This window comes from Schistocerca cancellata, chromosome 9 (genome assembly GCF_023864275.1).
Source record: "Schistocerca cancellata isolate TAMUIC-IGC-003103 chromosome 9, iqSchCanc2.1, whole genome shotgun sequence".
In the NCBI taxonomy this organism is placed as follows: Eukaryota; Metazoa; Arthropoda; class Insecta; order Orthoptera; family Acrididae; genus Schistocerca; species Schistocerca cancellata.
The window spans coordinates 31,042,535-31,114,623 of record NC_064634.1 but is presented as its reverse complement, the minus strand read 5'-3'; positions in this window follow the sequence as shown (position 1 = coordinate 31,114,623).

Here is a 72,089-nt window from a genome sequence, read left to right as displayed (position 1 = left end):
TCAGCCAGTTTGCCGTGGCATACGGAGCTCCATCGCAGTCTTTAACACTGGTAGCATGCCGCGACAGCGTGGACGTGAACCGTATGTGCAGTTGACGGACTTTGAGCGAGGGCGTATAGTGGGCATGCGGGAGGCCGGGTGGACGTACCGCCGAATTGCTCAACACGTGGGGCGTGAGGTCTCCACAGTACATCGATGTTGTCGCCAGTGGTCGGGGGAAGGTGCACGTGCCCGTCGACCTGGGACCGGACCGCAGCGACGCACGGATGCACGCCAAGACCGTTGGATCCTACGCAGTGCCGTAGGGGACCGCACCGCCATTTGCCAGCAAATTAGGGACACTGTTGCTCCTGGGGTATCGGCGAGGACCATTCGCAACCGTCTCCATGAAGCTGGGCTACAGTTCCGCACACCGTTAGGCCGTCTTCCGCTCACGCCCCAACATCGCGCAGCCCGCCTCCAGTGGTGTCGCGACAGGCGTGAATGGAGGGACGAATGGAGACGTGTCGTCTTCAGCGATGAGAGTCGCTTCTGCCTTGGTGCCAATGATGGTCGTATGCGTGTTTGTCGCCGTGCAGGTGAGCGCCACAATCAGGACTGCATACGACCGAGGCACACAGGGCCAACACCCGGCATCATGGTGTGGGGAGTGATCTCCTATACTGGCCGTACACCACTGGTGATCGTCGAGGGGACACTGAATAGTGCACGGTACATCCAAACCGTCATCGAACCCATCGTTCTACCATTCCTAGACCGGCAAGGGAACTTGCTGTTCCAACAGGACAATGCACGTCCGCATGTATCCCGTGCCACCCAACGTGCTCTAGAAGGTGTACGTCAACTACCCTGGCCAGCAAGATCTCCGGATCTGTCCCCCATTGAGCATGTTTGGGACTGGATGAAGCGTCGTCTCACGCGGTCTGCACGTCCAGCACGAACGCTGGTCCAACTGAGGCGCCAGGTGGAAATGGCATGGCAAGCCGTTCCACAGGACTACATCCAGCATCTCTACGATCGTCTCCATGGGAGAATAGCAGCCTGCATTGCTGCGAAAGGTGGATATACACTGTACTAGTGCCGACATTGTGCATGCTCTGTTGCCTGTGTCTATGTGCCTGTGGTTCTGTCAATGTGACCATGTGATGTATCTGACCCCAGGAATGTGTCAATAAAGTTTCCCCTTCCTGGGACAATGAATTCACGATGTTCTTATTTCAATTTCCAGGAGTGTATATTCTCATGTAGCAATCACAATCAATTGCAGATCCAAAATCAAGGTCGTCAATAAAATACATTTAGCACTGAAAGCACGATTATCAAAAACGCGATTTCAGAAAGCAACTGACCTCATGGGCTGAGAGTGAAGCTACGTATACAAACATTTAATATTACAGAATGCTGATATTTGTATAAACATCAGATATTCCAGAATATATTAAAATGAAAACAGTAAGATACTTCAAGTATCCCCTGGGAATGATAAATGACAAATAACAATGATTTAGTGGTGGTGATATTTGACTCTGGCTAAACACAGGATTTCATCCAGCGACGCAAACAATTGCAACACATTGCATATACCACAATTCGTTGCATTATTCCCTCTACTGGAGAAACAACGACTAACTGCTTCGGAAACTGTAACTGGAGATTACTGCAGCTTCCTGGTGTAGATCTTGTCGACGGTCATCCATAGGGCGGTGCTGGCGGATCCTCGGTTTCCCGTCGATTTAATGAGCATAGCACATAGTCCCTCCCATCCAAACCCACGCAATAGTCGACTTGGTCGTTTGTTCCCTGGAAACACTGTGTACCTCTCGATTACATTAGGACTTCGTACAGAGAATATGGAAGAGACGTCTTCCATATTCTCTGCATTTATCTCAGTGCTTTCATCGACGAAGTGTTACAATAACCTGCTTCACTTGCGACGTCCCACAAGGGCTTTAGAAACTTTCCTCATTGTCGAACTTTCCACACAGTCATATACACGCCAAGTCTCTAGCACATCTCATTGTCCGAAGCTTGACTTACCTCTTCACAGCCACTAGCAGAATGATATGTTTACCCAAGTAATCAACTGAATAACAAGGTTAATCAAATGCAATTGTTTTTAAGAATTATGGGCCAGACATTTGAAAAAAAATTGTGTCCTATACGACACAGGTGCAGTAAGAGCAAGCAAATTATATAAATGGACTTGCCTAATATACTGAGTTTATATTTTTAACACTTGTAACGAACAGTAAACCATACATAGAAATCATTTAATTACATCATAGTAAGCGGAAAAGTAGTTACACTTTCGTACAGAGAATGTTGTGTGCACTCTAAGATAGTCAAGATATGACAGCTTAATAGATATCCCAAAAAATACTTTTATTTCTTCAAATGTTGTGTTTAGTGACAAGCCAGAACTATGAATGACATCTTGTTCCACACAATTTCGAGAGTGCAGCTGCATAAATTCAAATTCTTCTTCTAATATTTCGGCTGAATGCCGTCCAGCCGTCTTGAGAGTGAGTTTTTCCGTAGTGTCAAAAGATGAGATGGCTGAAGAGCTTCTGAAGATACTCGAATTCAAAATCTATTAGAACTTACTGAAATGTCAAGCAATGCTGATGCTGATGACAAAAATAACCTACAGATACTGTGCCAGTTGGTAGGACAAAGGTGTCATCATCATTAACATTGCTTTACATTTCGTTAAGTTGTAATACATTTCCAAGTCGAGTGTCTTCAGAAGCTCTTGAGCCATCTCACGTTTCGACACAACGAAAAAATTTTTTTTGCATTTCTCCTTCAGTCAAGTCATTATTCTTATTATTCCTATTGTTGCTATCTGTTGCTACTATTATAGCTACTTCACACGTTATCAGTCAAAAAAGGAGAATTGTGCCCAAACTGATAAAAAATTACTGCTGACTATTTAAAAATGAACTAACAATCTTTTTCCAGATACAAATCCACTGCATCAGATACGACAGATTTGCCATACTGACGCAAAAAATATTGAAAAGTGCTATCTTAGTTTTACAAGGGACTAACGTTCCATTAACGGTCTGTTGACAAGAAAATAGCATCGGATATACGTCGTTAGTAATTTCATAAGTGAATAAAAACACACACTTACAGAATCTCGACATCGTTTCGCTTTTCTTCCATTACGGATGTTAAGTAAACAATAGCTTACCTTGCTACTGTCCACTCAGAGCTCTGAAACTTGCTACAATAGGTCATGATACCTCGTGGAAGGTTGGTCAACTAATGGTATGTATGTAATTGGCGTTACAGGTGTTCTCTACGCAAACTTTAGTTGCCACTTCCATGTGTCGTACACGACATGATCCGTTTTTGTTTCCGCCTCGCGACTGGGATGCAGAAAGTATATTACGAAGCCTGCTGCGTCTCGTTTCTCATGTGTTGTATGTAAATATCACAGCTGGCAGTATTGGATCCCAGACTCTCTGTTCAACATCAACAACATCGAGAGTATATCTGCCAACGTGTAACTGAAAGGTTCTGTGTTGCAGTTCCTCTGTGGACGATAGGCAGTTGTCATTCTGTGAGTGGTGTCGCAACGTGAGATTACCACTGATCCTTGTCTCTACTGGACAACATTCCCGCAGAGGGGTGCTTCGCGATTCTCCAAGGAACCTGAATATTTGTGCAGCTTCGGCAGACGGCACAGCTTTGGTTACAGCAGAGAACGTGAGGTGGTCATTGCAGACTGTCATCCAACGATTCTCCTTTGTCGTTTTTTCCAACCTCCCTGAGGTCGATTTCAATAAGCTGGAATAGCGCTGGTACCAAATTTCCCAAGGTTACTGTGGTACGCGCTTCATAGTAAGTATTCCTCACAGAGCTTCAAGTAATGTCTAACCGAGCAGTAAAGACCTAGCCAGTGACACCTACATCTGATTCCATCCTGAACCTTTAAGAATTCCTGATGTCTAGATGTGTGAGCGTCGTGAATATACTTCAGGATAGTTGGCCTAGATGATCTGGCATAACGAGCAACCATTATGGGATCTTAGGATCATAGTTACTTTTACAGAATGTTCCGTTTATTAATTCAAATTATCCTTAGGTAGGTTGCCCCTACTTCAAGACTTCTATGGTTTTCAGCATTGCTGGATCTTCCCTCAGTTCGACAGAAAGGTCATATAATTCACTCGATAATAATATTTCATCCATGGTACTGTGTTCCACCAAAGAATTCCTTAAACGATTGTCGCAGTCTTTGATTTTGTATCCGCTCTTGTATGCCACTGCGACGTTATACTCCTGAAGCCTCAACGCCCAACTGATTTCTCTGGCTAGTCTGCAAGCGAAGAGAATGATGGTCTCTCATACTGTTGCCAAATAAATTTCGTCGAAGTAGTTGACTGCGTAAACAACTGCAAAGCACTCTTCCCCGATTGTAGATTAATTCGCATTGGACTTGGAGAGTACTTTGGAAGCATAAACTATCTGTTCAGGATCTTCCTGGATTTTTACTATGGCTACGCATAGCCAGTTACTACTAGCATCAGCGTGAAATTCTGCCTCGGTGTTCTAGTCACGCAGTGCTAGGACTGTAAAAGATTAAAGCGACTCCTCAGGTACGGTACAGAAGGCCTTTATGAATCGCTAGTTGTATGTGTGCATTCCGAGAAAATTTCCCACATCATGAAGTATCAAGCAATCGAAAAATCAATGAATATCCTCTTATCCTTTCGATCGGGACGAGCTTCATCGCCTTTCTTATTATATGCCCAACGATTTTTCTTTCTTGAGTAAGGAAGAGACGGTAATTTCTCATTGAGGTAGAGCCTGGGGCCTGAACACATTTCAACTTGGTTGACTAGGATATTGCACTGATTGTTCCGTCGGTTCTCGGTAGAATGTTTGGGATGTTCCTTTGACTGAGCGATCAATCGGATCTTGGCACCATATTTTGTACATTATGAATGAAAACATACACAACATGGTGCAATATTCTAGAATATTTATAATTCCTTTCAAAAACTGGTCTTCGGCTGTTGCGCCATCATCATATACAAGAAAACTAGCGTACCTAGAGAATATCTTCATTTCCGGAGATGAAAACACTAACGTTAGGTTAAGGAAAAAAACTAGAAGGATTGAAATGGTTCAAATGGCTCTGAGCACTATGGGACTTAACTGCTATGGTCGTCAGTCCTTTAGAACTACTTAAACCTAACTAACCTAAGGACATCACACACATCCATGCCTGAGGCAGGATTCGAACCTGCGACGGTAGCAGATAGAGGGATTATTTCAATGTAAATGCGATGTATCTAAGACAAAACATAGATTAAACATATGTTCATAGAAGAAAATAAAGTGAAGCATAATCTTTGGTGGCATGTTCCAAAGCTGTGGCTGCACAAATTAATCCTGTCTGTAATAGTTCTTAGTTTACAAACAGTTAAGATTGAAACGTCCCCTTAGAACAATTATACATGACTGTGCTTAAACTGACACACAATATTTTTAGCGCAACGCAATCTGACTTTCAAAAATCCCTACAAAAGAATGGCCCTGATTAACATTAACCTAAACCTTTCTCAAATCACTTACCTCACAAAAATCTTCGTTACTCTAACTACTGCAATACAGCGAGCGCCACTACTGCCAGCTAAATAAAAGATTCAAACTACAGAAGGCAGTAACTACTGATAGGAATAGTTAGCAAATGAAAGATTTTGATTGAGAACAAACAATGTATTTACCATAATAATCAATATATATATAGTAGTTCATGCCATCCAGTATTACAAATTTCAAAACTCCGCCATCGGTCTCCCCACTTCCACCACTGCTGGCGGCTCACCTCCAACTGTCCAACGCTACGCGCTGTTAACATCCAGCTGCCGCTGCCCAACACTACAATGGCAGACAACAATGCTAACTAGCCACAGACTGCACACAGCACAGCCAGTGATTTTCATACAGAGCGCTACGTAACGTTGCCAATAAGAAAATATAAACACAATGCTAACTAGCCACAGACTGCACACAGCACAGCCAGTGATTTTCATACAGAGCGCTACGTAACGTTGCCAATAAGAAAATATAAACAGCCTACTTACGTAGCCCCCATGCTCCCCACAAAAAATTTTACAAATTGTTTTGGGCACTGGCCAATACAGATTTGAAAAAATTTTTCATAATTACAGTAATAAAGATATCAAATGCACACACTTATTAATACAATGTTGGTCAAAAGCTAAAATTTTCTCACAGTCCATAAAGACAGTCCTGATCATTCATCACAGTAAAACTGCCGTTTCTTTTCTCAAAGTCTGAGCAGTAAAAGACAATGCACATGGAAGTAGTGGATTTCCATGCAGTCTTGAAATAGTGTTGTCCTTCCAACGGAAAGACAGTGCTGACTCTTGACATGCTGACAGGTAATGGGCCTCAACTGAGCAAACCCACAGCAGAGTCATTCGACGTTTTGAAGAAGATTGGTAGGTAGGTCATCACAGAGCAGACCCACTGTAGTCCTGGTAGAGATTACGGTATTGGTGGGCCACCAGAGGCGCAGACCCACTGCAGTCCTTGTAGAAATAATGGTATTGTTGGGCCATCAAAGATGCAGACCCACTGTAGTCTTGTAGAAATAATGGTATTGGTGGGCCATCAAAGGTGTAGACCCACTGTAGTCCTTGTAGAAATAATGGTATTGGTGGGTCATCAAAGATGCAGACCCACTGTAGTCCTTGTAGAAATAATGGTATTGGTGGGCCATCAAAGGTGTAGACCCACTGTAGTCCTTGTAGAAATAATGGTATTGGTGGGTCATCAAAGATGCAGACCCACTGTAGTCCTTGTAGAGATGGCCAGCAGCCATCTGCTGCGACTGTGAAGGTGCACAATCACCATCGAAGAGTCTTGCAGAGAAGATAGCAAGTCCATAAACCACCACTTGTGCACGCACAAAGTTTTTGGAATTGTCCTTAGAAGTCTTGCAGACAGTGTAGCAAGTCCATAAACCACCACTTGCACACTCACGAAGTTTTTGGAATTGTCCTTAGAATCAGCAATGCTGTTATCCAGTCCCTTGCTGAATTAGTAACACACGTGCAAACACTAACAGTCCCTACTTCTCACATATTGTGCATTACTATGACCAACAGAAACGTGTGCAGTGAAATGGAACTTACAAGTTAATAATATGAAGAACTGGTGTCAATTACTATTTTATAACATAAGAATACAATTACAAAGGTACAAAATACATCATTAAAACATAATAGTACAGATAACATTTTTAGTAATACAGGCTTTACAACAGAATAGAAATAAACATATATATCAGTGTTACAGGGATTATGACGTAAGTAAATACATAATAGATCAGAATAATTATTGAAAAATCAACTTCACACATGAGCATTAATACAAAACAGAATAAATAATGTCTAAGCATATTTACAAGGTAATAACACATTATTAATGCCAATTATATTTGAGGATAACAGTATTCCTCATCATAGTGAATGTAGCTTAGTATTAGAAGAAGAAAAAATTCTATGAAACTACACAGAGACAGGAAGAAAACAAATACACAAGGGTACACAAACACATAGTGGGATAACACAAAAGGAAAGGACAGGGTTCGTTTTCAGTTTAACATTTGGTACTGCAGTCCAACCCAAAACTTCATTCCATAGATCTTTCGTCTTATTTCGATATTTGCTCCAGCCAAAAAAATCCTATCCAAGCATGCTTTCTGTATTTTTCTCGTATAACCTCTGAGTGCATTTCTTCAAATTCATCGTAACTCATTCTCTTATAGGCTACCCCCTCTTAAGCTAACTTAAATCTACTGAGCTCAGATGCTAAACTAAGGGACGAGGCAATGCAGCAGCACAAAACAATTAACACAAACATCAATGACAAAAAAATTCAAATTGGCAAAGTAAGCAACAATATTACAACTAATATAAGGCAATGAGCAGCAAACAAGAAAAATAAATCAGTAATAAACTGGCTTAGCAGAGTAACACAAAGTCAAATTCAGTAACACTATGCCTGGCAAACAGCAGCAGCAAATGAAATAACTTATATCTAAACATGACATAGCTCAAGCAGAAAAAAATAGTACACTAAAGACAACAGTGCAGACAAGGGAAATGTATATTCACATCTTAATGTCTATGTAATTAAAGTGGTGCACCACAAATTATTCTACAAAAGAAATTACCAAGTACTTGAAAAGAAAATTCTGTATGCAATTCCTGTCAAATGTTTTCGTGCTGCTTCGTTTTTTTTTAAGTATGTCATACAGTTTTTTTTTACTGGATCTGTAGGCATAAAATATTTACATTAGTACATCTATAAAATTTTATTTTAAGCAATGCTGCTGCAGCTAGAAACTTGATATTAAACAAAATGAGTAAATAAATACATGAAGCAAGCCATATGGCATTTTTCTCAACTAGCAAGACAATAGCCGTGAAATGTTTCTCATTGTTTCATTAGGCACTTTAGTAACTATCATAAATTAAGAGCTCCACAGTGTAATCATATGTTTTCAAGTTTGAGTGTGTCGTATTTGGGATGCTTTCTACAAAGGAATGTCTGAAAAGGCACACCCAAAAGTCTTGTTCTCCAGAGGTCTGACATAGCTGGGTGCCCACGATGCATGTGCAGGTGGTCACTTAACTTTCTTACAGAAATATTTACGACAGCAGTTTCCGCTACAGTGACAGTCTCATATACAAAATTTCTCGGGTCGGGAATTTGCGTTGCAAATGTGTAGAAACAAAATCTTATGAATATAACAGTGTCCAAAAAATTTTCGCCGGCATTGTGATACATTCACGCATTTACACACATTTCATAACTCTTAAAGTACGATTCTTGGTTTCCAACATCCTTTACCACAAGTCAGAGTCCCTAACCACTACTCATTATTCCTTACCTTATTACACATATACATATTCGTCGACACTTCTTCAATATTTCATCATAATAAATATGTAGCATAATCAAATTCCTCATATAACATCGGCTTATTGATCATAAACATACCTCAACAGCATAATACACATCGTCGTCGTAATAATACCATAACATCTCAGTCAATTCTCAAAATCGTTGTAGCTTCCTCCCATTAAAAAAAATTCTCTGCTCATGTCAAAAGTGTCATTTGCCTCAAACGTACTTTAAAAATCGTGATCCCATACCAAATATATCTTTCAAAGCTCTCATAATATCACAATGGGTCCGAAAAAATATGAACAGTTCACAAAGAACAGACAGAATATAATTTCATAAGTGTGAAGTTACCCAACTGTGTAATTGCGTAAACATGTGTCACTGATGTAGTATCTCTCAGTTAAATGATCAGATAGCTGTGTAATTTGTGTGTTAGAGAAATATGGTACCGATGTGTAAAGTTGTATAAGCAAATACCATATTAGCTAGGGCTCCTTGTGCTCGCCAAACGCATGGTACACAAAGTAGGCGTGTACCCCCATGAGGATTAATGTAATTATACCCTCAGGTGTTACAGATTACAACAATGGAATGAAATGTATTATGGAAAACCTTTGTGTCATTGTACTTCAAATATCTTTAAAAATAAATGATTTAAGTACAAAATTAAATACGTGTACTGTAGCGCTAAATGTGCGTCTTGCTGTAAGATAATCTCTGTGGAAGTGTCGTAGTTATTGTCTCCAAAAGCTAAGTTCTGAAGAAGTCAATGTACTTACCTCATGATAAACAAAAGTGAAATGCATTGTGTATAGATATATTACTTATTACGCTTATTGATGTGATGAAGAAAGTACTGTGCTGTAACGTATTGTTGTGCTATGGAAAAGGCTATCTCATTGTAGCTATACCACAAAACTTACTATTAAAACATGTTTTACTTTACAGAAGAATTCAGAAAAACCGTGCAGATATGAAACAGAAACACCGCAAAAGCAATCTTGTAAATTGTCACTCATTAGTAGCGTCGTGATAAAATCGTGTAGCTGTCACATAAACTAACCACTGTGTCATCTGGTATCTCACAGAAAGTACTTTAAATCCAGAATGTATTATCAAGTAAACCAAAATGTTGCATTACAATCTCATTAGCAGTACTGGTAAATGTTCTAAGTATGTGAGCCTTATAGATGTTACGTAATCGTGCAACTAACAAGCAAGAATGTACACACACAATAACACTGTGTCGTCTCTTCACAATAACAATTCATTCGTATTTTCTGTTTAAATAAGTTCTCTTGGTTCTTGATTGGATGTTTAACTTCAAACATTGTTCCATGTTATCAGTTTCTTAAGTCTGACAAAGCATACTAGAAATGTGAAGTGAAAAGTTTTATGGCAAAGACAAAGATAAAAGGCAGATTATCTTTCAATAAACGGTTTTATATGTGAAATGTGGTGTAACCGTTTGCTCTTCCTAGTACGCAGGGTTTCAACTTTAACGCAATAATCATGTGGTATACGTCCGTAAAGAATACTAGAATCTTTCTCAAGGTTAGTCATTGTCTGCTATCTCTTTGTTGGCATGCGTCGTTATTGGGATTAGGAGACCTAACTTCTACAAATACACCTTGACGAGAAGGCCCAGCCCTGTTTGAATCTCGCCAGTTCTGATGGAATTCAGGTCTGTCGTTTTGTCGGTAGTTTACATAGTTTCTTGTTTGTCGGTCGTGTGGTGGAGAATTTCTCCCGAGTCGTAACTGCGTGCTGGACAGTTGTGTCTAAAGTTATTCTGTCTCCCTTGATAATATTTATTTTGGTTCCCATATTGTCTGTTTCTCTGATTGTCTCTGTGATAGTCATTACTATGGAAATGCGATCTTTCTCTGTAATTACTTTTACTCTGCCAATGGTTGTCATACGGGTGGTGTCTGTATTGGTCACGATTTACGTTATAAGAATAGCCTTGTCGTGTCCCGTTATTATTTCTTTCATCGCGGAATTGTGACAGATGTGACCTGTAATTGTTGTGCTCCTGTTTTCGCGTTCCGCGATTGTCAGTGTCAACTTCCAGTTCTTGTAACAGTCCCTTAAAAGCTTCAGTGTCGTCTTTGCAACGTCCTGCTAAAATAATGTGTCGTAAATGTTCAGGCAGTTTGATTAAGCAAATGCGGATGAGTTCTGAGGGGCTGTATGGGTTTGAAAGATACTGATTCTTATGCAACATGTCTTCAAAATATTTCATAAGACTGGAAAATTCAGATTGTTCGAAACGTTTCATCATAATGATGCTATGTTTTACTCGGTCTTGTGTGGCTTGAGACCAATATGCTGAGAGGAAGGCATGATAAAATTCTCCTTCACTGTGACAATCGTGAATGACCGATCGCATTCTTACAGCTGGTTCATTCTCCAAGTAGCCACACATAAATTCTAACCTGTGCTCCAATGACCAGTTGGGAGGAAAACAATGAGAAAATTGATGAAGCCACGCTTGTGGATGAATGTCGTTGTCAGAATTATTAAATGTTTTGAATTTACGTGTAGTAATGAACAGCTTATAGTCGAAATCACCGTGTCGGCGAGTCGCACATCGCTCATTGTTACTTCGTTTCGGCGGTTCCATCTCAAAATCCAAAGCGCCTTGCCAATTTCTTTCATAATTTCCGAAGTGTCCTGTGTTATTATTTTGTGGTTGTTCCGTATTTCTATGTCCCGCTTCCCGTATTGAAGCGCGAATGTCCTCTGAAATACATAATTCTTGTATTACCTGTGTCAGCTGATCTTGTACTTCCCGGATTTCTCTTTGGTGTTGCGTATTAATTTGATTTTGATTTTGTTTGAATTTTCTAATTTGTTCATACTCTTCTGTGTCAGTGAAGGCTACGGGTCTTGTGTCACTCAGATCATCATCTACCTTTGTAGATAAGTTAGTGACCTGATCCGAAAGTTCAGCTACTTTCTCCAATAGTGAACACATTTCCTCAGTGTGTTTTTCTGAACCAAGTTTCAGAGTGTCCATTTGTGTTAAAATCGAATCTACTGTGTCCTTTAAGTTTTCCTGAGTTTTTACAAGTTGCATAACCGAATCGGTAGATGTAACTGAGTCAATTTTAGCCCACAAGGTCTCATGATTTTCATGAACAATGGTTTGCAGTTCTTTTATGGCTGCTTCGTGATTCTGTAATGTATTTTCATGCCGCGAAAAAATAGGTTGAAAATGCCCACAAATTTGTGTTTTTACGTCATTACAGACTTTTTGACATTTCGATTCAATGTTATGTAACTCAGTAGTTAAATCGTCACGTGTTTGTTCAAGTGTGGTGTCTAACTTTTGAAGCTTTTGCTGTGTTTGTCTCTGATTTTGTTCCATCGTGTCTAACTTTCGAAGATTTTGTTCCATTGCGTCTAACTTTTGAAGATTTTGTCCCATTTGTTGCATTAATTGTAATAACAATGCATTAGTGTCTGGAATCTGTTCCTCTACGCTTTTCGGCAGTGCATTTGCACCGGCAACATTCACATTTTGATAAGCAGAAAATGTGTCTTCACTTATTTGAGAAAACGGTGAGGACGCAAAACCTAAGTCTACAATATTTGCAATATTGTGTTCTGTCATTTCGGATTCCTGAGGCGAGCTGTTGCCGACCGATCGATCGATAATGCTTCCGTGTTCACTACCTGTTTCACTGTCTACACCATTATTTGCCGCCCGCTCCATTTCACTATGCACAATTACCAAATTACTACTTCGAATGTCTGTTAATTCACTAAACAGTGGTGCTCATAAGCTACGCTCGTCGTCACTATTATTTCTCAGTTTACTTTGAAGCCTAGTGTTACGTTTTTCACACGCCATTATTGTCACAATATTCCACACGATAACACAGAAAAACACAATTTGAAGAGCAAAAATAAGAGAACACATTAATATAGCACTGCAAATAATATCTAGTTAATCGCAAGCGCAGCTGCGAAATACTTGGTGCAAATGTTCATGCATACCACAACTGTTTTACTGTACAACAATGAAGGACTGCAACTACAAAGGAGATTCTCTCTACAATTACGCACTAGCAATAAACAATAGCTACACTAATTACACAAACTACAAGAAAAAAATCAGAAGATTCCAGTGAGGTATCCTCGGCTAAGGGTCGACATATGAAACGTCCCCTTAGAACAATTATACATGACTGTGCTTAAACTGACACACAATATTTTTAGCGCAACGCAATCTGACTTTCAAAAATCCCTACAAAAGAATGGCCCTGATTAACATTAACCTAAACCTTTCACAAATCACTTACCTCACAAAAATCTTCGTTACTCTAACTACTGCAATACAGCGAGCGTCACTACTGCCAGCTAAATAAAAGATTCAAACTACGGAAGGCACTAACTATTGATAGGATTAGTTAGCAAATGAAAGATTTTGATTGAGAACAAACAATGTATTTACCTTAATAATCATTATATATATATATATATATATATATATATATATATATAGCAGTTCATGCCATCCAGTATTACAAATTTCAAAACTCCGCCATCTCTCTCCGCACATCTACCACTGCTGGCGGCTCACCTCCAACTGTCCAACGCTACGCGCTGTTAACATCCAGCTGCCGCTGCCCAACACTACAATGGCAGACAACAATGCTAACTAGCCACAGACTGCACACAGCACAGCCAGTGATTTTCATACAGAGCGCTACGTAACGTTGCCAATAAGAAAATATAAACAGCCTACTTACAAGATATACTAGTGAGATTAACGAAGTACGTGAAGCAGCTATGATTACAGGAACTAATTTTTTAACACGCCAAGAGAAATTATAGCAACGGAAATAAAGGAAAATGGAACATGTGAGTAAGAGGGGTAGTTTACAACGTGGCCTCGATGGGACTGTGTGTAGCATTTGCAGTTAGAAATGGGGATTAAGGTAACTGTCTATGGTCACTCGGTACTAAGTTCGGACTAACAGACTTATGTCTATTACTTTACATTATTTCAAGATAGTTCATCTGCCTTCCTTTGTGGACTGCTGTCGTACTTCATGTTTCATCTGGTAATTACGGTCTTCTTTGAACAGACAGTCTTAGTGATTTCCTTAGGTGCTGAAACTTCCTTTACCAGAAGAACTCCTTTGATCAGGTGTGAAATTTGGCAGATTCGATAATATTTGGGTTCATCATGTGGCACGGGGCCACACCATTCTGTATGTAGGACTTTGTCATATCCCGCAACGTTGGGCTTTCTTCTTCAACTGTTCTTCCGCTTAGCGGAGTTTCTGCTACGTGTCACCAAACGTTTGTTCAGCGTTTGTTGTATTCCAGCTGCTGAGTTTCTCTTCGCTGCTCTGAAGCCACTGCTGAGCTGTGACGTCCAAGTAAATATACACACGGCGCGTTTCGTCACGGTTTCTGAAACGACGCGAGAGCGATACAAATATGTTCAAGAAACTCAAGTGGCAGACATTTACTACTCAAACGTCGAGTGAAATTCTTCCAGAAAGAGTCGGACAACATACTATTTTCTCGCGCAAACATCTCACGAAATGACCACGACGAGAAAATTCGAAAAACTGCAGCTAACACAGAGGTGTTCCAACAATAATTCTTCCCACGCGCCACTCGTGAGTGGAAAAGAGAATGTCGGATCAGTTACTGGAACCAGTAGTAGCCGTGGCCACGCACCTTTCTGTGGCTTACGGAGTGCGATGTATATGCAGATGCAATTTTTTGAAAACAGCATGTTGCATTCGGCAACTTTAAATGCACAATTGTAGGATGGGCGTGGAAATATAGCAAACACGTAGACATAAGTTTAGAACAAAGAAAATTACATAAGTGGTTGTATCGATTGTGGCATGCAGTCGCTGAAACATTAGAATAAAAACAATGTATGTGAAATTCTATGGGACTTAACTGCTAAGGTTATCAGTCCCTAAGCTTGCACACTACTTAAGCTAAATTATCCTAAGGACAAACACACACACCCATGCTCGAGGGAGGATTCGAACCTCCGCCAGGACCAGCCGCACAGTCCATGACTGCAGCGCCTAAGACCGCTCGGTTAATCCCGCGCCAACATTAGAATAATTATGCACTTCAGTTGTCTTGCCGAGGAGACGACACCTACTTTGTTCTGGAAGCCGTCCTGACAGAACGCATGTCTACCATCGCTGTAGATAATTACACTCCTGGAAATTGAAATAAGAACACCGTGAATTCATTGTCCCAGGAAGGGGAAACTTTATTGACACATTTCTGGGGTCAGATACATCACATGATCACACTGACAGAACCACAGGCACATAGACACAGGCAACAGAGCATGCACAATGTCGGCACTAGTACAGTGTATATCCACCTTTCGCAGCAATGCAGGCTGCTATTCTCCCATGGAGACGATCGTAGAGATGCTGGAAGTAGTCCTGTGGAACGGCATGCCATGCCATTTCCACCTGGCGCCTCAGTTGGACCAGCGTTCGTGCTGGACGTGCAGACCGCGTGAGACGACGCTTCATCCAGTCCCAAACATGCTCAATGGGGGACAGATCCGGAGATCTTGCTGGCCAGGGTAGTTGACTTACACCTTCTAGAGCACGTTGGGTGGCACGGGATACATGCGGACGTGCATTGTCCTGTTGGAACAGCAAGTTCCCTTGCCGGTCTAGGAATGGTAGAACGATGGGTTCGATGACGGTTTGGATGTACCGTGCACTAATCAGTGTCCCCTCGACGATCACCAGTGGTGTACGGCCAATGTAGGAGATCGCTCCCCACACCATGATGCCGGGTGTTGGCCCTGTGTGCCTCGGTCGTATGCAGTCCTGATTGTGGCGCTCACCTGCACGGCGCCAAACACGCATACGACCATCATTGGCACCAAGGCAGAAGCGACTCTCATCGCTGAAGACGACACGTCTCCATTCGTCCCTCCATTCACGCCTGTCGCGACACCACTGGAGGCGGGCTGCACGATGTTGGGGCGTGAGCGGAAGACGGCCTAACGGTGTGCGGGACCGTAGCCCAGCTTCATGGAGACTGTTGCGAATGGTCCTCGCCGATACCCCAGGAGCAACAGTGTCCCTAATTTGCTGGGAAGTGGCGGTGCGGTCCCCTACGGCACTGCGTAGGATCCTACGGTCTTGGCGTGCATCCGTGCGTCGCTGCGGTCCGGTCCCAGGTCGACGGGCACGTGCACCTTCCGCCGACCACTGGCGACAACATCGATGTACTGTGGAGACCGCACGCCCCACGTGTTGAGCAATTCGGCGGTACGTCCACCCGGCCTCCCGCATGCCCACTATACGCCCTCGCTCAAAGTCCGTCAACTGCACATACGGTTCACGTCCACGCTGTCGCGGCATGCTACCAGTGTTAAAGACTGCGATGGAGCTCCGTATGCCACGGCAAACTGGCTGACACTGACGGCGGCGGTGCACAAATGCTGCGCAGCTAGCGCCATTCGACGGCCAACACCGCGGTTCCTGGTGTGTCCGCTGTGCCGTGCGTGTGATCATTGCTTGTACAGCCCTCTCGCAGTGTCCGGAGCAAGTATGGTGGTCTGACACACCGGTGTCAATGTGTTCTTTTTTCCATTTCCAGGAGTGTATTTGGGCACACCGCCATTAATATCGAGACGCAAACTCACCAGGCGTACTCATAGTTGCACATAGTAACAAAATTTATGTAAGTTTCCATATGGTTAATTTAGTATAATATTTTGTGAATACAGTGCTATCTCCTAATTTTGTGTTTCATATTTGTTACAAGCTATTGTTCCAACTAAGCGGCGTCTTGGCAAGGTTAAAGGTTCCGTGTTACAAATTATATCAAAGGTCCAGTAGGAACCAAAGCTTTGGAATTATTCGAACCACGAATCACGAAAATCACGGGCAATTTACAATGAACGGACATTACGCAAAAAGCCATTGTCAAGAGCGCAAAGTTTGAATAAACTGATCAAATACTACTATTAATAATAATAATTATTATTATTATTTATCTGCTGTTTGATATTCAAAAGGCAGACAGGAAAAGCCATGGCGAGAAAAATCAAACAACTCAGTCGAATCATTTCAGTCATTTCGAAGGGTTTTTACCAGCGTTGCCAGAGGACTCTGATAGATGCCTGATGTGCACCTGACTTGCTGTTCGCTTCGAATCTACTGGTTTCTTGAATATACGGACCTGAGGAACGATGTACTGCTCGTAATGCTGTTCCTCTTTTTGTTGATGACGGCTTTTACCTAGCCTAATAGGAGCTACTGTGATGTAGATGCTTTGAACTACACGGAGTCTCTTCCACACAATGTCACATCGTAACTACAATTAAGTCCGCAGCCGAAAGCAGGGTTCTCAGTGAGATGCTACAATTAGCATTGAAAGCATGTTTATTAAAAACACTAAGATAGATGGATGGAGAATGCAGATGTTTATAAAAACACCGAATTTTCCAGAATGCCGGTATTCTAGGAACAACAAATATTCCGGAATATACATACATAACGAGAACTAGATATTTGAAGAATCGTCTAGAGATGGCAAAAACTATAATGGGCAGTCAAATAAAAACGAGACAGATGGGTAAAGTACGAGTTAATGACTGTTTATTTCAAAAGTAATCCCCATAACTGTTAAAAAAATTTATCCTACTGTGAGACAAGCTGGTCGATTCCTCCGTGACAAAATATTTGCAGTAGCCTACGGAAACGTGATTGTATCCAGGCGTGCACCTGTTCGTGAACAACAGTTCAGTGGACACGAATGTCTTACTTCGGACATCTGAAAATATGGAAACTGCATGGGGAGAGATCGGGACTATACGGAGGATGTGTAAGGGCTCCTCAGCGAAACTTCGGCAGCGTATTCTGTTCCGCCTACACATGCTGCCAAGGTTGCTCCGGGAACTGACCGTCGAGTGGGATTCTTGAAATTATCCGAGCTTAAAGAGTGTTCCATGAAATTTCACGACTGCAGCTGGATAACGTCGACTTCATGACACGATATATCGGCTGACAACCATTCAGCCATCAGTACGTAAGCGTTTTGCCCTTTTCCTGTGGTAGGTTGTGTTAGTACAGTGTCACCGCTATAGAATGGTCTTACTGTCTTGGTGTAGAGATACTTTCTTTTCCATTGTATAATGATATCATTGCAGTGAAATCATTTTATTGCAAGTTGCAGGTGTGGCGGACGGACTTGAAGTCCGCGCAGCCATCCGACGGTGGAAGTTCCAGGTGGAGCATCTAATTTCTCTCCACGAGAATGAAAAGGTTTCACATTTAATTTATGTAGCTGTGCCATTCATAGGTCAAGTTCTGCGTGAAACACTTTACACAATACATAAGAGTTATGACGATTTGGTGTTTTCCTTGACGTTTTTTGTTCAACTCATTTAGTTTAACTATCATATCATTTACGAACGTCAGATCCAACAACCAGCTCAAACCGTACAGTTGTGAGTAACCTTCCTCTCTTTCAGACACACAAGGTTTTATAGGTGGCAGAAGTTCTGTCAGTATTTTTAGAAGCATAACCCTCCGCAGGCATTGAACTTAGATGGGTAATAGCAAGTTTCCATAATGGCTACCCAATTCTTCCAATAGTAGTCTAAGCGTTCCTATATGTAGTGATTGTATGAACTAAATTCACAATTATTGTGACAATGCTCATGACAAGAGTCACTTTCAAAATATGTACAGAAAGCAGTTGCTTAGGCGTGATACCACGACACTTAAAGATAAGTGGGACTGTTCGCATGCAAGCTAAAAATCATTTGTATCTGCCTACCACACAAGGCTATCCACCAATACTAATAGCCTCAAGTTTCTGAATTGTCAGACACTTTCAGAAATGAAGGATTTTAATGCAATGTAAAATTCTTCTCTTCGTTTAGTGTCTTCCAAGGCTAAAACAGTAAGCAAGTATTCTTTTGCACCGAAATCCGAAAATATTTGTCTTACAAAAGAAAAGAAAATTTGAAGTGAATCGACGCCATCTACTCACTCATCTAACAGCGATAAGAAACTCAAGCAGGACTACAAATCTGTTAAAAATAACCTTATATATTTTCCACCATTAATTCACCTTTCCATGTCACACTAGGTCTTGACAGAGCCATGTATCTGCTGACTGATATTATCTCTGACTTATTCCTAAACGTGGAAAACAAGAACTTACTGGCTGCCATAAAGCAATCCTCAACATCTTTACCATGAAATGATTTTCTATGTTCCATCAATAATTCTGATATACGAAATCTTATGCCTGTCAAAGCCATTCTTGTACAGGTTTTACAAAAATCGACTGCTGGGATTGTTATTTACTTTTAAAATTAGAATGTTTCTTCCACTTCATCTCACTACCAACACCTGCTTCCGATTCGAAGTCTTTGAGAACTATTCGAAAATGGCGTTCTATATGTCCATTGTTTAGGTATTACATGTCAAAAATATACACCTATCTATATGCTTGTAACAAAATGCGTTTCTCCACCCAGCACGGAAGTGGTATGTTTTCCTCAGTTTAGCTGCACTCATTCCTCATAAACATTTTTCATAGACTCCCTAGTTCCGATCGGCACCACTTGGCAGCGGTTGGACGATTTGGCGCCGTAGAAATCGAGAGACGTTCGTTGCCAACTCTACAGCATGTTATTCACCAGTGTTGCTGAGTTGTGCTGTTGCTGTGATGTGTACTGTTGGGCTATTTTGGTCGCGATTGTTTCGAAGATTAGACGATTGTTTGACATGTCAGTACAAACATAAATATCAGTTTCGAAAACAGAAAATATTTAACTGTTCATTACCTCTGTCATGCACATTGTTGCCGAAGCTCGAAAACAGACATTTATGTTGCATACCGGCTTGTTGCTCCCGCACCGCACAGCGCATCGCATCCTCCAGAAAACCCTAAATGCTCTCCGTGTTCACCGAACCTCTTCTCACAATTCGCCAACTTACTGTTCACGAGTAGTAACTTCACCATGCAGCGGGAAAAACTATTGCTCAGCACGAGCGTTAAAGCCTGTGAAATGCAAATGGAGACGGAAGAGGCGGAGAAACTGTTGTCAAATTTGGCGCCGACAAATACCGCGCAAAAGACTCATAGTCAAATAACTGGCGTTTTACAAAAACAGCTTATAAAGCCATGGCTATCGACCGGCTGATCGCGATCGACGAACTGTTATAGAAGCTAACCTCAACCTAATGCCCTGGGAAGTATCAGTAATTGATCTTAATCAGAACGTCTGCAGCGCTGAATAACATTTCATACTAATAGAGTGAAGTAAACTTTGTAGCCTTCTGCATTGAAGTTCTACCTTGTGAGTTTTTCCCTATAGAGCCAGTAAGTATTCTGCTTTAGAATTTTTGACCCAGCTGAAGATAGAGCCTGCAGTCTTCAGTACTGAATCCTATGTTTTGTTTATCTGGTCATTATTTATAAATCTGCTAGTTGAGTACCCGTTGTAAGGATTGTAAGGCCTACTCAGGAGAAGATACAAACGCAGATCATAAATCAGTAACGATGAAGAGTAGGCGGAAATTTGAGGAACTAGTCAAGAAGAATGAATGTGCAGTGAAGTGGAGTACATAAGTAGAAGGGATTGAAGATCCGTGACTGCGTAGGCTTTCCAGGCGTAACGACTTATAATACTCTTCGCTGGTCCGCAACCAGATCGTGAAGTCGACACATTATTGTTGCGGTACACCTGGCCGCCATCTTCAGGTGATTATGCTGTTGCACGGACTCGGCGAAACTGAATTCGAACTGGGGGCAGCGTCTCCTTTCATGCCGCGAAAGGCCAATAACATTGAAACGTCCCCTTAGAACAATTATACATATGAAATGTCCACTTAGAACAATTGTACAAGACTGTGCTTAACCTGGCACACAATAATTTTAGCGCAACGCGATCTGACTATCAAAAATCCCTGCAAAAGAATGGCCCTGACAAACATTAAACTATACCTTTCACAAATCACTTACCTCACAAAAATCTTCGTTGCTCGAACTACTGCAATACAGCGAGTGCCACTACTGCCAGCTAAATAAAAGATACAAACTACTGAAGGCACTAACTACTGATAGGGATAGTTAGCAAATGAAAGATATTAATAGAGAACAAACACTGTATTTACCTTAATAGTCATCAATAGTCATAATATATACAGCAGCTCATGACATCAATTTTTTACAAATTTCAAACTCCGCCATCTCTGTCCTCACATCCACCACTGCTGGCGGCTCACCTCCAACTGAGCAACGCTATGCGCTGTTAACATATAGCTGCCCCTCTACAATGGCAGACAACAATGCAAACTAGCCACATACTGCACACAGCACAGCCAGTGATTTTCATACAGAGTGCTATGTAACGTTGCCAATAAAAAACATAAACAGCAAACTTACATAAAGAAAAACATAAACAGCCTACTTACATAGCCCCCATGCTCCCCACAAAAAAATTTTACAAATGGTGTTGGGCACTGGCCAATACAGATTTGAAAAAATTTTTCATAATTACAATCACAAAGATATCAAATGCACACACTTATTAATACAAAGTTGGTCAAAAGCTAAAATTTTCTCACAGTCCATAAAGACAGTCCAGATTGTTCATCATAATAGTAATTACAGTTTTTGTTTTTCACAAAGTCTCATTAGTAAAAGAAATTGCACATAGAAGTAGTGGATTTCCATGCAGTCTTGAAGAAGTAGTGTTGTCCTTCCAACAGAAAGACAGTGCTGACTCTTGACATGCTGATAGGTAATGGGCCACAATGGAGCAAACCCACAGCAGAGTCATTCGAAGTTCTGACGAATATTGGTAGGTAGGTCATCACAGAGCAAACCCACTGCAGTCCTGGAAGAGAGTATGGTATTGGTGGGCCACCAGAGGTGCAGACCCACTGCAGTCCTTGTAGAAATAATGGTGTTGGTGAGTCATCAAAGGTGTAGACCCACTGTAGTCCTTGTAGAGATTGTGGTATTGGTGGGCCACCAGAGGTGCAGACCCACTGCAGTCCTTGTAGAAATTGTGGACAGGCCCACTGTAGTCCTGGTAGAGATGAGCAGCAGCCATCTGTTGCCACTGTGCAGGTGCACAATCACCATTGAAGAGTCTTGCGGACAATATAGCAAGTCCATGAACCACCACTTGTGCACTCACAAAGTTTTTTGGAATTGTCCTTAGAACCAGCAATGCTGTTATCCAGTCCCTTGCTGAATTATTAACACACGTGCAAACACTATCAGTCCCTACTTCTCACATATTGTCCATATACTATGACCAACAGAATGTGTGCAGTGAAATGAATGCGTACAAGTTACTTAATTTGATTAACTGGCGTCAATTACAATTATATAACATAAGAATACAATAACAAAGGTACAAAAAACATCATTAAAAACGTAACAATACAGATAATATTTGTAGTAATAGGGCTTTACAAAAGAATAGAAATAAACATATACATCAGTGTTACAGGAATTATGACATGAGTACAAAAATAAAAGATCAGAATCACTTTTGAAACGTCAACTTCACACATGAGCATTAAAACAGAATAAATAATGTCTAAGCATCTTTACAAAGAAAATAACAGAGTATTAGAAAAATTCTACAACATAGCTCTCATTAGCTAAACACCTAGAGACAGGAAAACACTAATACACAAGGGTACACAAACACATAGTGGGATAACACCAAAAGGAAAGGACAGGGTTTGTTTTCAGTGTAACATTTGGTACTGCAGTCCACCCCACAACTTCATTCGATAGATCTTTCGTCTTATTTCAACATTTGTTTCCACCAAAAAAATCCTATCCAAGCATGCTTTCTGTATTTATATGTTCACATATTGCTTACCTCATCATTTATTTACAAGAAAATCCTACCTATACCTCGTTCCTGTATTCTATTCATATTTCTTTCAAAATAATTATTTCTGATTGTACCATACTCATTTGGGCCAAAATCTTTCTTCGCAATGCATTCTTTACCTATTCTCCATAGTCAGTTTCTTATATAGTCTACCCCCTCTTAAGCTAACTTAAATCTACTGAGCTCAGATATATATACCAAGGGACGAGGCAATGCAGCATCACAGCAAATCAACACAAACAGAAATGACAAAAAATGCAAATTGGCAAAGCTAGCAGCATAAATTAGCAAAGCAAGTGCAATATTACAACTAATATAAGGCAATGCAGGAAACAAGAAAAACTAGCTTAGAAGAGTAACACAAAGTCAAATTCAGTAACACTATGCCTGACAAACAGCAGCAACTTATACCTAAACATGACATAGCTCAAGCAGAAAAAATATTACAGTAAAAACAACAATGCAGACAAGGGAAATGCATATTCACATCTTAATGTCTATGTAATTAAAGTGGTGCACCATAACAACTGATTGTAAAAAAATATTACCATGTACTTGAAAAGAAAATTATGTGTTACTGTTACTAGTTACTTCTTATTGTTCTTTCCTTTCCAAGTGCTCCTTTTTTAAAGAATGTGGATTACAAAATTATCATTTAATAGATCTGTTGACAGTAAGAGTTCACATTAGCAAATGCATCTCATTTTATAAAAGCATTGCTGCAACACAGCTGGAAACCAGATATCAAATGAAATAAGCAATTACACAAACCAAAGCATAAAAATGTCATTCAGTAGTCATGTGACATTTCATTTCATAAGTTAATTGCTCTCAACTCTCGTACAAAGACTCTTGTCATAATAAGGTGTGCAGATGTAAAAATATTTCTTGTCATTTTGTTAGGCATTTCAGTAAATATCATAAATTTTTAAGTAACGAGGGTGTCGCATTAGCGATGAAAGGCACACTCTAATGGCTTGTTCTCCAGGTGTTTGACACAGCTGTGTGCCCACAACGCATTACAAAAATCATATGTTTTCAAGTAACGAGCGTGTCGCATTAGCGATGCCCTCTACAAAGGAATGTCATTAACAGGTGTGTAGGCCTCTCTTTGTCCTTCTCTTCCACCTGTGCCTCTGGCACACCCTAATGGCTTGTTCTCCAGGTGTCTGACACACCTGGGTGCCCACGACGCATTATGCAGGTGGTCACTTAACTTTCTTACGGAAATATTTACGACAGCAGTTTCCGCTACAGTGACAGTCTCATATAAAAATTTCACAGGTCGAGAATTAGCGTTGCAAATGTGTAGAAACAAAATGCTATTGATATGACAGTGTCCAAAAAATTTTCGTCGACATTGTGATACATTCACGCATTTACACACATTTCATAACTCTTAAAGTACGATTCTTGGTTTCAAACATCCTTTTTCACAAGTCAAGAGTCCCTAACTACTATTCATTATTCATATACATATAAACACGTAATCACATTCCTCATATATGGTAGCATCATCTTATTGACATAAACATACCTCAACAGCATAATACACATCGTCGTCGTAAAAATTACATCATAACACCTCAGTCAAATGTCAAAAACGTCGTAGCTTCCGCCAATGATTTCAAAACCTAAAGAAAATTCTCTGCTCATTTCAGTAGTGTCATCTACCTCAAACGTACTTTAAAAATCATGATCTCATACCAAATACATCATTCAAAGCTCTCATAGTATCACAATGGTTCCGAAAAAATACGAAGAGTTCACACAGTACAGACAAAATACAATTTCTTAAGTGCGAAATAATCCAACTCTGTAATTGCGTAAACATGTGTCACTGACGTAGTAAAAAGGTTTGTCTCTCTCAGTTAAATGATCAGATAGCTGTGTAATTTATGTGTTAGAGAAATATGGTACCGATGTGTAAAGTTGTATAAGCAAATACCATATTAGCTAGGGCTCCTTGTGCTTGCCAAACACATGGTACACAAAGTAGGCGTGTACCCCCCTGAGGTTTATATGTAAGTAGGCTGTTTATGTTTTCTTTATGTAAGTTTGCTGTTTATGTTTTTTATTGGCAACGTTACATAGCACTCTGTATGAAAATCACTGGCTGTGCTGTGTGCAGTATGTGGCTAGTTTGCATTGTTGTCTGCCATTGTAGAGGGGCAGCTATATGTTAACAGCGCATAGCGTTGCTCAGTTGGAGGTGAGCCGCCAGCAGTGGTGGATGTGAGGACAGAGATGGCGGAGTTTGAAATTTGTAAAAAATTGATGTCATGAGCTGCTGTATATATTATGACTATTGATGACTATTAAGGTAAATACAGTGTTTGTTCTCTATTAATATCTTTCATTTGCTAACTATCCCTATCAGTAGTTAGTGCCTTCAGTAGTTTGTATCTTTTATTTAGCTGGCAGTAGTGGCACTCGCTGTATTGCAGTAGTTCGAGCAACGAAGATTTTTGTGAGGTAAGTGATTTGTGAAAGGTATAGTTTAATGTTTGTCAGGGCCATTCTTTTGCAGGGATTTTTGATAGTCAGAACGCGTTGCGCTAAAATTATTGTGTGCCAGGTTAAGCACAGTCTTGTACAATTGTTCTAAGTGGACATTTCATATGTATAATTGTTCTAAGGGGACGTTTCATATGTCGACCCTTAGCCTAGGATACCTCACTGGAATCTTCTGATTTTTTCTTGTAGTTTGTGTATTTAGTGTAGCTTTTGTTTATTGCTAGTGCGTAATTGTAGAGAGAATCTCCTTTGTAGTTGCAGTCTTTCATAGTTGTACAGTAAAACAGTTGTGGCATGCATGTAGTTTTGCGCCAAGTATTTCGCTGCTGCAATTAACTAGATATTATTTTCAGTGCTATGTTAATGTGTTCTCTTATTTTTGCTCTTCAAATTGTGTTTTTGTGTGTTATCGTGTGAAATATTGTCTCAATAATGGCGTGTGAAAAACGTAACACTCGGCTCCAAAGTAAACTGGGAAACGACAGTGAAGACGAAAGCAATGTGTTAGCGCCACTGTGTAATGAGTTAACTAATGTTCAAAGTAGTAATTTGGTAACTGTGCATAGGGAAATGGAGCGGGCGTCAAACAATGGCGTAGACAGTCAAACAGGTAGTGAACAGGGAAGCTTTATCGATCGATCGGTCGGCAACAGCTCGCCTCAGGAATCCGAAATGGTAGGACACAATTTTGCAAATACTGTAGATTCAGGTTTTGCGTCCTCACCGTTTTCTCAAATGAGTCAAAACACATTTTCTGCTTGTCAAAATGTGAATGTTGCTGGTGCAAATGCACTGCCGAAAAGCGTAGAGGAACAGATTCCAGACACTAATGCATTGTTATTACAATTAATGCAACAAATGGGACAAAATCTTCAAAAGTTAGACACAATGGAACAAAATCTTAAAAAGTTAGACACAGTGGAACAAAATCTTCTAAAGTTAGACACAATGGAACAAAATCTTAAAAAGTTAGACACAGTGGAACAAAATCTTCAAAAGTTAGACACAATGGAACAACACCAGAGACAAACACAGCAAAAGTTAGACACAATGGAACAAAATCTTCGGAAGTTAGACACCACACTTGAACAAACACGTGAAGATTTAACTACTGAATTACATAACATTGAATCGAAATGTCAAAAAGTCTGTAATGACGTAAAAACACAAATTTGTGAGCATTTTCAGCCTATTTTTTCGCGGCATGAAAATGCATTACAGAATCACGAAGCAGCCATAAAAGAGCTGCAAACCATTGTTCATGAAAATCATGAGACCTTGTGGGCTAAAATTGACTCAGTTGCATCTACCGATTCGGTTACGCAACTGGCAAAAACTCAGGACAACTTAAAGAACACAGTAGATTCGATTTCAACACAAATGGACACTCTGAAACTTGGTTCAGAAAAACACACTGAGGAAATGTGTTCACTATCGGAGAAAGTAGCTGAACTTTCGGATCAGGTCACTAACTTATCTACAAAGGTAGATGATGATCTGAATGACACAAGACCCGTAGCCTTCACTGACACAGAAGAGTATGAACAAATAAGAAAATTCAAACAAAATCAGAATCAAATTAATACGCAATACAAAAGAGAAATGCGGGAAGTACAAGATCAGCTGACACAGGTAATACAAGAATTACGTATTTCAGAGGACACTCGCGCCCCAATAAGGGAAGAGGGACATATAAATACGGAAAAGCCACAAAATAATAACACAGGGCATTTCGGTAATTATGAAAGGAATTGGCAAGGTGCACCGAATTTTGAGATGGAACCGCCGACACGACGTAACAATGAGCGATATGTGACTCGCCGACATGATGACTTTGACTATAAGCTGTTCATTACTACACGTAAATTCAAAACATTCAAGAATTCTGCCAACGACATTCATCCACAAGCGTGGCTCCATCAATTCTCTCATTGTTTTCCTCCCAACTGGTCATTAGAACACAGATTAGAATTTATGTGTGGCTATTTGGAGAATGAACCAGCTGTGAGAATGCGATCGGTCATTCACGATTGTCACAGTGAAGGAGATTTTTATCATGCCTTCCTCTCAGCATATTGGTCTCAAGCTACACAAGACCGTGTAAAACATAACATCATAATGATGAAACGTTTCGAACAATCTGAATTTTCCAGTCTTGTGAAATATTTTGAAGACATGTTGCACAGGAATCAATACCTGTCAAACCCATACAGCCCCTCAGAACTCATCCGCATTTGCTTAATCAAACTGCCTGAACATTTGAGACATATTATTTTAGCAGGACGTTGCAAAGACGACATTGAAGCTTTTCAGGGACTGTTACAAGAACTGGAAATTGACACAGACAGTCGCGGGATGCGAAAACAGGAAAACAATCATTACAGGTCACATCCGTCACAATTCCGTGACGACAGAAACAATAAATGGCCACGACAAACCTATTCTTACAACGTAAATCGTGACCAAAACAGACACCACCCATATGATAACCACTGGCAGAGTAATAGTTACAGGGAAAGATCACCTTTCCGCGGTAATGACTATCACAGAGACAATCAGAGAAACAGACAATATGGGAACCAAAATAACTATTATCAAGGGAGACAGAATAACTTTAGACGCAACGGTCCAGCGCGTAGTTACGATTCAAGGAGAAATTCTCCACCATGTGACCGACAAGAAAGAAACTATGGAAACTACCGACATGACGACAGACGATATGATCGTAACGACAGACCTGAATTGCATCAGAACTGGCGAGATTTAAACAGAGCAGAGCACTCTCGTCACGATGAATTTGTAGAAGTTAGGTCTCCAAATCCCAATAACGACGCGCGCCAACAAAGAGATAATAGGCGATGACTCACACCACTGGCAGCCACAAGACGTACTTATGAAACTGATGACGCAGCTGCCGTAGCTAGTAATTACGTAAAAATGGAAGACATTAGGGACATCTTACTCCAGGAACACGACGTAACACGTAACACCATTGCATATCCTGTGATTCACATTACTGTAAATGACGTAAAATTTACGGCAGTACTTGACTCTGGCAGTCCCATTTCAGTAATTAGCGAAACAGCTTTTAGCAAATGCAACAAAGCGAACGATTGCCCCACACTTCCGTTACGTAAGATTAAATTACAAGGTGCAATCTTTGGAAAAAGTGTAGATGTACGCCAACAAACCAACTTAGAATTCTTTTGTCAAAGCCATAGCTTCTCTATGAACTTCCTTATTGTTCCATTATTGTCGACGGAAATTATACTGGGAGTAGACTTTTTGAATGAATATAAAGCAATCTTAAGCTTTCACGATGCTGAAATAAGTTTAGAGAAAGAAGGTAAGTCAATAGCTTTGAAATTTGAAGACTGGCTCTCAAACCATGATGAGGAAATTAATCGGCTTTATGTTCTGTTAGACAACAGTTCGGAATTTTCTACGGAAGTAGACACCAACAATCACTCTGCAAGTACTGAAAGGGATGATATCGATGGCATATTTGAAATTAATGAGTTAATTCAGAATAAAATTCAAACAATTGAGAATTGTAATGACACTGATAGGCAGGACCTTTTTGAGATTTTACAAGCACATTCCACAGTTTTTACTCACAAAACAGGAACAATCAAGGGATTTCAATACCAATTTCGTGTTCGTGAGCATACTAAATTTTGTGTTAGACCATACGTAATTCCGGCACATTATAGGGACCGTGTTAGAACAGAAATACAATCTATGCTTGACGAGGGCATTATTGAGCCTGCAGTAAGCTCATACAACAATCCATTACATGTTGTTGAGAAGAAAAATGGATCGATCAGGCTTGTTTTAGATTCGAGACAAATCAATACTATCATTATTCCTGAAACAGACAGGCCGCAGACGATGGAAGAACTTCTTCAAAATTTTAATGGTGTAAAAGTGTTGTCTTCCATTGATCTCAGATCCAGCTTTTATCAGATCGAACTTCATCCAGAATGCAGAAAATACACAGCTTTCCTTTGTTTCGGCGTTTGTTATCAATTTCGGAAACTTCCTTTTGGTTTGAACATTTCTTCGGCAGCATTCATTCGTGGGTTAAATTCCATATTACCTAAGTTCTTAAAACGTCACATAACCTTATATGTGGACGATATTCTAATAGCAGAAGCTTCATGGGAACAACATAACCGCATCCTCAACAGTTTGTTACGTATTTTTGCAGAATCTGGAATTACAGTTAACTTGGAAAAGTCAGAATTCGGTAGGTCAAAGGTGAAGTTTTTGGGACATATTATTTCTTCTGAAGGCATTCAGCCGGATCCAGAAAAGTTAGAAGCAATCAGAGCCATTCCAGTTCCATCCACAAAAAGACAAGTCCGCAGTTTTCTAGGTCTCGTAAATTTTTACCGTCGTTTTCTGAATATGCAAATTCTAGTTACACCAAAACTTTGTTCTCTCACTGGAAAAAATACTAGTTGGAACTGGGACGAACAAGCACAGTTGGAATTCAATTCTTTGAAAGAAGCGTTACTTCACGCGCCAATACTAGCTCATCCAGATCTGTCACAAGATTTCTGCCTTAGCACGGATTCTTCTAAAGTCGGTCTTGGTGCCCACTTATTTCAAGAAGCCATAGAAAATGACACTACTGTTCAGAAAACCATTGCTTTTGCTAGCCGAGTGCTAACAAAATCTGAAAAAAATTATTCCGTTACTGAATTAGAAGCTTTAGCTATCGTTTGGGCATTTAACAAATTCCGTTTCTTTCTTTCTGGTAAGCACGTAAAAGTATACAGTGATCATCGTGCATTACAATTTCTTATGTCTTCAAAATTAAATCATGATAGGTTAAAACGTTGGGCATTGTTTCTGCAAGAATTCCGCTTCACAATAGTCTACATTCCCGGCAAGGAGAACATTGTTGCGGACGCGCTGTCACGCGCACCGGCTGGGCTTGTGAAAAGTAACACAGAAGGCAACCTCGAGAAAAATTTCAGTATTCTTTACATTCAGAAAGTCGCCTTTGAAAACTTCATCACCACATCTTTAAAGGACATTGCTCATGAACAAGATAAAGATCCGATTTGGAAAGATATCAAAAGTAAATGGCATGAAAAGACACACACTCAGATTCGGCATTATTATCTGGTTAGAAACAACATACTCTTCAAACGCTGCACTGTTGATGACAAGCTATGGGTACTTTGCATTCCAGACGATTTTGTTAATAAGCTCATTTGGTACATTCATTTCAGCTACGCACATTTTGGCCCACGAAAATGTTATCATATTCTTCGAACGACTTGTTATTTTAACAATATGGAAAAGCGAATTCGAAGAGTCTTGTCTATTTGTAAACTTTGTCAAAAGGCGAAACCGTCTACTATCTCACATCGTGCTCCGTTGTTTCCAATTATTCCTTCTAAATTAAAAGAATTTGCTGCTGTTGATCTTTTGGGACCCCTTGTCAGAACATCGAATGGATTTTCGTACGTTCTAGTCGCTGTTGAACTTACTTCAAAATTTGTTTCTTTCACTCCGTTACGTAAAGCCACTGGACGGTCTGTATCCAACGCCTTTGTTAAAAATTTCTTACGTGAAGTTGGACACGTTAGTAAAGTCATTTCAGATAACGGACCGCAATTCAGATCTGCTGTTTGGTCACGCATGCTTCGGAATCATAAAATCAAACCTGTTTTTATTTCATTGTATTCACCACATTGTAACCCGTCTGAACGGATTATGAAAGAAATCAATAAGCTTTGCAGACTTTATTGTCACAGAAAGCATCAGCATTGGGACAGATATTTACACTTATTTCAAAATGTGCTGAATGAAATGCCTCATGATTCCACTGCTTTACCACCTACTCTTGTACTGAAGAATGAAGAACCTCCGAACAGAATCAGAGAGCTTGTACCTTTCCCGAATACACGTAAATTTCGACACAAAGACATAATTGATTTGGCTCTAAAAAATATAAAATCTGCAGCAGACAAAAGGAGAAAACTACACGGTAAAGCAAATGAAAGATATTAATAGAGAACAAACACTGTATTTACCTTAATAGTCATCAATAGTCATAATATATACAGCAGCTCATGACATCAATTTTTTACAAATTTCAAACTCCGCCATCTCTGTCCTCACATCCACCACTGCTGGCGGCTCACCTCCAACTGAGCAACGCTATGCGCTGTTAACATATAGCTGCCCCTCTACAATGGCAGACAACAATGCAAACTAGCCACATACTGCACACAGCACAGCCAGTGATTTTCATACAGAGTGCTATGTAACGTTGCCAATAAAAAACATAAACAGCAAACTTACATAAAGAAAACATAAACAGCCTACTTACAACATGTGCACAGGAATTCTTTGTAACTGTCCTCTTAAAGAAAGTTAACATGTAGCACTCCAGCGGTGGAACATGGCGAAATAGTTAAAATTGCCATCAAAAACTATTCAGATGGTCGAACCAAAGACAGTGGTTTTTTAATGTCTGATAAAACAGGGTTTCAGACCTTACTTAAAGAGTAATCTTTGTCTCTGTTAATAATACTGTCGGATAGCCAAATGTCAACGAATTCCTTTGAAAACAGTCCACAGGGAGACGTTGAGGCAACCAATTCTTACTCTTCATATAACATTTTACGCCCCTCGGGAAGACAGCTGAAACAGACGAATGTCGTCCTGGTACTCAACCCATCGGTTCTGAATGGTACGAACAATATAAGCTTTCCCACAGTAACAGGGGACTTTCTACACACGGGCTTCCTCAGTTCCAACTCATTCTTCACTGAGCCAAGAAGTGCTCTAACCTTGGCTGGCGGACGAAACACACTTTTGATCTCATATGTTTTCAAAATTCTTGTTGTTATCGTAAATACGCTCCCAGGGAAAAGTAGGAGAGCTGGCGATTTACATATATCTTCTAATGGTTCCCGCGAAGGTGCAAATTGGACAGTATGACAGATCTGTTTGTCTGTGTAGCCATTCTCCTTGAACAAAACTTTAGGATGCTCCACCTCTGTGTCAAGCTTCCTACATCTGAAATGGCATAATCTCTTCTAGTCAAAGTTGGCAGCACCCCATTCGTTGGAACGATTGATGACAGCTCGATGCAGGCAGGTGACGTTCTATGTGCGTACGGTTTCCATAAACTGTATGTCCCAGTGTCCCATCATCCATTCCATCACCCAGTGCATCTAGAAAATGAAAATTTCTCCTATTTTCCACCTGCGTCGTGAACTTTATGCTGTCTTGGAGGCTATTAAATTGGTTTGAGAAACTGTTAAGAGCATCTTTTTTATGTGGCCATACCGTGAACGTATCCACGTGAACGACAAAATGTATAAATATGCTGACGGAATGGCTATGGGGAGCCCATAATCCCCCAATTGTCGCCCGAGGTCGCCTTCAGTAAACTCCTATATCTGGTGTGAAATTTATTGGGTTTTCTCTCTCACATTGCAGCTGAGTGAACCTGACGTGTATCGGGCACGCGCTGCTGTGCTCTAGTTCGCACCGGGACGTTCCGGGTCTGTATCTGTTTACAGTAACCGAACTACTGGAACACCTACAACACAAAAGGCTATCGCGAACTCCTCATTTTTCTATAAATTCTAGCTTACTGGAGAATTTTCCAGTTGGTTTACAACGGATACATCGATGATAAGTTCTGGACCAGTCAACCCTTTTTAACTAAAATCCCATAACGGAACAGATGAAAAGGCACACGGTGGCTAAAAATGGCGGCATCAAATGCAGTGTCAGATACATATGGGGGATGCGAGGAGCACCCCCCATACCCCCTCCCCCTACACACACCCGCTTGCGGGATTGCCATCCGCACCCCCTCCCTACGCCCCCCCCCCCCTACAGTAAGCCTGCACGCTACTCGTTCGTATCTCTCTTCAGTCGACTCAACTGAATCAAGTTATCGAGTATGAGATTTTCACTCTGCAGCGGAGTGTACGCTGATATGAAACTTCCTGGCAGATTAAAACTGTGTGCCCGACCGAGACTCGAACTCGGGACCTTTGCCTTTCGCGGGCAAGTGCTGTACCATCTGAGCTACCGAAGCACGACTCACGCCCGGTACTCACAGCCTTACTTCTGCCAGTACCTCGTCTCCTACCTTCCAAACTTTACAGAAGCTCTCCTGCGAACCTTGCAGAACTAGCACTCCTGAAAGAAAGGATATTGCGGAGACATGGCTTAGCCACAGCCTGGGGGATGTTTCCAGAATGAGATTTTCACTCTGCAGCGGAGTGTGCGCTGATATGAAACTTCCTGGCAGATTAAAACTTTGTGCCCGACCGAGACTCGAACTCGGGACCTTTGCCTTTCGCGGGCAAGTGCTAGTTCTGCAAGGTTCGCAGGAGAGCTTCTGTAAAGTTTGGAAGGTAGGAAACGAGTACTGGCAGAAGTAAAGCTGAGAGTACCGGGCGTGAATCGTGCTTCGGTAGCTCAGATGGTAGAGCACTTGCTCGCGAAAGGCAAAGGTCCCGAGTTCGAGTCTCGGTCGAGCACACAGTTTTAATCTGCCAGGAAGTTTCAAGTTATCGAGTATTTGTACTTTCCTGTGTATGACAGAAACGTATTTTACACGTTACTGTCTGGTACATAGATAGCAGGTGGTCGCTCATGTCGGCACCAATGATGTGTGTCGCTATGGATCGGAGGAAATCCTCTCTGGCTTCCGGCGGCTATCTGATTTGGTGAAGACTGCCAGTCTCGCTAGCGGGATGAAAGCAGAGCTCACCATCTGCAGCATCGTCGACAGGACTGACTGCAGACCTTTGGTACAGAGCCGAGTGGAGGGTCTGAATCAGAGGCTGAGACGGTTCTGCGACAATGTGGGCTGCAGATTCCTCGACTTGCGCCATAGGGTGGTGGGGTTTCGGGTTCCGCTGGATAGGTCAGGAGTCCACTACACGCAACAAGCGGCTACACGGGTAGCAGGGGTTGTGTGGCGTGGGCTGGGCGGTTTTTTAGGTTAGATGGCCTCGGGCAAGTGCAGAAAGGGCAACAGCCTCAACGGGTGCGGGGCAAAGTCAGGACATGCGGGGACCAAGCAGCAATCGGTATTGTAATTGTAAACTGTCGAAGCTGCGTTGGTAAAGTACCGGAACTTCAAGCGCTGATAGAAAGCACCGAAGCTGAAATCGTTATAGGTACAGAAAGCTGGCTGAAGCCAGAGATAAATTCTGCCGAAATTTTTACAAAGGCACAGACGGTGTTTAGAAAGGATAGATTGCATGCAACCGGTGGTGGAGTGTTCGTCGCTGTTAGTAGTAGTTTATCCTGTAGTGAAGTAGAAGTGGATAGTTCCTGTGAATTATTATGGGTGGAGGTTACACTCAACAACCGAGCTAGGTTAATAATTGGCTCCTTTTACCGACCCCCCGACTCAGCAGCATTAGTGGCAGAACAACTGAGAGAAAATTTGGAATACATTTCACATAAATTTTCTCAGCATGTTATGGTCTTAGGTGGAGATTTCAATTTACCAGATATAGACTGGGACACTCAGATGTTTAGGACGGGTGGTAGGGACAGAGCATCGAGTGACATTATACTGAGTGCACTATCCGAAAATTACCTCGAGCAATTAAACAGAGAACCGACTCGTGGAGATAACATCTTGGACCTACTGATAACAAACAGACCCGAACTTTTCGACTCTGTAAGAGCAGAACAGGGAATCAGTGATCATAAGGCCGTTGCAGCATCCCTGAATATGGAAGTTAATAGGAATATAAAAAAAGGGAGGAAGGTTTATCTGTTTAGCAAGAGTAATAGAAGGCAGATTTCAGACTACCTAACAGATCAAAACGAAAATTTCTGTTCAGTCACTGACAATGTTGAGTGTTTATGGAAAAAGTTCAAGGCAATCGTAAAATGCGTTTTAGACAGGTACGTGCCGAGCAAAACTGTGAGGGACGGGAAAAACCCACCGTGGTACAACAACAAAGTTAGGAAACTACTGCGAAAGCAAAGAGAGCTTCACTCCAAGTTTAAACGCAGCCAAAACCTCTCAGACAAACAGAAGCTAAACGATGTCAAAGTTAGCGTAAGGAGGGCTATGCGTGAAGCGTTCAGTGAAAGTAAAATACTAGGTACCGACTTGACAGAAAATCCTAGGAAGTTCTGGTCTTACGTTAAATCAGTAAGTGGCTCGAAACATCATGTCCAGACACTCCGGGATGATGATGGCATTGAAACAGAGGATGACAAGCGTAAAGCTGAAATACTAAACACCTTTTTCCAAAGCTGTTTCACAGAGGAAGACCGCACTGCAGTTCCTTCTCTAAATCCTCGCACCAACGAAAAAATGGCTGACATTGAAATAAGTGTCCAAGGAATAGAAAAGCAACTGGAATCACTCAACAGAGGAAAGTCCACTGGACCTGACGGGATACCAATTCGATTCTACACAGAGTACGCGAAAGAACTTGCCCCCCTTCTAACAGCCGTGTACCGCAAGTCTCTAGAGGAACGGAAGGTTCCAAATGATTGGAAAAGAGCACAGGTAGTCCCAGTCTTTAAGAAGGGTCGTCGAGCAGATGCGCAAAACTATAGACCTATCTCTCTGACGTCGATCTGTTGTAGAATTTTAGAACATGTCTTTTGCTCGAGTATCATGTCGTTTTTGGAAACTCAGAATCTACTATATAGGAATCAACATGGATTCCGGAAACAGCGATCGTGTGAAACCCAACTCGCTTTATTTGTTCATGAGACCCAGAAAATATTAGATACAGGCTCCCAGGTAGATGCCATTTTCCTTGACTTCCGGAAGGCGTTCGATACAGTTCCGCACTGTCGCCTGATAAACAAAGTAAGAGCCTACGGAATATCAGACCAGCTGTGTGGCTGGATTGAAGAGTTTTTAGCAAACAGAACACAGCATGTTGTTCTCAATGGAGAGACATCTACAGACGTTAAAGTAACCTCTGGCGTGCCACAGGGGAGTGTTATGGGACCATTGCTTTTCACAATATATATAAATGACCTAGTAGATAGTGTCGGAAGTTCCATGCGGCTTTTCGCGGATGATGCTGTAGTATACAGAGAAGTTGCAGCATTAGAAAATTGTAGCGAAATGCAGGAAGATCTGCAGCGGATAGGCACTTGGTGCAGGGAGTGGCAACTGACCCTTAACATAGACAAATGTAATGTATTGCGAATACATAGAAAGAAGGATCCTTTATTGTATGATTATATGATAGCGGAACAAACACTGGTAGCAGTTACTTCTGTAAAATATCTGGGAGTATGCGTGCGGAACGATTTGAAGTGGAATGATCATATAAAATTAATTGTTGGTAAGGCGGGTACCAGGTTGAGATTCATTGGGAGAGTCCTTAGAAAATGTAGTCCATCAACAAAGGAGGTGGCTTACAAAACACTCGTTCGACCTATACTTGAGTATTGCTCATCAGTGTGGGATCCGTACCAGATCGGGTTGACGGAGGAGATAGAGAAGATCCAAAGAAGAGCGGCGCGTTTCGTCACAGGGTTATTTGGTAACCGTGATAGCGTTACGGAGATGTTTAACAAACTCAAGTGGCAGACTCTGCAAGAGAGGCGCTCTGCATCGCGGTGTAGCTTGCTCGCCAGGTTTCGAGAGGGTGCGTTTCTGGATGAGGTATCGAATATATTGCTTCCCCCTACTTATACCTCCCGAGGAGATCACGAATGTAAAATTAGAGAGATTAGAGCGCGCACCGAGGCTTTCAGACAGTCGTTCTTCCCGCGAACCATACGCGACTGGAACAGGAAAGGGAGATAATGACAGTGGCACGTAAAGTGCCCTCCGCCACACACCGTTGGGTGGCTTGCGGAGTATAAATGTAGATGTAGATGTAGCTAACACTTACCTCGGAGACCGAGCGAGGTGGCGCAGTGGTTAGATACTGGACTCGCATTCGGGAGGACGACGGTTCAATCCCGCGTCCGGCCATCCTGATTTAGGTTTTCCGTGATTTCCCTAAATCACTTCAGGCAAATGCCGGGATGGTTCCTCTGAAAGGGTACGGCCGACTTCCTTCCCCATCCTTCCCTAATTCGATGAGACCGATTACCACGCTGTCTGGTCTCCTTCCCCAAACAACCAACCAACCTTTCCTAGGAGAAAAGTCGCGGCAATTCTAGTGATCTAGATACGTTTTTCTGTCTGGAATTTGATCCAGAAACGTTTTCCTGTACAGAGAGCCTTCCTTTCTTGTGCAGGTAACCTGCGATACGTAGCGTTGTAAATACGGACTATTCGCCGAATAGGAAGCTAGTTTACATTCAGAAGGAGAAGTACTAAAGCTGCAGAATGAATACGTAAAATAAGGCCTGTTTGTCCTAGATCGGACTGTCCTACTTTGCACACACTGTACAAAATACGTGTTTGTCTACGTGCATCTACTGCTACAGTAGAAAGGAGTTTTTGAACGTTGTGGCTTACAAAGACATGGCTGAGGTCCACAATGAAGGAGGATTTACTTACTGGCTTAGGTCTGTTGAACACTCACCTTGACATTGATTGTCCTATAGACGATATAATTAACCAATTTTCCAGGAAGAATAAACGTATAGAATTCGTCATTTGAGGAAGAGAACCACAATTCTAACTTTTTTGTATCATAAGATGGCATTGTCTTGTATATGTGTATAATCAGTTCAAATAAAACTTTCTTGAACTTTGCAAGTGACTTGAATATCTTTAAGCACGGTAAAAGTAAAGGTAGCTCAAGGTATCTTTAGCGCCCCCTCCATGAGATTTTCCTGTGTCCGCCACTGCAAGGATGGTGTACATGGATTCGAAATGCTCTCTGGTGTAAACAGCTGTAGGCTCCCCCAGTGACTTTTAGTCACCATGAGGAATGCTGAAGAGGCGGTATCCTTAAAATAGTGGTCTAATTAGGGTAATTAGTACCCATAGTAGATTTCTACTCTGATCCTTTCCCCCTTTGCGTCGATACCTCCCAGTCTTTTGCTTAGCACTCATCACAACTTATTATGTTTATTCCATTATTGATTTCAACACTGCTATACGGGGAAATTAAGGATAAGCAATTAAATAGTAACGTTACCTGATTCTCCTGTTGTTTGTAGGTAGAACAGTTTCATAATTACAAAAGAAAATAATTAAATAGAGAATGTGCTACATTATTAATGCAATTTTTATACAAGCTCTTTGTAGTAACCACAACCAACAGCGGGAATGCCTTGGGCAGCGGGTCGGAGCTGCCAGGCGGGGAAACCGCCGGCGGTGAAGCATGCACCACCAGCTAAACACAGGACGAGTGGGATGACAGACCAACGACAAGTGACAACGACCAATCACGATCGACTATGAGCGACACGAAAAGGAAGAGGTAAACAACGGAGGCTTGTAGAAACCACAACACCAAACATCAAACGTAAATCCACTCAGAACCAGAGCCAGGCAAATGTCAACAATGAGCAACTACCAAAACACAGTACTGCTGAGATATAAACGAAATCCAGAGCGAGTACCAGGCTGGCTGGACTAGGTTTTTTGTTTTTTCCTTTATTGTGATTTCATTCCCCTGCCCCATATGGGCAGGGGAGGGCTGTCAGCGGCACAATCCGCCGCTCTTCAGCCAAGTGACACGACAATTAAAACAAGAATAAAATGATACATACATAAGGAGATAAAATAGGGGAACATAAAACAGAGTAAGTGGAGAAAATGGAGGTAAAAATACACTGACATGTAACATTCATGGGGGACAGTTAAAAAAGTCACCAGAAAGTTAAAAAACACAGTTGGCGATTCTTAAAACACAGAGAAGACACTGAATGCGCATGCACAGGTTAAAAGTTCGCCACAGTATTAAAAACACTCCGAAACAACACACTTAAAACCCACTTGGAGCACACAACAAAGAATAAAACTACCAGGTGGGACCTGCCGAGGGAAAGGTCAGAGAGGATGGAAAAGGAGGGGAGAGCATGGGGCAGCTGGGGAAGCGGCGGGATGAAGAGAGGAGGGGCAACTGTGGGTTCACGAAGAGGCAGGAGACACATGGGGCGGGAGAGGAAAAGGGAAGACAGGGCAGGAGGGAGCGCAGAGACACTGAAAGGAGGCACAAGAGATGGAGGGGGAGTAGGAGGGGAAAGCCACTCAGAAGGAGGGAGGGGGAGGAGAGGAAGCCCTGTGGAGGAGGCAGGAAGGAGGGGTTAGAGTTGGTAGGAAGGGTAGGTGTCAGGGCGAAGCTCATCATCCGGGAGGGGTAGACGGTGGAAGTTGCGTTGGGAAAGGAGATGGAGGGTGTGGAGATGGAGAGAGGGAGGGACACAACGGTAAAGGCGCGGCAACTGGTTGGGGATGGAGAGGAAGAGAGACACCAGGGGGTGAGGGGGATCAAGGCGGCGGACAATATATAGTGTACGGATGTGTTCAAGGAAAAAGAGAAGGTGGGGGAAGGGGATGAGGTCGTAGAGGATGTGCGTGGGGGACAGAAGGCGGATGCGGAAGGCGAGGTGGAGTGCATGGTGTTCAAGGATTTGGAGGACTTTATAGAACGGAGGAGGGGCGGAAATCCAAGCGACACTGGCATAACAAAGGATGGGGCGGATCATGGATTTGTAGATGTGAACTGGACTAGGGCAGAGCGGGGCCCTATATACGAAACCGGAGGGAGCGGTTATTAGCCGCTGTCTGCACGTGGCTTAGCGGTGGCGCGGAATAGCCGCCGCGGAGGCCGAGCTCTCTTGTTCTGCCGCGTGTACGACTTCCGCGGCGGAAAGTACTAGACTCTTTTTCCCTTCAAGGCCATTATCATACTTTAACTGACCAGCTTTGTCAAAGACTGTATTATGCTGGTGAACGATAGTGAAAAGAATATAGTCGTCCCGTACAGTGCGATATTAATGTAACTGAATCTTTTTGAACGATAAATGAACGTAAACGCAACACCGTTTAAAACATTAAAATCATTGGTTAGTATAGGTTATCCATCTTGAGCTGACTGCACTCTGACATTAAAATCAGCTTTGGAAAAACGGTCTCTGTGTGTGTGTGTGTGTGTGTGTGTGTGTGTGTTTCTGCACGCTCACATGCGATTGTGTGAGTGACTGTCTCGACGATCACCATCGCCATAATTTTGCCTTGAAGATGAGCTAACTGGCTCCTCAGTACCTTCACTGTTTCTATTTTTATTACTCTTTGTTGTATTATTCAACGTGGCGGCGGGTGTGACCTAGGTCCGTGAGTTTACTCCATTACACTACTATAACGGCCGAAATTTCCCCAAGCCGCCAGTGGCTCTGTCCCAGTGTTCAGCCACCCCACGCGCTTACTCTGACCTGGGTCTGCCAGGCACGTGGCAGTTCATTACAGGTTCTCCTGCCCTTCACAGATGGCACATGTCTTGTTATGGGCGGCGTCACAGATGGTAGACATACCTTGTTATGGCTACGCTGATAGTCGCAAAATAGGCGATATGCTAAAAATACCCTCACTTGTTTCAACATGCACACAGTAAATGGTATAATAAATAGCACCAAAAGACACCAGTATTCATAATCTCTGGCAGTAATAATCTCAAAAACTAGTATATAAATCTGACCTAAGTATTCTAAATTAACCTATGTCGCATCACTGTCTTCTTTAAACAAACTTAACTATCGGTATCTCTATGCCTAGCGAAAATTAAGTACGCATTTGTCAGTTGGAAAACACAAATCCAAATTCCTATAACTAATGCTTCTAATCTCGATTGTCTTTTGTGCGTAAGAAGTAGTGCAATCGTCGGGCAAAACAACACAAAGAAGCTATGAAACCAGGAAATTTGTAACATGGCACATCAGCCTCTATTTTACACTCAGGGTCCTATTACCGTGCTCACATCTCCATAGCTTAGTTTTTAAAATCATCTGTGCACTTTATCTGGTGTATACAATTACCTTTTTTTCATATTTCGTGACGTACTAAAACACGTCGCAAACGCTGCAGTGACGCAGCATCAACCTCTGGCGCAGATCTCAGGCCCTCCGGCCAGCCAGCTAATATGACTCTGTCAAGAAACAACAACAAAATCACAGATTGAGTGACCTACCATTTACGGTATTTGAATACCAGGAACCAGTCAGAGCGAAGCTAGCCCGCTCTGACATCCAGGCTTGACACAACTGAGACTAAAGTTCAGAGCGAGACTTGACACAAGCAGATAGGTAACTTGCAAGAAATGTATGAGCAGTATAGACTTTTCATCTCTTTAGCAATAACTCTTTTTATTTAAAGACAGAATAGCGTAAGTTATTGCCACTGTATTACATTTACAAGAGGCTTTCCAACCACACATGGAATGAAAAAAATGTGGCAATAATAGTACAGCTATATTATTGGTTTCAGTGTAGGTATCAGCATCCACCTTGGCTACTGCTTCCCATATTAGGCTGTCTGCTGTTCATTACTGTCTCGTTCAACACTTATGTAATGAAATGAAAGTAGATTTGTTAAATTTCCCCTCACAGAACTGTACAACCTCTAACCACGCAACATACAGAAAAAGTAATTACACACCCAAGAAACAATACTTCAATCAATTCATGTAACTTATAGTACACTATTATATATTTCATTCTGTTATCAGCCAATCTTTTCTGAATTACCCCCACACACCAAAAGAAGTTTGGTGTGTGACCAAACCAAAATAACCCACTATAGAAGGATGCAACTGCATTCTTCACCATTTCAGTAATAGTAAATAAAATATAAATCACGATGGTCCTCATTCCCCTTCCATATTTAGCCACAAACTCATATGCTCCACAGTAACCACAGCTGTTGTGGCCTGTAGAACACCATTCATACTATCTGCTTTAGCTGAATCTCATAGACGTTATTCCACAGTTTTCAGTCACCAATATGTGTCTATACCCTCTAAAAAATTCTGGAGTCTACGTTATACAGCACATATTTCCCCCTAAATAAACAAATGTATAAACACTCTCATATAAAATATTAACTAAATTAACTCCATCCGATCAGACCTCGGAAGCCCCAACTGTACCGATTAACCGCCGTGTCTTCCTCAGTCATGGCGTCACTGGATGCAGATACGGAGGGGCATATGGTCAGCACACTGCTCTCCCAGCCGTTGTCAGTTTTCATGACCAGAGCCGCTACTTCTCAGTCAAGTAGCTCGTCAATTTGCCTCACAAGTGGTAAGTACAGCCCGCTTGCCAACAGCTCTCAGTTGACCGGATGGGTATCCATCCAAGCACTAGCCAACCCCAACAGCGCTTAATTTCGGGGATCTGATAGGAACCGGTGTTACCATTGCGGCAAGAGCGTTGGCCATATAGAAAATTTACGCTTTCAAAAATATTAAACTAAGTACAGAGATATACAGTAATATTAGTTCCTGAATATATTAGCCTAAAAACATGGAAATCATATACTTCATGTATTTATATTTGCCTTTCACTATCAAACGTATGTTTCACTCATTACATTGGCTGTTTGCACAAGTGCAGCAAAATGACATTCGAGAGGTGGAACTGTTTCCATGACTTTGGGTACATCAACCAGCACGCAGTCAGGTGAGGACAAATTACAACCACAAACGGACCATGCCACATATCAAAGAGCGTTCTGTTTCCCTATCTACGTCGTTTGGTCGTTCCTTTGTTTCTGCTAACACCAAATCACCCACCTTGCAGTTTGTTGGCAAGTGTTTCCTCTGAAGTGCTCCCCTTGTCACTTGACCTGCAAATTACTTTTTGTCTCTTCTGTTCAGAGACAGGTATACCTCTAGAAAAACTCAGTATCTCGCCTATCAGGTGTTGCGGTCTCGTTCTACACTCTTTCATGTGGTGTGAATCCTGTAGCACTACTTTTTACGCTATTCATCACATACCCGAATGTGGCCACATATTCTGCCCAAGTGGTGTATGTCTGTGGCTGCAGTATGTCTGGGATAAACGAAGCTCGCACGTGTACCGTTCAACCGGATTTCCTACCATGTTATAGACTGAGGTCCTATTGTGCTTCTCAGCTGCCACCTCCATGAAACCTCCCCATAGCTAGAGTTTCATAGTCATAGTCCTACTAGTAGGCTTTTTCGTTACATATAACTTCATATTTTGGGAAACTACGTCTACAGAAAGCTGGATGCATTTTTTTCTACCCCTACTGGTTGACAACGGGCCAAACACATCGACTGCTACAAGTTTCCTTACATTTTTGGCAAGATATTCTGCATTTACCCTTGACTAGCAAAGTGCTCTGTTTGACCCATTGACATCTCTCACAAGTGCCTAGTGGTTTCCACATTCTGTGGTCCACGATGTTAAACAATACATAATTCTGCAGCACTCCCAGACGTTTGCATGACCCATATTGTCTGTGTCTCAGATGTACATGATTTATGAGGGACTGTACGTTATCTGATCAAAACTATCCGGAAACGTGGTTGAAAATTACTTACAAGTTAGTGGTGAACCCCATCGGTAATGCTGGAATTCTGTATGGTGTTGGTCCATCGTTAGCCGTGATTATAGCTTCCACCCTCGCATGCATACATTCAGTCAGGTGCTGGAAGGTGTCGGTCGGTCGGTGAGGCCTGGCACGAAGTCGGCGTTCCAGAGCATCCCATAGGTGTTCTATAGGATTCAGGTCGGAACTCTGTACAGGCCAGTCCATTACAGGGATGTTATTGTCGTGTAACCATTCCGCCACAGACCGTGCATTATGAACGGGTGCACGATCGTGTTGAAAGATGCAATGGCCATCCCTGAACTGCTCTTCAATAGTGAGAAGCAACAAGATGCTTAAAACGTCAGTGTAGGCTTGTGCTGTGATAGTGCGACGTAAAACTACAAGGGGTGCAAGCCCTCTCCACGAAAAACAGTATCATACTTTAACATCACCACCTCCGAATTTTACTGTTGGCACTATGCACGTTGGCAGATGACGTTCACTGGGCATTCACCATATCCACACCCTGCCGTCGGATCGCCATATTGTGTGCCGTGATTCGTCACTCCACGCCACGTTTTTCAGCTGTTTAATCGTCCAATGTTTACGCTCCTTATACCAATCGAGGCGTCGTTTGGCATTATCCGCTTATGAGCAGCTGCTCGACCATGAAATTCCAGTTTTCTCACCTCCCGACTAACTGTCATAGTCCCTGCAATGGATCCTGATGCAGTTTGGAATTCAGTTCTCTCTTTACATCGGAATTAATAATCCTCGTACACATGAAACACATTACTTATACAAGCATTAATTTTTCTTTATACATATAAGAAAATGGTATCTGTTCTTTATGACATGCCCGAAAGAACAGATACCATCTTCATATTAATGTAATTAAGGCTCTACGGCCATTTGACCATCTTCTTCTGTGCGGATGCACAAACAGTGCCCGAACTCTTGCGGGAATCGGCAGTAAAGCCGTGAGTAATGAACATAATAGGCAGGGACACTATGAATATAGTGCGGGACAATAAGTTGGGAATGTGGGTCTCACGGGAAGGCGTGCCAGAGATAAGTCCATGCAGTCGCACTATTGTTTGTGTCCTCGGTGTCTCAGATGGATAGGAAGTCTGCCATGTAAGCAGTAGATCCCAGGTTCGAGTCCCAGTAGGGCTACATACTTTCAACGGTCCCCGTTGGCTTATATCAACGCCTGTATGCAGCTAAGGGTATTCACTTCATTGTAAATGATTTTCTTATCTTAAGATATTTTCTTTATAAAGCGTTATTACAAATGGTTGAAGCGATTTCACAGCTCTACAATAACTTTATTATTTGAGATATTTTCACAATGCTTTGCACACACATACAAAAACACAAAAAGTTTTTTTAGGCATTCACAAATGTTCGATATGTGCTCCTTTAGTGATTCGGCAGACATCAAGCCGATAATCAAGTTCCTCCCACACTTGGCGCAGCATGTCCCCATCAATGAGTTCGAAAGCATCGTTGATGCGAGCTCGCAGTTCTGGCACGTTTCTTGGTAGAGGAGGTTTAAACACTGAATCTTTCACATAACCCCACAGAAAGAAATCGCATGGGGTTAAGTCGGGAGAGCGTGGAGGCCATGACATGAATTGCTGATCATGATCTCCACCACGACCGATCCATCGGTTTTCCAATTTCCTGTTCAAGAAATGCCGAACATCATGATGGAAGTGCGGTGGAGCACCATTTTGTTGAAAGATGAAGTCGGCGCTGTCGGTCTCCAGTTGTTGCATGAACCAATTTTCCACGGGCTACGCGTGAAACTTGCCCGCACGCGTTCAACCGTTTCTTCGCTCACTGCAGGCCGACCCGTTGATTTCCCCTTACAGAGGCACCCAGAAGCCTTAAACTGCGCATAGCATCGCCGAATGGAGTTAGCAGTTGGTGGATCTTTGTTGAACTTCGTCCTGAAGTGTCGTTGCACTGTTATGACTGACTGATGTGAGTGCATTTCAAGCATGACATTCGCTTTCTCGGCTCCTGTCACCATTTTGTCTCACTGCGCTCTCGAGCGCTCTGGCGGCAGAAACCTGAAGTGCGGCTTCAGCCGAGCAAAACTTTATGAGTTTTTCTACGTATCTGTAGTGTGTCGTGACCATATGTCAATGAATGGAGCTATAGTGAATTTATGAAATCGCTTCAATCATTTGTAATAGCCCTGTATATGCATGAATTTCTAGAACATCGAGCCCCATGTTGGGCGACAGTTATCGCATAACTTACTTTTTGACAAGAGAGAAAATGTTTCCGTTAATTTGGAATGAAAATGTTTGATTAAGTAAAATCGCCTTTACGTTCATTAAAACCCACGGCTAAATTTTCTCAGGGCGCTATGGCCAGAAAAATCATGTGTATTCCAATGTGAAGACATCCGTCTTACTCACGATCGATTAAAAAATTATCTTTGTTTAATATCACATAACAAACAAATTTAATGTAATATTCAAACATTTATGTTTCTCTGTGAGTCTTGATGCTCCAGTGTAACTGCCTACGTGCAGTGGGAGCGTACACAATTAAAATGTTTTCTTTCAATAATATTGTCCTTCTGGCCTAAAACGAAATGTAATATATTATGAGACACCGTTTCACGTTTAATGGGATTCAATCCTATCAATACTTTCAGAGTTAAGTAGCTATGAAGAAATTTTTATCAATTTTGACAGCAATGGCATCAGTTCAACAATGGAATTACAAATGGCTGAGGCAACATTAAATTGTTATGTAATTAACTAAATGAAGGGGACAGGGATGGTACTTTCTTGCTACTAACAAAAACACATACTGCATTAAATATTGACACATATATTTAGCAGTAACTCTAAATACACTACATATAGTAGAAATAATTCTTTACAAGCTGTAATATAAATGCGACATCAGAACCAACCAGGCACAGATGACAAAGAAGAAGAAGACGAGAGAAGACAATGAAATCTGTTGTTATATACTGTGATAGAGAGATAACTGTAATTACAAAACTCCGAGCATGCTTAGCTCTTCATTGGAGTTGCCTATCAATAAAGTGATTTACATTACTTTTTTAAAGATGTGATGCTATACGAGCAAAATGCATTCCTGTATTTGAACATATATATCTCCTAAAATAGTAAAACTTGAAACTGTAATGTACAACACATTTCTTGTTATTCTGTACAGTTTTTGTTTGAAAATGCGGATTGAGATACTTTATATTATGATTTGAATTTTTAATTACCATTGTTTCTATATTGTACCTTTTCTTGTAAACTAATCAAGCCATAAAACTGGAATATCACAGGTTACACCTGCATTAGAGGATAACAAAACGTGTGGAATAGATTTTAGTTTAAGCTCATAGTTACTTTGAAATTAATTTTTCCATTTGGTTTTATCTGGGTCTGCTGTGTCACTATTCAGTAAGTAATTCTTAAGAATCATGCCAAATTTCAGGATATCACCTATTATAGTTCCGGGAAAATGGTGCATTAAAGCTAAAAAACTCAGTTTATTTTACTTAGCACTTAAATTTGTATTTCGATTATTGAAAATAATACTGTAATTTTAGTGACTAATGCTGTCCATATTCATAATCTTTATTCCCTTCCTCGTCTTCTTGGAGTCATACCTTCTCTTGCCTCCTTTGCCCAGTCAACGTTTGTATTTTGTATTTCTTCACTTGTTTCAATCTACTGTTATGATCCATTTCAAGCAAAGTAGGTTGATATATGCAAAACTAAAAACTGAAATATGTTTCAGCACACACTACTCAAAAAAACAAGATGTAAACAAAGGAATGGGGAAAGATAACCTTTGTCACAGCCTTCGAGACTCATTTGCAGTACGTTTTGATTGTGTGAGGGAAAAAGTAAGGTATACAAATTTTCTAGTACAGAGATGGTGTGGATCACAGCACTGAAAAAAAAAACAGACTTTTGTAAAGATATTTCTAGTCAGAATGCTAATATGAAACTTTATGATGTTATCCTTAAGGAATCAGTATATAAATTACACAATAAATAAAACTGAATTTTGTCCTACATCCACCCTTAACTGTTAGGAAAGACTCTGAGTGTACGTTGCAAAATCTTTTCTGAAAGTATTTTCTGGAGTGTAGTAATGTATGGAAGAGAATTCAAGTTATGGGGAGAATAGAAGCTTTTGAAATATAATGTTACAGAAGAATGATGAAGATTATTTGTGTTCAACGAATAACTGATGACAGTGTACTAAACTAAACTGTAGAGAAAAAAAATTAATTGCAGAACTTGAACTTAAAAAGGGATTTTTTGATAGGACACATGGTGAGCTATGAAGTAATTGTCAGTTTGGTAAAGTATAGAACTGTAGATGGTAATAACTGTAGACGGAGACTGGGGCATTACTATAGTAAGCACTTTCTAATGAGTGCAGTTATGGTAGTTTTGCAGAAGAGGATAGAAAGTGTGGTAAGCTGCATCAGACCTGTCTTTGGAGTGTAAGATGTACAGAGATAACACAAATATTTCTAACGCGAGTGCTGAAATTACTTTTGATCTCCATTTTAGAACAATGTTTAGACGAAGTATCGATTTACCTGAATCTGAAATTCGTGGAATAGTATTAGCAGTGCTGTGTCTACAATATCCTTTATGGGGTGCAAGAACTTATATCACAATCTTGAAGTGTATTGCAACAACCTTATACATATTGCGATATAGCCTCCAACGATCCCTCTCTTTATGTTGTATGTGTCTGCCTGTATTTGTTAATTTCGAACAGCTTGGATAAAGTTTTCTTGTGGTACAGGAAACGTCCTGTATCAACAATAACTAAGATGTTGCAACAAATTGACTTAACAGCACCAGGTCCCACTTCACATTGAAAGTTTGAGAATCTCTTTGAATTAAACAATAAAGGTAAGGTAACTCGGTTATTGTATTTCGTCCTGTGCTATATTCTTGTATATACCTTTTTATTATTAATATTACACATCTCCACTATCCCAGTAGCTAAACCTGAAGATGTGGTAGGGCTCGATATGGAAGCATACCTCTCGATTGAGTGAAAAACTTCCCATTGGTACAGCTTGTTAGTCCTACTCATGCTCAATTAAGGTCGACTCTTCCAGGTAAGCTATGATATTTTCAAACACTGTGTTATTTATAGGTTTCTTATTTACTGGGCTGCTCAATACATATCTGATTGTTTTAAATAATTATCCTCATTTCATAGCTATGCTACCATATCTGATATTATAAGTGAGATTTCAGTACCTAAGTGTAACTGTTACATTTTCTTGATCTACTTCTTAATTCCGTCCTTACGTATGTAGATCAATCTGGTGTCTGACCGAAGAGTTCACTCTATTCAAGACCATTCCAAATTTTTTCCTTTAACGCTTGTAGCTTTCCTCTCGACATATGGTAAGCGTCATCATCGTGTCCCACTGAGAATCAGCGTCGTTCTCATGCTGTCATCAGTCTCCCAAAACCCGCCATTTATGCATCATTCTTTTTCATTTTTCGTCTAGGTGGTCTTATTGTTAGTGGTCTATTTTCTCTGCTTGCTTTTACCTAATTCATGTATCTTCTACCTTACATTTGATTATTTTACTACAATGATCATTTGTGTTCGTGCACAAAATCTGCCATTTGGCAGCAAAGCTACATTATGATAACTGTGTTTAAGGTGGTGATGACACGAACGATACGATTTTAATAATTATGTAATTCTAACCACTTTTATTACTGTCATTATCTGTTATTATTCGAAATTCCTTTGATATGTATCGTACTTGGTAAACTATAAAGAGGTATTTCAAGAATATTTAGAATGATTTCAGAAAGATTCTTACATACCTGATTTGATCAGTCCTGAGAATTGATGAAGTAAACATTCTCAGAACCTATTTGTGAAACAGTTCTACGATGTCTGCAGATAAATAGAACAAATTAAAATAGTGAATCCAAATGATGAGATGGGCAAATAATAAACAAGGGGAGTGAGATGTCATTAGAAAGACATGAAAAGTAGAGTATTGCAGTTGCCCTCATTTTATCTACAACAAAGCTCTCCATGGTATATCATAATGCAATGGCATAAATTACTGTTAATGAATGACTGTCAGTTTTTCCAGGTAAGTGCAACTGGAGACATCCACAGGAATTATCATCAATCTCCTCCTCCATTTTTATTCATAACAAAATCCATGATTGCAGTATACAAGCACTCCTTATAGTCATTTACAGCCTATTAAATAAGATTGTGATAGAGTGAATTAGTAGAAAAAATTATTTGGCATTAAACTAAATCATATACCTTCATCAAATATGAACAAAAGACACATTCAACTACCAATTGATAATGCGTCTGTTTGGCATCTATGAAGCATGCTTGAAACCAATTTTTCAGCTTACTCACGTGGAGGACACCTCAAAATGCGTCGAATCTGCGTTGACAGCTCTTTCAAAGTGAAGAGTTTTCCTTGAATTCTTTATGTGAGATCATACACTTCCAATAGGACTAGCATCAGGTGTCTGCGAGGGCCAGTCCAGTACCTCAAATATTTCCTTTACTTTTCAGTCTCTGAAAAGCCTACTTTGGAGCTTGCAACCATTGTACTCTTGCAGAATCCAGTCTACATTTTTGTCGATGAACCAACGGTTGGTAGTCAGCATCAAAATCCTTTGATTAACGTGACATGTAACCTGCTCTCATGTCTCTTCTTGTGGGTCTCATTCAAAAATTCAGAGTAAACTGATTCTGTATAATCAATGCATGAAGAATGAAGGTTCCCTCTGGTCGGTTGTGAAAGAACTAAAGCGAAGTCTTTTACCATCCGTGTGTAATGCTGACCAATCTCTCACTTAAAATTAAATTCTTCATGATCTCTTATACCTAAGAAATGTGATGAGAAATCCATTGTTATGAAATTAACTAATATCCGTTCCATTTCAGTAGTAACTGCATTAAGTGGTTATGACAGCGTAATGTCGAGTAAGGAGCATCAATATGAAGTGGAATGACACGAACAGCAACAGCAGAAGAAAGTAGGATTAATCAGCCTTTAGTTACCTTACGGGTGCATTACGAGTTCTGAATGATAATGGCTTGTGAAGGCTAAACCTGTGTTAACATCTTTGAGGACAATACCAGCAGTTGTTGGGAAGGAGTCAAGGAAATATTGCCAGCAGATGTATATTGGGGATTGTAGAGCACCTAGTCAGAACTAGCATTTTCTTACGCTTTTTCCACACTTTTAGAAACTCGCAATTTTTCGCACTTTTCAAAAATCGCTCTTTTCCAAAACTAGGATTTATTCCACTTTTTCACTCTCTTTTTAGCACGATTTTGGCAAGTCACAATTTATCCAAAAGTCACAAGAACTGACAGGATCAAGAATCGACTAAAAACTGTCTTTTTCTATCACACGCTTTCTAGCGCACTTATAGGGCATTTTCTCACATTTGTAAATGTTAGATAAAAGGTCCATGAAAACTAGCTCTTTAACAGGTTTATAAATTGCACACACTTCTTATGTTTATATTAGCAAATTTTTGTTTATTAATTACACAAAAAATTGAATATTTTCTTTTCTTTCTTAAAAATAAGTCCTTGAATAATGGCTGTTTAACAGAGTTCTAGACTGGACCCTTTTTCCTTCAGGTAGCAAATAAGTTGTTTATTGAAAGCTACAATGGAGTCAAAAAATTCATCCAAATGGAATTTTGATAACTAAGATATGAAAAAAATGTGGTGGGAAGAAGATTTAGATTATTTTCGTCGTCAAAAGACTGGAAAATATGGCAATAATAGAAGTTGTGTTGAGTGATAAAATAAAAAATATAGGGAATTCTTTAATAATAATTAGGATAGAAGAGCAAACTACAACAAAAACTATAGAATGAACATCCAGATGTAGTAAAAAGATGTTCTGAGCTTAACAATAAAAAATTACTCCAAAAGATTCTTTGTGAATATGGGAAATACATATGTAATTCTTATCTCAATTAACATCAACTAATAAGTACTCATTTACTGAAGATATTACATTTGGATCCATTGTATCAGAAAATTCCTTGTGAGTTTGAGATGTATATAAAGGTAATGTATTACAAAAACAGGTCGACAAAATGAAGGGTGATCAACTTAAATTTTATTGCGAACCCCGACAATTTTAAGTCTCCATTTGAAAAAAAAAGATGCTACTATACCTACATTAAAAAATAATACTGTTTTAGACATAGGCATTGAAACAGCAGACATATACAGTGAATGAAATCAATAATATAAGTTTTATTTTGGACCATCACAATCTACCAGATTTAAATATATAAGTGAAAGTGTTAATTCTCACATTCTTTCTGCTGAACATGGCTGTGGGAGAAAATTGTACTGATAAAAAGTTACAAACTACTTACATAATTATGTTTATCTGGATACGCAAACTGATAATATTGAACTAATTTCACAAAATAATGATAAACTGAAAGAAGCCAACACCTTATTCCCGCAAAAATACAATTTAGAAGTTACTGGTGAAATTAATAAAGTAACATTGGGTTTAATGAATAGACCTAGATGCGGTGTTGTAGATCATGTTGCAATATTTACATCACATCTTTGCAAATGGAATAAAAATAATACAAATTGAACATATTTTGGGGCCACTAAAGGAATTTATGTAGTAGCAGAATTAGCCTTTCTGCTTGGCAAGAAAAAACTGATTTAATTTTTGAAAAAGATGATATAAATTACAATATTAACTGTCAGTAACAGACTCTTACATTAAACTAAAGCTTCTGGTAGACATTTTTGTCCAAATGTCAATAACGATATTAAAGAAATTCGTATAGATCAAGATCAGGCTTGGCACTTCAACATTGACACAAAAACTCCAAATCAACAAGTAGACTTTTTTGCAGTTTTGCTTCATGAAATTTGACATACTTTAGTTTTAACACATTCGAGAACAGAAGAATCAGTTATGAATGCAATGTATAGTAGTTCAGTTATCGAGTTACAGAAAGATGATATTCTTGCAATACAAAAATTATATGGAAAACTGAATGATGCTGATCCACCAAATCAACCACCAACAAAAAATGGTGTACGTGAAACTGCACCAGAGTTAAGTGAGTTGAAATACAAATTGAGAAACTTTTGATCAATTGTTCTATGGGATAATGGATTTAGGAAATATGGAAATAAATACAAAGCCACAATTCATGGGATGGCTAAAGTTTTTACTAAATTATTTTCAGAATATAAATGCAGCATACCAGAAACCAAATGGAGATGTCGTATTGTTTATTAACAATATGATTTATACTATTGAAATACCATTCTTTAGATTGAAAAGTGGATATCGAAAATCTTTAACAAACTTAGGACTGAAAAGAACTCAGTTTTAATACTGCAGTTAACACTTATTCTGGTAAAGGTTTGGTCTCTTTGATGAAGTTTATTTCATAGAAATTGATGCAAGTAACAGCACTTATCACAGATTTCGAAGAATGACTAGATAATTTCCAAGTTTACCACTTGTTTTATAATTGGCATATCTGTATACAAATGTATTGTTGTATTTCATTATGGGCCACAGTTTCTATGACTTTAATAAAGTTATTATGACTTTAGTTAGAGCAGGTAAACAAGATCATTTTTTGTTTGATTTAGATCGTTCAAAATCGAGTTAAAAATTTTCAGATATTGTAACCAATTTAAAAGAGGCAGTTAATCAGTTGGAGAATTTAGATGACTAGTCAACTGAGTAATAACCATATGGTAGCATGTCCACTTTATTTCCTGAAAACAACTCCCTTATTACCATGTGGGCTTAGTGCCTTTTTATTCGTTTCAGAAGTCCATATTTCATGATATACATTTTTAATAAGACTCTTCGTTCTATATTGATCCTTATTATTAAAAATGCAATATTTATAATTGTCAGACATAGTTGTCCTCTTAACAACACTTTCCTTCATGCCTTTTTTATTTTCTTTTTTATCGACTCTGTAAGCATATATTTTTATCTTAATCTGACAAATTCTGTCATAATTTTTCCACAACATTCGTCTTTCATTTTTCCTAACTATTTCTTATTAAATTGATTAATATTGTAAATGTTATTTTTTAGATAATCACTTGTATCAAACAGGTACTGCATTTTTACATTTAGTTATAAAAGTCTTCAATCCTTATATTGTAAATATAACTGTCAGTATTTTTATAACAAAGTTTGATATACACTCTATAGTTGGTTTCATAACATCATTATGAAATTCATACATTAGCTCTTTTGATCAATCCAATATGCTCATACCCACATAAATTGGCTTATTAAACGTTATTTTCGCTTTCTGCATATGTGGTGCAACCAGATTCTCTTTAGATATTGTTATTCAATTAAAACTTGGTTTAGCTACAAATTTGTCACATTCTTTTCCTTCTGGTACTAATATTATATCAAGTCTGTTTCTTTCATCGTTTTCCAAACACTGAATTATTCATCAGCTTTTAAAAACATTTATGAAATTCATTTGTTGCTTTGCTTCCCTGTCAGATTATTTAACTTCAAGTATACTATGTATTTTAGTTATTTTCAGTCCACATTTCAAGTACAGATTTAATTTCCTATAGTCAATAACATATTTAGTTTTATTACATAATGTAGTTAGCAGTTTAGACTCATTTGTTCTGGGAATTATCTACTTTTCAGGTGCAAGATGCAGATCTTTATGTTTATCATGTAATTCTTTTTGGATATTCAGCTTCATGAAGTAAACGATGAAGTGAATCATCTTCCTTATTCTGTATATATTTATTCCATAAATGTAGTTTGAATTCAGCAAAATTTAATAATTGAAATCCTCTGAAAGGGAGATTCTGTGACATTGCCCAGTCACACATATTATTAGCATGCCAATATATTAGATAATTTAATTCCTTTTCTTTGTCATAGTCTCTTATATACTTATTGTTTGCTTTAGCATTTCTATTAGAGCACTGAGCAATTTCTCCTCTTATTCCTTTTTCAATCATCAGTAACATATCATAATCATGTAATGATTCTAATGGCTGCTTTGTCATTTTAACATTGTGTCCTAACTTAATCCAGGAGCTGTGTAATACCAAGATAGATCAACAGCATAAGCTTTCATACAAGTTTCTCTACAGTTTTCAAACACATCAGCTACTAGAAGCACATCTGTTTTCAGATATAGATAATGATATTCTCCCAGATTATTAATATTAACTTTTTCCCAAACTAATTTCGCATATAGATGATCTCCAGTAGTCACATCTTCTTCATTAAGTTTACTATAAAATTCCTCTGTCCATGGTAACTTTGGTCTTTCAAATTTTCCAACTATCCATATAATCATATGGACAAATTCCTTTTGTCATAACCAGATCTACTTTATCTTCTGGAAAGAACTACTTGATATTATTCATTTGGTCTGTCGAGACATTTGATACAATTTCCCTAATGATGAAGTCATAAATCTAGATGTGTCTGTAAAGCATATTTGCAGCTTATTTGTATGCTTTTCAAAATTTATATATTTTCTTCATAGTTAGGAATTAATTTTAGTTTTTTCTTAGCATATCCTTATTCATCAACAAAGAAATGTGAGTCATATCCTGATATACTTTGAAGATAAATTGGAATACAATTTGGTAGCTAGTAATTCAAAATACAATGAGTATGTGCATCACCTCTAAATGAACGTGTTAGATGATCATGATCTCTTGCTTTACATCTGTAATCTTTTTCTTTGTCTGTAAACTTTTTCAATTCCTTTTCATTCTCTAGAAGCTTTTTCTTCAGTTTTGCTTTGTTATCTGTTGACTTTGTTACACATATTTTTAAGAACTTTGTTTTTATGCTGTTATTTATTTTTGAAATTGACTGGTACTTCAGTCATTTCTTTCAAAATTCCTTCACAAATATAACATCTCTTTGCTTCAGAACATATTTTATTTTCTTCTGGTGTTAAGGGATGCAGTGATGGACGAATTGAATATATCTCTCCATTTCTTCTACTTCTCTTTTAATAATTTCAATAAAAATGTATCTGAGAATTTGGACCTCTGTACACAAGGGGATCCTTGTAATGTCCATGAATATATATGACATAAGAAAAGAATATGGATTGCTCATGTTTCTGATATTCCATAGTGTATGATTCTACTGTATTTGGTTTACGTGTGTCGATTTTCAATAATGAACTCTCAAAATCAGCATAGATAACAAAAGAACTTTCATAGTATTAGGATAATTTCGAATATGATTGCCTCTCCTTTGCTTGGTAACTCTGTTTTAACCTGGATAGTGTTTATTCAGTTTTTCTTTTGCATTAAAATGCCATAAATACATATCACATATTAAACATATACATTTTGTTTTGTTACTGTATGGATGTTAGTCTCAATATATCTTTGATCCCACAGTAAACACTTTAGTTTTCTTCTTTGTAATATAATGCATTTATGTGATTAACCTTCTTACAACTTGTAATAATTTAATTGGTATACAACAAATCTTTCATCATAGGAATAAACATTAAACCACATAGGAAGGACATTTTCTGTTTTATCTAGACAATCTACTTTAATTGGATACTAAAATTTTCGTAATATTTCATCAATATCTAGGTCAAAATTTATTTATGTATAAACTCGTTGAGGAATTTTGTGTGCTGGATGTAATGCTGATTTTATTGCACAAAGAAACGATTTTTGATCAATATTCTTAACATTAATACAGATTTTTAAATTCAATAGCTTTTGCTAATTCAAACCATTTAATGGATTTATCTATTAATTGCTAACTGTAACCCAATAACTGTGTCTAAAGACCACCTTGAACCCCTTGCCTGAAACTCTGTTATTCTTGGCAATATTTCTCTTTCAGCATGCTTAATAATCTTTTTGATATCTGTTTCATTAGTAATTATGCAATTGAATGATTGAAAATTAAGTGTTTGACTATGATTGTTGTTAGGTTGTTTAAAACCGTCGAATAACGGCATATCCAGTTTTGAACCATTGTGAATCTTCAGATTGGATTTTATTAATTGAAAGACATCATGTTCAACACAAGTTAGGAAATGTCTCAGGTCCATTAAGTTGTCAGTATTTTCCATAAAGAAGGTTTGTAGTCTGCTTTCAGTTGCTCTCTGAACTAAATAATGTTCGTTTGTATTTCTTATTTTAGTATTTTCGAAGACATTTGTCGAAAATGCAGTTTGTTTTATCAGATCCTTTAATTATGCTTTAAATACTTCTTGTATATCCGAATCAGAAATGGTAAAACATCAAAAGTATCCACTATTGTTGACTGGTATTATAGATGTATCTCATAATAGCTTGGATTAAAACATCTTTCCTAAGCTTGCAATAATATTTTATCATCAGGCTTTTTGCTATAGCTCTAAGGCGAACTACTTTCATTGGACTAAGATTTTGAGACTGAACTTATAAGAGAAAAAAATTATCAAAATAATCGGTCAATGCGAAAATATTGAGAACTTATAATTCATGATGAAGACTACAATATAAAACTACTCTTATGAACCCAACTGTTATGTGAAGTATCAAATCCAAACCATTTAACATATACTTAATCACCTTCCTTTCTTAAAACTTTTTCAACAAGGTATATATCAGGATATTTAGTTTGCTGTAATTCATATTCGTAAAAAGTACCATCTATATCGTTCAATTTATATATAGCTGGATAAGATAGTGTTTCATCTGTTACCTCAAATATTATTATTGACCAATTTACTGTATATCCTTTTCCAAAATTTCATTTCAATTTGGTTATTCTCTATCACCAATTTTAAACTTCGGTTTTTCTGATGATACAGCTTTCCTTATTAAGAACATTCCTTTTTCATGTCTCTTATTTACACCTTTGGATTTCATTGTTGCTGTTTTATCTTTTGTAGTTTTATTTGTTAACTAATTTTGAAACTTAAGCAGTCGATTTGTAATTAAGTTGTATAGCAAACCTTTACCACATTTTCTCTTTGAGTGATCAGTTAAATCTTTCTACAACTGATGCATTCAGCTCTGTGAAAGTAGAATAATTATTAATCTCATATGGTTTCAAAAGTTTTTTAAATTCAGTATTGTGAAATTCTTATGCATTATCTATTTGTGGATTTATTGGACATCTGTTGATAAGAATACTTCCAAAACCATCAGCTACATTTTTACCTGCTTCATCTGTAACCATGTGAGGCCATGCAAAGTTTGAGAAGACATCGATTACTGTTAATAAATATTTGCATGCTATATTTATTTTTGCAATATCTTTCAATTTTCCACACCCCATTTCCATTAATTAAGCTTGCATAAATCTTCAATATCAAATGAAATAACACCTCTTCTAGTGTAATATTTCCTCATGGGTTTATGTAATTCATTTATGAGTTGTTCACCGATATTCACCACTCCAGAGCCATGTTTATTCTCAACTAAAGTCTTTTTTACGAATTTACTCTTCTTTGTTTTACACTCAGCACATATCCCTTGAATTCTGTCTATATCAATTTTAGTTGTTATTCTTTCTAGATGATTAGTGTCTGCATATGTCTTACACTTCAAAGAACAAACATAATCATGTATTTACAAAAGATAAAAATATAAGAAGTTAAGATGATTCATTGTCTCATAATAACTCACCAAACATTTAAATTTAACATCTACATCGACTGTTACAACAGATTCTTTCAATCTTGTTCAAAGAAAATTTCTGTCATATATTTTAGTGACTGACTTCCTGAAGTTATTACATTTAGTTCCTCAAATATACTCATAGAAATATAAGAATCGTTAAGTGATAACTTACTATTTCTTTTTTTACCTAAAACTAACATTATTTTTAGTGTAAATTTATACTCAAAAGTATAGATCTTGTACTAACATCTGAACTGTATGTATCATTTTCAATGTTTGTGTTGTTGTTGTTGTCTTCAGTCCTGAGACTTGTTTCATGCAGCTCTCCATGCTACTCTATCCTGAGCAAGCTTCTTCATCTCCCAGTACTTACTGCAACCTACATCCATCTGAATCTGCTTTGTGTATTCATCTCTTCGTCTCCCTCTACGATTTGTACCCTTTGTGATCGCTTGATGCCTCAGAACATGTCCTACCAACCAGTCCCTTCTTCTTGTCAAGTTGTGCCACAAACTCCTCTTCTCCCCAATTCTATCCAAAACCTCCTCATTAGTTATGTGATGTACACATCTAATCTTCAGCATTCTTCTGTAGCACCACATTTCGAAAGCTTCTGTTCTCTCCTTGTCCAAACTATTTATCATCCATGTTTCACTTCCATACATGGCTACACTCCATACAAATTCTTTCAGAAACTACTTCCTGACATTTAAATCTATACTCGATGTTAACAAATTTCTCTTCTTCAGAAACGTTGTCCTTGCCATTGCCAGTCTACATTTTATATCCTCTCTACTTCGATCATCATCAGTTATTTTGCTCCCCAAATAGCAAACCTCCTTTACTACTTTAAGTGTCTCATTTCCTAATCTAATTCCCTCCACATCACCCGACTAAATTCGACTACATTCCATTATCCTCGTTTTGCTTTTGTTGATGTTCATCTTATATTCTCCATTCAAGACGGTGTCGATTCCGTTCAACTACTCTTCCAAGTCCTTTGCTTCCTCTGACAGAATTAGAATGTCATCGTCAAACCTCAAAGTTTTTATTTCTTCTCCATAGACTATAATACCTACTGCGAATTTTTCTTTTGTTTCATTTACTGCTTGCTCAATATACAGATTGAATATCATCGGGGACAGGCTACAAACCTGTCTCACTCCCTTCCCAACCACTGCTTCCCTTTCATGCCCCTCGACTCGTATAACTGCCATCAGGCTTCAGAGGGTAGGTTAGTAATCGTCCAATTAACAACTCCTTTACCATATTTATGTGATTTCCTATATGGATACGGTAATTATTTACAATTCCAACAACTCCTTTACCATATTTCTCTGATTTCCAAAATGTATGTGGTAAGTTATTTAGAATTCTAATTTTTGTAAGGAATATCTTTAGGATGATTGATAATAAAATCAGTAAAATAACTCATTAACATTTGTGTTATACCCGCTTTTTTATTGTGATCATTATTATTGCCAGCCATTTCTTCACCATGGATAACTATTCATCTGTCAATTAAGTCTCCAACATCATTCATCCAGATGTACTCAGCTAGTTTTTCAATATATTTTTTAATCATTCTCTTACCTGATATGGTGGGAGAACCTCTAAATTATCTAAAGAATCATTATCTGTTGACTGATTTAGTTTGTAATCATCAAGAATTTCCTTAATCAATAACTTATATTTTCACATCCTGAAGAATTTGGTTAGATTTTTGGAAGAATATAGAGTATGAGAATTAATATATCTGTGAAGTTGGATGAATCAACACCTAGATCATAAAAAGTAATTTGCTTCTTTGTTAAAAGTCTCCTAATCCATGTGTACTTTTATAAGTCATTTCACCAGCTGTTAAATTATCTCCTTTGAATTCTACAGGTAAATTAGCATTATACTTAAAAATACCAATGGGTACTAATATAAAAGTAGGATTATTTCTGTGATTAATATATTCTAACATCCTTTAGAATATGTTTATATTTTTCCCTTTAACAGTATTTGTGCTAGTAAGTTTTACATTAAGAACATTTCATATTTTCCTAAAATATCCTGTATTGCTGATTAGCTTAATGTATAATCTCATAATGGTACATCCCTCTCGGTATGATAAGGAACAATTTTCTTTTCAACTTCTCTATTGTCTTCAATTGGTTTCATTACATTATCTCCTAAACTGTCAATTCATGCCTTAACTCTTTCGATTGCATGAATAACTGGTTTATTTTGTTTTCATATTTTTTTACTCTGTTCTTGGTCATTTCTTGCACTGTCAAGAAGTATCAGTTAACTCTGTTTGCTTTTTTAACAACTTCTGGATCATATTTGGCTAACATTTATTACAAAAAGAATTCCAACATTTATGTTCAATGTTTATATTGAAATTTATGTTCAACATGTCTGATATTAGAAAATTTTTAACGTAGTTTCTAAATTTTCCATGATTAGACTTCCATGTTAAATCAACTGTAATAAATCCAAGTTGATTCTGATCCAAACATTTCCTACAAACTTTTTTAAATTAATCAAATTTTAAATCTCTACCAATATACTCATGATAAATGTGATTTAAATTTGTATCATCTTGTTTAAATATATTTGAGAAAATAACATTATCCCTTACTAGTGTTTTGGAGTCTTGGAATACATTTGAGCTGAATAAAAACAATCTATTCTTTATGTGTACCTATTCTATAATATATTGTGATTATTTCTTGGTTTTCAAGAATAAAATCATCAAATAAAACAAATGAATTTTGTTGATATTCATCTAAAGGCCTAATTTCATCTTCAATAAATGTAACAATGTTCTCCTTATTTCTCTTGTCAACCATTTTACAAATTTTGATAAACTGGTGATACTGTGGTTGATCTATACTTTTAGAATAAATGTATAAGTGGTTGATTTTATCACAGTTTAACCATCCTTGAGCTAAAATATAGTTATCGATCATTAGAGTTGTTTTGACACATCCACTTGGCCCAATTATTGAAAATCTTATAGAATTAAGTAATTATTTTCCACATTCATTATCACTTTCTTTTCTTCTATTCATATATTTTGATTCTAGAAAGTGTCTATTTAATTAGTCGAATTTTTTCATATTATAAATCAGTAGAATATTTCTTTCAAATCATAAGGCATCAGTGCTAAAAAAACATTTGAATGTTCCCATAAGAGAAGAGTGTATAGAAGTTGTATTAATTGGATTTTATTCCACATTTTTAACTCAATTCCAATATTACTTTAAAAATAATAAGCTATTTTGGGATAGAGAAATTGTTTTCAATTCACAAGGACAATATAGTTTACAATACCTAGAAGAATATAGTAAAAGTGTGAAATCTGACACAAGAACAAAAGAAGATTTTATATAGAGTTGTTAATGACAATGATGTTCATTTATATATTGATAAAAGAGATGGTACTAGACGTTTGTTAAGTTTCAGTAATCATATTGTTAAACAAAATGAACAGACTATTGCTAACAATGTGCATATAATTATCCACTTCGAATTAATCAATATACATTTCAATTTGTCAAATAATATGTTTGTTAAAAATGGTGATATTTTCCACTGGGTATAAAATATTATCACATCTCTTGACCAAATATTATGTTTTGGTGCATCTATTATTTATGATTCAAATCATCCTTTATTTACAAAAATACATGGTAAAATTAAAGATTTAATAATAATTATAACCGATAAAAATGAAGAAATTTTTGATTTTAATACAGCTGATGTTACAGTGATTTGGAAATGAAATAAGTTTTGACAGATTTGTTTCTTAAATAAATGAATAAGGTTGACAGCTATCAACTTCAGTCATTTCCTGTGAATGAAAAGACTAAATCCAATTTAAATATTTCTAATAAAGATGTAGAAATTAATATAAACATTGAGGATCGATGGGTACATCCTTATTGAGCTCTACTGCACAGGAATTTTGAAGTAATTCATGAAGCTGTATCAGATTTTACTGATTATAGAGGAAAATCAAATGTGTAGTTAATCGATAACTGTGTTATTAAGCCATTTGATTTTATAACCATAAAGAAATGTAATTATATTTTTTTCTAGAATTGAACATCCTTTTACTTCTTCATGAGTTTTACTTCAGTTAACTTCATCTTTGTCTGATAACATAGCATTAGGAGGAGATATCATTAACAATGGTAAAATAATCAGAAAAAATGATGAAGTAATCTGCACTAGTATTACTTGGAGGATTTTTCAAGGATTACAAAGTAAAGATGTGAAAGGTGATTGAACTATTTCTTTCACATTTAGTAGTGTTAGTAATAATTGTCTTTTAAGATGGAGTAGCACAAATGCAGATGGAACTGAAATTGCTGGAACATTGCCAAGAGAATGTAAAATGGTTGTAAAAAAAAGGGAAACTAGAGTTCCTTCATATACATGAACCAGAATATGAACTGAAACTTGAACCATATAGACTTAAGAATCCCAAAATACCAATATCCTATATATGTTATAAATATGACACACATAAATAATGTCTTAAGTATACAATAAACAACAATGAAATTGTGTGCCATCTTTAATGATAAAGTATCTGACAAAACCTTGTCTTACATAGTAATGTATGGTGAACAACCCATGATATATAACTCACAATATAGAATAATGAGCAAAAGTTTTTAGGTAGATAAATATAGGAACAGAGGAGAGCTCTGTAACGAAAGAAGGTGTTGAGAGTAACAACAGCACCCTCCCCCTTCCTGAAACGTTAAAAAATGTTATAGACATGTTAACTCCTTGTTTATCTTTTATTGTGAAACATTTTAAGAGAAATAAAGTTGAAAATAATGAAAAATGATTTATTGAGATTTAAAATGTTTTTCATTTTGTATTTTGGGTATAGATAGATAGGTCTTTTGATGTAGATTATGTTAGCATTTTGAACTTTTAAAATCGATTAATATTTGGCTGAGAAATTAAGAAAAATTTTAGTTTCCCCTTAAATCCTCGAGTTATACAACCAGCCAAAAGTTAAAAGTACTGTGAAAATGAGCAATCAGGATTTGCTTATCTTTAAAAATAATGGATTTATTGTAAAAATGAGAATTTTTCTACTCCTAAGGGTAATGCAACCCAACCTACATCTGTGTTCCACAAGTCTCTATACTAAAGTGACGAGCGAAATTGAAGTCTGAATCAGCCACAATGCTACCATCTGATGGTGGATGTGCTAATTATCATGTGACAGAGCCATCTAGTAGCTTATCTGTGAAATATAATTCTAGCTGAAGCCTAATTTTTCTTTTATTTGTGCACTCTCTTAAAATAAAATATTTTAAACTCTTTTTTGTATTTAGTTTCGTGTTATGAATTGTTCTTAATTAACTGACATTCATAAAAATGTTTCAAATGTTTTCATAAGAACTTTCATTTGGCTTACTGCAGTGTATAAATAAGTTCTGAGACAAAACGCTGGTTGAAAGGCTGTTGTGTGGATGAGTGGCCATTATCATTGCAATATATAGCGAAGTAAACTGGTGGTGGCATGCCTATTTGGTAAACTCATTCTCACCCTCAACTCTCTACTTAATAACACCATGAAATAATGGAACACCTCTGTTAATTCAGAGGGCAGGTTTCCGTACTGTGGTGCATTGGAGGAGTCTGCAAACTCAGTAATGAGTTCAGACAATGTGAGAATGATTTTGCACTGTTTAACGTTGTTCTAATTTGTTTCTTTTTGACCTCTGGGTTTTCGCAGGTCTTTTATCTAACATTTACAAATCTGAGAACCTGCGCTATAAGTGCGCTAGAAAACGTGAGACAGAAAATAGTTTTTAAGATTTTTGGAACAATTCTGACTTGCCAAAAGGGTGCAAAAAGAGCCTGAAAATGTGGAAAAATTGCGAATTTAGGAAATGTGTGATTTCTGAAAAGCGTGGAAAAAGTTCAAAAAAAGCGGTAAAAGCGTTAGAAAGTGCTACTTCAGAACAGGTGCGCTACAATCCCCAATATACATCCACTATTGCCCTATTCACATCAAACTGGCGTATTTCCAAGCTGCATTCCAACATATTAACTACTACAACGACTGTGTACGTTTCCGCGACCAGCTTCAGTTGATAAAAAGGTTTTCTCTCTTTGCCATAAGACGCTGTACGACACTCAGAAAACTTTATCTCACTAACAACCGTTCCATATGAGGCAGTGAGAAAATCTTTAGCACATAGTACGTTTCAGGATGACAGCAGCGTGTCTTCGCAGCAAACTGACACATATTTTCTGTTCACGATATTGATAAAACGGCAACAGAATAAACGCTTCATAAAAGACAGAGTTGTGATGAAATCATGTCATGGAATGAAGCTCCATACAAATTCGCAATACAAAAGAGATTTCGTTACTGCCTTTCGTTATGTTCGAAGATAACACCGCTCCATACTTAAGTTAAGTGCTAATTGGCGCTTCTATGCGAACAGCGGACTGCTATTCGTAAGCTAATAATTCAAACCAAACTATAGCATCAGTCTCTCAGCAACTGAATGAATGTCCTCTTCGTGGTTGACCGCATTACAACAAGGTTAATTTGCTTTCCAAACTACATTGCGTCACTGTCTACCGCAAAATGGCATTTGCAAACAGTAGTGTAAAATGCTGTTCCCATTTTATTATGCTATGTAGTACCTTGACATCGGATGCAAAGTAATAGAGAGTTTGTATATTATTATGTAGTATAAACACGAATTAAAGCCGCAAAATCTTCAAGGGGGAGACCAAATCTTGCATTCGTCACGAAATGCGAGACCGATACGTCACGTTACGTAGAGTCGATAGTGGTCACGAAGCAACATTAATGATAAAACTAGCTGACAGTCCAGAGGTAGGTTCTCTTGCATCAGTCTTCATCTGGACCTCCCCAGCGCTTTCATTAACATTTGCTGGTTGTAGATTATATATGTATATGATGATCTTTGATTTCTTAGGACGTAAAGAAACACGAAAATTACTTCTTGTACGATTATTTCATCCAAAAAAGGTCAACATACTTGTAGGCGGCCCAGATACGTTAATGCGACCGCGACATATGTTCGATGTCATCGTGCAACAACCGCTCACAGACGTCAGGTGCTTCACTAGCGGGGTGGGTATGTCAAATGCGTCAGGGGAATCGGAAAACAGTGCAGTCGTTGTCGTAATGCGGAAGTGTAGCGACTAATATGACAACCAAAAGTGAGTTACCTGTTGCTTTTAGGACAAGTGTGGAAGCATTTCCCAAACGGCTAAGTTTATAAACTTTTATTTGGCTGTCCTGGTTAAAGCGTACCGTGCATAGAAAAATGGCGCTATACAAAAGCCGCTCCGAGGCAACGGTGGTGTACCACAGGACATAGAAGATACGGATGAACGGCGGCTGTGGAGATGTGTACGGGGAATAAATGGGTAAAATGGCTCTGAGCACTATGGGACTTAACATCTGAGGTCACCAGTCCCCTAGAACCTAGAACTACTTAAACCTAACTAACGTAAGGACATCACACACATTCATGCCCGAGGCAGGATTCGAAACTGCGACCGTAGCGGTCGCGCGGTTCCAGACTGTAGTGCCTAGAACCGCTCGGCCACTCCGGCTGGCTACGGGGAGTAGACGTACATAAAGTGAGAAGCCGACTACCGAAATGAACTTAGGGAATAGCAACAGTGTCTCCTCGATTGTTCAGCGAACTTTTCCTTCGTACAGACCACCGCAGCTTGCGCTTGGTTCATGCACCCCTGCTGATTGCTATTCACCTGTTACGAAGGCTGAAATTAGCACGGCCAATTGCAATGCTGCATTGGTCAAATTTCCTTATAGTGTGAATCGTGTGGAAACAAACACAAAAGCCGTATGAGAGAGCGTAATGGTCTATGGAATGTTTCCTAGCATTCCGTTGTTGATTCCGTCGTTGTAACCACAACGGGTCAAAACAAGAATGCTTCTATCCTTAGGAACCATGTCCACCCTACGTGCTGTTTATTTCTCCTCTCCCCTGGTCTCCTATCTATAATAATCTAAACTCAGTCGATAATCTATGGGACCACATCGATCGAGCTGCTCGCGCCATGGATATTCAACCGAGAGACCTAGCACATCTCGCCACGACACTTGAGTCTCCATTGTTCCACATTCCTGTTGGTCCCTTCTAAAACCTCACTGACTATTCCTGCACGTGTCGCAGTGGTTACACGCTGCAAATGCAACATTACAGCCACGTTTCTCATTATTTAACTCCTTAATTTGCCTAGCATAATGATGCTTGCTCAGCTCATAGTCCTCAGGTGTACAATTCCTTTCTTAAATAGGAAGGAAGGCAGATTTGGGAGTAATGCCTCAATGCATCAGTTACCACCTCATACTCTACAGCAACAATTCTGCACATCATAGATGGTGTCAATACAAGTTTTTGATGCTGGGTCTCCAGCCTGATCATCACTATTATTACTGACATTATTAAAACACATACCTTCCTCCATGTCTCCAACAAGATTAACAATACAATTAAGCACTATTACCTTCACACAATTATCACCATCTGTAACAGTAGTCTCAACTTCACTCAGTAGACTATTTTCATTCTTGTCAGTCACACACACAATCTCTACCTCACAGCACACATTTACTTGACCAGGTTGCACAGCTGATACATCTTACATTTTCGTCAATTAACACAGCTGCCAATGCAAAACTATTTACTTCATTATTTACTTCTTTTTATTTTATTTCAGCTCTTTTTTTATTTGATGGTGCATCACACCACCGGACGCAGAAACCCACAAGCATCTCATCAATATAATTAGTGACCCTGGAGAGTGACCCTGCTGACAGTTCTCAATAAATCTGTTAAGAACATTTGACTCTGCAGCAGTGGAAACTTATTTTTTCTGTTCTTCAATGTCATCTGAGTTCTTAAATCGAAGAGGAGCCGACACGTAGAAAAACCTTCTCTTATGGTACTGTAAAAATATTACCTGCTGTCCCACCCACTAAGAAACATTTATCTACGGATTCATTGCCAGGTTTAGAGACTGCTTGGAAGTCTATAAAATCTTTCAGCTCAAGAACACCAAATATCGTGATCAAAAGATATGAATGTACATTTACTTTGCCAATTTCATTGTTTGACCACTGTCGAATCTCATCTGAAATGTCATAAATAAATGTCCACCCCATACGTGTTTAACAACTGGATTCTTCCAGAAGTGATTAGCCCTAAGTCGTAGACCAGGAATCTAACAACACAGTGTTATGTTGTCTTGTCTGGGCGTTAGTTTTTGGTTTTGCTTTCCTCCACCTGAAGCAGTTTCCACTTCCAAAAGAAGTAGAAATGACGGCGAAACAACACCATTCATCTTAGATCGCCTTCACCTGTTTGCATGTCATTTGTTCTATCATCATTGTTATCATCAGCAGCATCATCCTCTCCCAGTTTGGAGCTAGAATCGTAGTCACTTTCTCCCTCGTAGTGCGGATCAATATCACGGTCATCTTAAGCTTCATTCAAAATTGATTCTGAATAAATTTCGAACTTGGGTTCGAATATTCCCAGAACTTGTTCAGAATAATAAATCTGTTCACGATGTTTTGAATGATGAGATGGATCTTGTAGAGGCTCCATATTGCGCAAATTAATTACAAGATACTCTCAGTAGTAACCACAGTCTATTACTTCACAACTATCGCAATAAACACAAAATTCTGACAAACAGGTCTGAGGGGAAATAACCACGCAGCTGGTATCATATACCAGCCTGACGCCGGAGCTACAATACTGTGCTTATACTGAATGTCAAATCATGCGAATTGTACCCCAGTGTCACAGCAAGAATCCAACTCTCCAGCTGAAAGATACACTAAGGAAAACAGGTAAATTGACGACGGAGTGGAGGGAATGACCACCACTAATTTCGACAGCCATCTCACAGAAGTTTGATACCATTTAGGGGTAAAACATTTACTGTTCCTTCTGAAACTACTTCTATAATTTTTGATTAACGCCGGCTGGAGTGGCCGTGTGGTTCTAGGCTCTACAGTCTGGAACCGAGCGTCTGCTACGGTCCTTAGGTTAGTTAGGTTTAATTAGTTCTCAGTTCTAGGCGACTGATGACCTCAGAAGTTAAGTCGCATAGTGCTCAGAGCCATTTGAACCATTAGAAGCCATTTTGATTAACGGTATTCCTGGCTTGTGGCATGTCTTACAGTTGGAAACGTTACTGTACACTAAAAATTTACTACACCAAATTGGTACCGCATCTGAGCTCCGACGAAGTAGTTAATAGGGAACGTCCCATTAGACAGTGCAGTTTCTTAGGGTCTCGCATCAGAGCACTGGTTACGATGAAATGCGTCAGGGAGACACGAAGGAGGGGACTGAAATCCTGTCTTCTCAGAGCGCATACAGGAAGAAAGTGACCACCACGATACAATGGAAGTGCTTCTGTAAATGTCGATGATCTTTTGCATCGTCATCCTAAATTCTCAGAGTATGGCTTAGTAAGCATATCAATGACTCATTGTCACTGAGGAGTGTACAGCTACATTTTCCCTTCCTCGGGTCTGAAGAGATGTTACCCACTTCCTGGACAATGCGTTCCTCACTTCGAATAGCACAGTTCCGTTGACATCTGTTGCTATAGTTCCTAAATGCACTTTTGATCTGTTGCAAACTTTCTATTGCTAACGTATCTGCCATTTCATAACATTGTATGCCCCTAAATTAACATCTTATTTGGTGATAGTAATAAAGAATACCTGAAAATGAACTTTGCCTCCAGATAGAATATTCTGCAAGACAAGTTCCCGAAACTACAATAAGAAACATGTCAGTCTCCAGATTCATTACAGGAAGTAATGATTAGCGGACTATTATTTTTACAAAAATTAGTTGGGTAAATGCGTATCAATGGTACATGTGGTAGCTTATAACGTTTCATTAATCACCTCATAACAAATTAATTTCCATAATTAAGTTTCTACTGAAATAATCAGCAACCTGTTGCATATAAGACATTTTATTTCCGCAGCCGGTTTAAGGCACCTGGTAGCCTTTTTCAGAAGATCATAACTACTATCGCATTATTTGCAAGTGTCAACAGTTCAAAATATTTTCCTCACGTGGAATTCAATGACTTCCTTGTCTTTCGGACGAACAGCGCAATGCATGGCAGGCAGTTAGGAACGACGAGGAGGTGGTTTTGGAAGTCGAACATTTCCAAAAGAGCCAGACTGCTGAATTCTCTGCCACGTCATCCATCGTTTGGAAAATTGTTTTGTACTGATGGGTGAATCATCGCCAAGTCTCATGTATCAGCTTAACGTATTAGGGTTAATAATTAAAATTCTATGACTAACCTTCGTATATGGGGGGGGGGGGCTGACAGGGGTTGGGTTATGAAGTAAATTACAGGTTTACAGAACACCCACATACTCCTTCAGGCTTTTACGGCCCTACCACAATGAATGGCGCCGAAGTAGCTGGTTTGCTCAGACGCCCACTGAAACGCAGCGCGGCGCTACGAACATTCTGCATCACAAACTACCCCATGGTACACATTGTTGATAGGCCACTGAATTATATGTTTCAGTGGCACGATAACAGTTCTACAAGTTGCTGTATACCATTTAAGCCCGTCCGCTGTGAATGAGGGTACGTTTTGTGGTGTGTGGAGCTATAATTCTATTACCCACACTCTCCCTTTCACGAATAATCCTCGGGGAGCTTGGGAAGAATAGCTTCCGGAATATCTGTATATGATATGGAAATAGTCAAAGTCTTAGTTTCATAATCCTTTCGTGGATAATAAGAGCAGATAATATACAGCTTACTTGACCCTTCTGTGAACTTGTTTTAGCAATTTAAATTACAAATGCTGTCTGCGGTGAACAAGGCCTGTTACAGAGTCACTGCAGCTGATCGATTATGTGCGTGACACACAATCCCGGAAAAAGGAAGCAATGAGCATAGACGCGGTTATTCATTGCCTCTCCTCTGTTACCTTTATGAATTCTGTGTTTTAAGACTATAAGAAAAATAATCGGTCGAATAATGCGCTAACAAGCTGTTCTCTTTCCGGAAGTACTGTTTACCACTCACGTCTTCTAACTAAACTCAGTCTCGTGCTTGGCCACGTCACAGGCATAGTCGGCTATTTGTTAACATTATTGATTTATTCGTGGCCTTGAAGGTAATGAAAGAAAAAGACTCTAGTAAACGTTACGATAAAACTAATTATGGTGACAATTCGATTCAATCGTAACCGTTATAAACACAGTAGTATCGTAGTCAGAAGAGCTAACGAATATAACGATTAAATTGTTTGTTTAATGCAATTAAGATTCAAAAATTCTTTAGGTAAAAGTTACGCCGATACTACCATTTCTACTTGCTTGACTAAGCTGTGGATTAATAAGACCAGTCAGTGAAGACCAAAGAATTTCGAATTTGGGAAATAACTCGTGCATTCGTAAATTTGTGTCCGGTGGTAGCAGGGAGTTCCGTGAACAACATACTAGAAATTTTGGTGGGGTCTGATTGTGGGAATGGGGGTAGTGGAAGGCCATTTTTGTAAATTTTTCTTGACTAACTCGAAAAATAAGACCTCCAGTGAAAACGTAGCTCGGTAAAAATTTTAAGTATATTAAATTTCCAGCAAGAAAGTCGCTGATCAGTTTTTCTATCGGACAAAGGCAGTGAAGAGCCAACGAAACCGGTACATTTGCCTAATATCGCTAAGGACCCACACGAGCATGCTGAAGTGTCGCAACACGACATGTCATTGACTCGACCCAAGTCTGAAGTAGTTATGGAGAGAACTGACACCATGAATCCTGCAGGGCTGTCCATAAATCAGTAAGTATGCGACGGGTGGAGATCTCTTCTGAATAGCACGTTGCAAGACGACCCAGATACGCACAATAATCTTCATGCCTGCTGAGTTTGGTTACCAGGGGAAGTGTTTAACCTCAAAACAGTGTTCCTGGAGCCTCTCTGTAGCAATTCTGGACGTTAGGGGTGTGGCGTTATCCTGCTGGAAATGCTCAAGTTTATCGGAATGGACAATGGACCCGAATCGATGCAGGTGATCAGACAGGATGCTTAAGCACGTGTCACCTGTCAGAGTCGTATCAGGGGTCCCATATCAATTGAATTGCACACACCATGACAGAGCCTCCAACAGCTTTAACAGTTCCGTGTTGACATGCAGGGTTAATGGATTCATAAGGTTGTCTCCATATCCCTACAGGTACATCCACACGTACAATTTGAAACGAGGCTCGTCCGACAAGGAAACACGTTTCCAGTCACCAACAGACCGATGTCGGTGTTGGTGGGTGCAAGCGAACGAGTAAAGCATTGTGTCGTGCAGTCAACAAAGATACGCGAGTGGACCTTCGACTGCGGAAGCCCATATCGATGATGTTTCGTCGAATTTTTGCACGCTGATAGTTGTTGAAAGACCAGCATTGAAATTAGCAGCAGGTTGCGGAAGGGTTGCACTTCTGTCACATTGAACGATTCTCTTCAGTCATCGTTGGTCCCG